The 72,089-nt window shown below is 41.4% G+C and overlaps 1 protein-coding gene across 2 annotated transcripts; it reads right to left on the bottom strand.

Moving 5' to 3' along the window:
* Positions 1–12,074: 12,074 nt before the first annotated feature.
* On the bottom strand, positions 12,075–58,088 carry WARS2 (tryptophanyl tRNA synthetase 2, mitochondrial). 2 transcript variants are annotated; one of them, XM_068401605.1, is made up of 6 exons: positions 58,009–58,088; positions 34,536–34,793; positions 19,849–19,929; positions 18,048–18,133; positions 15,241–15,359; positions 12,075–13,188 (listed from the first exon to the last, which is right to left on the bottom strand). In XM_068401605.1, exons 1-6 carry the CDS (start codon positions 58,060–58,062, stop codon positions 12,740–12,742), a joined length of 1,047 nt encoding a protein of 348 aa, XP_068257706.1. In that variant the 5' UTR covers positions 58,063–58,088; the 3' UTR covers positions 12,075–12,739. The 2 variants fall into 2 exon arrangements, with proteins under 2 accessions (XP_068257706.1, XP_068257707.1); XM_068401606.1 differs by lacking the exon at positions 34,536–34,793 and having other exon boundaries at positions 58,009–58,072.
* Positions 58,089–72,089: the final 14,001 nt, after the last annotated feature.

Raw genomic sequence — 72,089 nt, 5'->3', positions numbered from 1 at the left:
GATGGCCTGGCAGCTCAGACACAGCACAAAGAGGGGTCACAACCAGGGGCTACATCACTCATACTCACCCCCTCTGCCTTGCCAGCGGGTCGTGTGGAGACCAGAGACAACACTTCTAGATGCCTTCAAACAGAAACCAGGCACGGACACGGCAGCCTCACGCATCCACACACACGCAGGACGCTCCCACACACACACGCACACACACACGCACACACACTCGCACAGCGACACACGCGGCGTGAGGCAGGCGAGCCCCTGGGTGCAGGCTCCGAGCTGGGATGAGTTTCGGGAGGGGCGCGGGGAGCCCTCGCAGCCCCCCTGCTCGCCCGGGGCCGGGACGGCGCGGGGTGGAGAACTGCAGGGCCCCGGCGGCGTGATTTTGTGCCGGCTGCGGGGTTCCCAAACCGCCTCCCCAGGCGGGGAGCCCTCGGCTCCATCAGCGCGGCGGGGAAAGGCAGAGGGGCCGGCCTGCCGGCTCCGGGGCGGCCGTACCTGAGCGCGGCCGCGGGCAGGCTGCCTGCCACCTTCCCCCCCCGCTTGCCCCCTGCCTCCATGCCCGCACCGCACGCCAGACCTCGCGTCAGCGGCCCCTGCCTGCGCCCACGCCCCACGGCTCCCCCGGCTTTGCACGCATCCTCTTTTATCAGCGGCTTTACACGTACCTTCCTTCTCTTTTTTTTTTCTTCCTTCCTTTCTTTCTATTTTTTTCCCCCACACGGTATCTTAACTCTTATTCTTGATGTGTTTGCCATTACAATTGATCTCTCCGTGCTTCGCGTATTTTCAGCAATAGCAATAACGGTTTTCCACGGCATTTTTAGCTCTGTCCTAAGGACGGTCTCGTTTCCTCGGAATCCGCTTTAAAGTACATTTGCCCGAGACTTAAGTTTAATCTCTCTGCCCAAACACATCTCCCAAACCACCCTATACCTCTGCAGCGTCTTAGAATGTGGAAGGAGTCATATACGTATAACTATGCCTTTCCCGGCTCAAAGCTGCCCAGCTCGCAAGAATTAGGGGGGAAAAACTAAACCATATGTGTACAATGCCACATTCCGTATTGCACTATGAGATAAAGAGCTTTGCAGCATCGATTCAATGGAAGTCCTTAAAAAGAAAGCCCAGGAAGATTATACTCGTATTTGGGAGGCAAATGCTTGTTTAGAAAATTTATTTCGGACACGACAACGCTTGGGGAAAGTTTGCGAGGCACAACGGGAATGGCTGGTGTAGGCGCCTCAGTCGCCTGAAATAAGAGGCAGAAAAGGTACTCGTCGGGGCTGACCCCTGGTACTCCGGGAGAAGCCGGGAGCGGAGACCTCCCGCCCGGTGTGAGCACCAGGAGGGGCAGGGGAGAGAGACCGGCTGCTCCGAGCCGCAGGAGTGATGCGCTACCCGCCCTCGGCACCGCAGCGCCGCGGGCTTCAGCACCCGGAGCCTCCGCTGAAACCGCGTAGAGATTCGCGGGACTCGCCTGGCTTCCCCGAGAGAAGAAAAAAAATGATCAGCGGGATTTAGCTAAGGCAACTAACGCTGTACCCTGCACGGAACGGTGCTGGGCGCTCAAGGTTTCATTTCTCGAAACGTATCAACTCTCTAATTGTTTTCTGTTTTCTTTTCTCCCCTAAATTGGTTTTCGTCGTAGGGAGGTTGCTGCAATTTTCCCCGCTGAGATGCTTGAAAAGACAGAGCGCTGCAGTCCGCCGCTGCTGCCTCCCCCGCCTCCCCCACGCACGTTGTCTCCGGGGTATTTTCACGTGAACCTGGAGTTTAACCTCTCGCTCATCCCAAAGAGCTCAAACTGCGGGGAACGCTACATAAAGGGGTGCTCGGCAACCCGCAGATTTATTCCCTGCCTCAGCAAAACGCGGTTGCTTCGGCCGCAATCGGATGAAGGCAATCATTGCCTTGCTTTAAGTCGCCCCGAAAGCCCCTGGATGGGGACACGGATGCGGGCAGTTCTGCCCACCCACGAGTTTGGGGCCCGAGGAGGACGGCAGAGGCGCAGGGCTCGGGACTAGCCCCTCTCCTCTGTCACCTCTGCCGCCACACCAGGGCTCGGAGACTTGCAACGCTCCGACCCCGCGGAGGCGAGGAGATGCACGGCCACGCGGGGTTCAGCATCGCATTGCGGGGCTGAAAGAGGCTCAAGGTTGGGATACACGGCCCGGATCGCACTTAGGCTTTCCAAACCCCACGTCTCTGCTTTTGTTTCGAAGGCGTATTTAGCCAGCCCCAGCAGAGGCAGGGGGGAACGAATAAAGCCAAGAGGAAAAGATAGTGTACCGGTGCTCGTACGGCAACAAAAGGCGGCGGGCGTCTGTAGCTGCCGAGACACTCATTCTGTCCTCGCTGCAATTAGCAGCATCAGGTGTATTTTGCCCTGTCGATCCTATTGCCCTCTCTTGAAAACAAAGTAATGAAAGGTTTCCCGGGCAGCGTAGCACCCTTCTCCCTCTTTCCCCACGTTATGGAGGTAACGGCTCGGGCCAATCTTCGGCTCGTCTCGTATTTTTCGTGTTTAGGGAAGGGGGGAGGGTTTAGCAAATAACTCTCGACGAGCAGATCTGATCGCGCCTGCACAGTCCCCTCCCGTATGCCTTCAAACCTCTCGGCCACTGAAATCATCCCCAGCCTTCGGCTCGCCTGAGGGAAAATGCTGGGTAATAATCGTCGGGAGAGGGACGGACCGAGAGGTGCTGGAGTCACCCTCGTTTCCCCTCCAGGGCTTCACTACCCCGAAGGTGGGGTGGGGTCTGTCCTGTTTTCTGCTCTGGAATCTGCGGGAGGGCGAGAAAAGAGCCCTTGGGGATGCCGAGATCTCGGGGTGGCCTTCAGTGCTGGGGCTCTGCTCCGTGCCGTGAGCAAGCACCGTTCCAGAAGGAGGGAGGGAGAGGACAAGGGAAAGGCGACGCGCCACTTGAGCGTCAAGACGCCTCCTGTTTGTTTTTGACGTTTGGGAGGGCTCGGTGGATGCCCAGAGGCCACTGGGGAGCCCGGGGACACAGCCCCGTGCGGAGCTGCGCAGTGCCGCGGCACGGAGCTGACCTCCCGCACTCACCCGCAAATAACGGGCTGAGCCGGGCTCCCTCCCCGTGGGGACTAGTTTGACTTTGGAAGGCTGAGCTTCATCTCCTCGTACCCGTGGAGCTCGGAGTCCGCCCTCTCGCCCCGGACAGAGCAGCGGGACACATGCAAGAGCAGCCCCCGGCTCCGTGCCGCGGGGAGCCACGGCCCTGGGCTGCGGGCCCTTTCTGAGGAGGGGTGGTGGTGTCCCTCCGCCCTCCCCGCAGCCCCCGCCCCGCCCCGCGGCTGCCCCCTGGCGCCCGCCGCCGCGCACTGCGCTCCCCGCCCGCCGGCCGCGGTGGAGCCGGGCGGGCGGCAGCTCCCCCCGTAGAGGGGAAGCTCCTTCCCACGCACGGAGGCTGAGCAACGCTCCCCACCGCCGCTTCGCTCCTGTGAGACTCCCCCCGTCACACCCGCTTTCTCCACTGGCTGCTGTTTTCGGGGTGGGGAGCGGGGAGAGGCTCGCAACGACGGCAGGCTGGGGCATCCCGCCCTAGAGACACCCACCACCTGAGCAAGGGCCAAAAGAGCAGGGGAACCAGCTCCTTGAAAGAAAAAAACAAACCCAAACTGTTTACTATTCAGGAAATTTAGTAATTATTTTTCCCCTCCCTGTAGTGGCACTACCCTTCTTTTGATATTAGATCCCAGCCGGAGGCCCTGGCTTTCAGGCTGCAGGGAGGAGACAAAGATTAAGGAGCTGCAGTAAAGACTGCAGTGTAAGTTTCTTTCAGGACATTTTTCAGTCATTTTGCAGCAGAACAAAAAGTATCAAGTTAGAAAGCAATAGCCTACAGGTTTCTGAGAAGCAGACGACTCTGACGCTTTCATTGGATCCGTTATTTATGACTCTGGATTGAACTGTCTGCCCTCCAGCACATTTCACTATGTTTATTCACGCCACAAGCACCGCTAATAGAGCATCTCAGGAAGAAACACTGCAACTCAGCGCCAAGCCACGGCATCTTCAACTGGAAGGCTCAAAATGCTTAGCAAATATTAGTTTAGCCTCCCAATACCTGCGTAACAAAGTCTCCTCTGCCTCATTTTATAGCAAAGGAAACTGAGGCAAAGTTAAGCAACTTGCTCAAGGACATCAAAGAAACAGAAGGTGAAACATATTCTTAGATTTTCTTTACTTAACCAAAGAGCAAAACTCTTCCTGCAGAAATAACACTAAAGGAGCAGAAAACTCACAAGGCAGACAACAAAGACACAAATCAGATTAAAACCAACAGAACAAAATGGCCCTGCTGATGCACATTTTGTTGTTTTCTATGAAGCTGTAGCAAAACATTCTATGAAGCTGTTAGGAAATCTGTTGTATTTATTTTAATTCTCAGCTCCTGATCCTCAGCTGCAGATACATTACACTTTTTTTTTTTTTTTTAAACTAAAGAGAACTAAAACACCCCCACCCCCCCCCCAACCTTCCAGCATCCATTAAATCTTCTCAGGCCACCCAGAGATGTCCCTTGACAAACCACTCATCATCTACTGAAACATCCTCATAAACCACAAAGACGACATTCACACTTCAGCTAATCCATCTCCTCAAAGGCAAGCAGAGAGTAGAGTGAAGCCCTTTGAGTCAGGACTTTGCTGGCTTAAAGAATCAAAAAAAGCAGAATTTCTCTTCCTGCCAGCATGTGATACTGGTAAGCAAAATGGATTAAAAGAGCAGTGATGCTCACCACCTCAATTTTGCTGTTATTCTACACAGGTATATTGTAACTCTGAAGCCTATTTTAACACCACTGTTTCTCTGTAGGTATTAAGCCCATTAGAAATAAGCCCCCCACAAAAGCACATTTCATCTTCAGTGGAGGCAGAACAACCTGTTCCCACACAGAAGTCAGCAACACACCTGAATCCAAGATCTTCAGAATCCCAGCACATCCCTGAGTCATTTCTGCAATGGTTATTAAACACCGACATGACACTTTCCCAACAGGTCACACCAACACTACTTAACCTGCAGCCTTCATGCAGCCCACACAGTAAATTCATCCACTTCACAGCTTCCTTCTAGGGGCTTCATGCTGCCAGGAGTGTCGCAGCTTGGATCAGTTGTCTCAAAGGCAGCAGTAATCCTCTCCCAACGAACATTCTCCCAACGTCCATCAAGGCCCTTCTGCGTCATGTGTCAACGTGCATGCCTAGTGAACACACTAGCTCCGAGAAGAAAATGGGTTTAGTCGTTCACGTCCAGTGCGTTCAGCCTGTGACTAGACAGCAACTCCAGTGCTTCTTGAGAAGTGTACTTGATGTGATGGGGAGGAGCTTTCCGTGCATCAAAACTATAGTTAAACCGTGGTCCTTTGAGATGCCTTGTCCACATGGATTCCACATATGCCCCAGGAATGTATGACTGGATTCTTTTAAAAGAGATGCAGCCATTGAAGCCCAGCATTAACTCTGCACACCTTGCTTCCTGTTGCAAGAAAAAAGTGCAACCTATTTTTAAGAGCAAGAATCTCAGGAGTAACTTTCTGATCAGAACAGATGGAAGGCAGGACACAGAGCACATGTGGATAACAAGTCTTGAAGAACCATAGTTACTGTAAGGTAAATAGCCAGTCTTTTTTTCTCCCTGAATATATATACACAACTTCAATTTTGGGGGTTTGCAAGCACTTACGTCAGTAACAGAAAGTTGATGAGAGTTGCCTAAAAAGAATGGATGCCACACTGCCCCTCTCACAGTTTACATTTGGCCCACAAGCCTAAACAGAATATTGCTCTTTTTCCCATTCTTGCTGTAGGAACATCTGCCAGACAGGCTGTGAAGAAATAAGTGTGGACAAAGCAAGCCCCAACCCACTCAGAAAGATCTTTCTTGGCTTGAGTACTCAAGAGGCACTTACTGAGATCTTTTATTATTCATTCAGCAAACACCACAAAGAGAGTCTTGAAATACAACTGCTTCCAGTCACAATAAAAAGCCAGTCTCACAACATTCAACATACAAGATTGTACTTTACTCAGAGAGGGATGCGGTTTAGGGAAAGAAACATGAAAGTAAACAGGGTGAACGAAGCCAGAGACCACCTACACCAGAAACTCTGGGTAATGCCAAAGAGTAGCCTTGTTTTGGTAAGTTTCATCTGTATTTAGCTTATCAATGTTTCTATAAATCCTGGGGCATCAGGAAAGATGTTTTCACCAAAGATAGCAAAGAACGTACATTCAATGTTTATAACAGAAGTTTCATTAATTTTATCAGCACGTGACCATCATTTCACGTTGATGGATGACAATAAAGTCACACAACAATGAAGACATGCCTCAGAAATCACACCGATCAGAGTCGTAGATACAACAGCATGCAGGACAAGTGACACTGTCCATGCAGGATCTTGCCTGTGCTTTGTACGACTTGAAGTCCCCACCTGAACTGCAAGCATCTGGTTTCAGAACGGTTTAGGACACCAAGACAGATCTGGTACCACCTTGCTCTGCCATAAGCTGTTGCTTCCCACTTGTAAGGGTTAATCCATTAACCCTTCAGATTAGACTCATACTGTCTTTACATTGATTGTATTGAGGAAGCAGATGGCTTACTTTACTCCACCTTCACATACAGCTGTGTGACTTCTCGTGTCAGCCACATGAATGAGGCTATGACCATGCTACCATACCCAGGCTTTTACAAGCATGCTGTTACTACCAAACATTTAATAACTTTTAAGGATTTCGGTGCTGGAACTCTTGTCCTGACATTTCATCTTCCATATACACCAAATATGGCACATCTGGAACTGATCGAGCCTTCTCGTGTGGCACAGATTTGCTGTTCCTGTCTCTCAGCCATGTTGGAGTGCTGAGAGCATGACAGCACAACAGACATTAAGCTCAGTGCTTAGTTTCACGTCCACAGGCAGCACAAGACCACTCATGTAGTGGATAATCTCATCTTCAGTCATGGTGTTGTGTGACAGCAATTTACCACAGTAGCAAAATATCTTCCCAGATGTTAAACTGTTTATTGTAACTGGGCACATGTGCTCATTCCTCAGTACAGGAGGTTGGCATTTGGTTTTATATAAAATAATTGTGAAACCAAAGCTGCTGCCTAAAAGCAAAATGATCAATGAATCTGCTATTTGCATAATAATGTGGTACTGTTGCAGGTAGAATGATTTTTCATTGGCACAAACCAAAATAAATAAATAAATACTTTTCTGTCAAACCTTCCCCAATATGACCATTAGCACAACCAACAAAGCCAACAGAAAAACCAGCAGGAATCAGCACAGAATCTTTTGTGACAATAAAGAGAATTTTCCATTACTTCAGCTGTCACCTGGTCATCAAAGGACCATGTGATAGAAAGCTTGGTTGGAAATTCAAAGTTTAACAAAAGTCTTCTCTCACAGCCTATGAGTTAAAAAAAAACCAAACCAAAGCACAAAAGCTTTACTTGGATCAATGAATGTCACATAAGAGTACAGTTTTGCTGCAGCATTTTCCCTGAAACTGGCTGATGCAACTAGTAAAGTACCACGACGTAAGGGACTTCCGAAATGATGAGAGGAGATGCCTGGGTCCTTAACAAGACTTTTGACTACCCCATAAAGTGACATTCTTCTTGCAGCTATTATTGCCAAGTTTACCCAGAGAGAAGGAACAGATCAACTCATTTAAAGGAAATTAGATAGTCCAATATAACAGAAAGAGGGGTTTTTGTTTTCTTGGCAAGAACAGATAACATCTTCCCTCAACAGAAAACCTTTTCCACTAGACTCCCTATGCTAGCACGCTAGACTATTTCTTTCTGTGAAGCAATCAAGTCATAAACAAACAGGTAGGCAGCATCCAGGAACTCAAATGCAAGGATAACAGTACAGGTGAAACAGTCATCTGTTGTTCTGAATATAAATCTAACCAAATTGGACCACTGAAAAAACGTGCTCATTAGATTCAAGACTCAAACCCACCTGGGTCCATACTGTTGCTATTACCAGAACCACACACAGACCCTCTCTGAGTTTTGAACCATATGGGTAAGTAGAAGATGCATCAAAGCAGTAATGAAAAATACAAATGAGTCATTCAGAATGGACCTCTGACTCTTACTGATCCTACAGCAACTACTGAACTTGGTACTGTAGCTTGTCAAAAACAAGCTGTTTCGGGCAATCCTCATTTTGGGAAAACATCCAAAGGCTTTGGATCTGAGGATTGGATTTGGCTTTGGCTAATGGTTTCCAAACAGATTTCTGCTGACACAACTCCTAGCAAACTGTGGAGAGCAGAAAAGTTGGAGTTTCATGTTATAGTACAGTCCTCAACAAACCAGATGGAGTTCCTACATAAGCTGACATAAAGGCTTTCATCAGCAGTATTTACTGCTGTACTGTTGTCAGGATCATGATGGTCCTAACCAAGGATAAGAAAACATTTGCTCTGATAATCTATAGTCCCAAAACATTTAGACGTAGGCCAGTCCCCAAGGATTCCATTTCACTGTCCTTCCTTAAACTTTCCTTAAACTTCTATGAACTCCCTAACCTTGAATGAAGGCAACCGTAATCCTGCTAAAGAGTTTTGCTTGAATTGTTTGTAGATAAACACACGCTGAATCAGAACTAAGCACAAGGTCTTCTGGAGAATCTGAGAATCCAGATCATGGTGTTTGAAAACTATGTATACTTCAACCACATCTTTTAAGAGTTACAAATAAATTCCAGTATAATGTACAATATACATATACTCCAGTTATTTGAGGCAAGGATGTATGCAGATGCTGGCGTTAGTTTATGAGGTCAATCATCATCTGGAGTCTCTGTTGAAGAAAACATTGCTCCTGAATCTAAAATTCCCAGTAAATTCTGTGCTCTAAAGTGGGAGCACGTAACTGAGACTCACTATCAGTGTCTTCTGCTAAGTGATGACTTCCTAGGAACCACTGGTCGCAAAGATAAATGTCTCAAGTGTATAAATGTTTTAGTTAGATCTTAGTAAGTTATTCACTGTGGAGTTGATGTTCGTCTCTAAAGGTAAGTGAATCTCTTCAGTTACCTGGAGATGCTAGGTCTGATACATATGTAGTGGTTGGGATCCGCAGTATTTCAGATGCACTAAACATACAGGAATGGGTAAAGAGGAGATTTTGAGACTAAGACACAATTACTGCACATATTTGAGGAAAAGGATTGCTGAAGAAAAGGAAGCTGAAACAAAGAGCAACATAGCAAGGGGTAAGGATACCTCTCCACCTTTCAGCTCTTTCTTCAACCAGGAAAGATGTGATTAGATCTCTTTCCCACCCAGTCCTGGAAGAACACCTTACAACTTCCACAGCACCACAGGGCACGCCTACACGAGCACTGTGGTTGCGATCAGGAGTGTAATTCTGCAGAAACTCCCTACTGTTCCCACTAACTGCGCTTCAGTGGGCACTACAGAGAAGTCTCAGGGAACATGAACTAGATGAAACCAAACACGAAAATGCTTTTCAGGAGTGCACCTACTGCATTCCTGATGTAAACAAACAGTAAAGCCCTGGTACACTGGACGAGGGTTAGTGTGAAACAAATCCTTCTGAAGTACATAGCATCAAGCCTTCTCCAACAACTGTTCTCTAAAAAGCTGCTCTAACACATCTGCACTGCTTTGCTGAAGTAAACACTGCCACAGAACTCCATCTAGAATGCGTGCTTACAAAAATGTTCTGAAGAGGAAACAGGGAGATAGAAGAGCAAAGAGATCTGAGTAGCTTGGTACCAAACAACTTTTACTGATAATAGCGAGCACAGGTCGCTTCAAGCTCAGCTTCTGCCTGCCAAACTCTTCCTAGATGCAAAGCAAATGGCTCAAGGAATGCAAAGAGGTAGCCAGGCTAGGTCCAGTTAGATTCTTAACCTGAATGCCAAGATGATTAACTTCCCAGAAAATCCACGCTCTAAGAAAACTGAAATAGGCAGCAGATACCTGCAAATATCGACATTACAGTTGTCTCCCCTCAGGGGACTCTAATGATCATGGTTATGAGTGGAACTGGGATTATTTCATTGGGCAGATACAGCTTTGAGAATTCCTCCACAGGAGATACTAAAATAAAAAGGCTAAGTCAATAATCAGTAGGTGAATATACTCATTTTACACAAGTTTCACTTCCCTAAGGAAGAAAAAACAGGCATATTTCCTTACTTGAAGGAAATAGGTCAGGCAAGTAAGATTTGTTTGACTGAGAGGGGAAAGGGAAGGAGAAAACCCCAATTTATTCTTGAATTAAAAAGAGAGAAAATAGTAAATTTGATTGAAACACTGTTAAATATGTAATGTATTAAACCCCTACCCCAAAAAAAGGGCTCTTGAAGCTTTTCTTCCTGCTTCACCTACATGATTTTCTGAAAAAAAAAAACCAAAACAGTTTTGGAAAGACCGCTCAGAACAGTTTGGGTACCAAGCCAGAATTGCCTGTTGATGTCATTACCCCCCTCCCTTTTTTTTTTTTTTAACAAATTGTATTGAAGACACATGAATAGTCCTATTTCCTTTTCACTGCAATGTTGAATGCCAATCCTGTATGTTAGGTGATTTGAGTATCAGAAGTATAAAGACACCTTGAAACTATGATTTGTCTTTTGAATACATGCTGCTATCTTTGCTAGTGAAAAAAAGAAACAGGTAGAAACTAGATACATTAGTGCTAAGGCATTTCAGTATTCCCATGAGCACTGTGCTATCTTCTCTTAAGGAACCTATTGTGGGACCTTTGGAGAAATCAACCCATGTTAAAAAGTGTCACCAGCAAACACTTTATGCCAAGTCAGTAAGCAGCAGTAACTGTGTGCCTTAATCTTCTGTCTTAGTTCCCCCACAGACTAATGCAGCTGTTGAATACTGGCAAAAGTTTTGTAAAACTACCTAAATACGCACAGTTATAACTGTGCCCTTTCCTAATCCGCTACAGCTAATTTGAAACAAGGGACTATTTTTGAGTACACTTACTCTTTCCAAAGGACATTACCTTGGACTTGTCTGCACTGAGTTTGGTTTCCCATCATTCTGTCTCCATCCACTCTGCTCCTCTAGTCTTGACTAACTTTAGAAACTCTGTCATCATCAAGTTCTTGTGTGTCAGTTCTCTTCTTCAGATCCCCAACAAATAAGTACAGATCTCAGTACAGGTCCGCAGATGCTCAGTCCACAACTTCTTGTTTTGCAAAATTAAATAATTCTTTCTGAATCATCTCACTATGATAATTAACTAGATTTAAAACTAAATAGCTTCTTTTAAAAAAGAAACAAACAACCGCACTACATAGAACCCTCCCCAGTTTTACTAACTCGGTCATGTAAGACTGCAATCTTTCATGACAAATGCCACAAGCATATAATGGTTATGAGCTGCTGGAGTACAGGATGAACTCAATTTACATCACAGTATAGCAAATTCAAACACCACACCATTAAGTGCAATGATGCACTTAAATATGCTGGCACAGGACCAGTAGGGCTTTCGTTACCTTTTAACACGTATTACTGCCCCCTGTTCAGAAGGGGGTGTCTCCTTTTGGCAATTCCCCTTTGCCACACATTCCCCAACAAATGCCATGGTCCATGGGTCCCAGTCCGTGGGTCTTGTGAGGCCTAAGACCAGTAGAGGCTAACACCATTCTGCCACCACTGAGTTTCCTTGAGGCTCAGTAGTGAGATTTCATAAAGAACTATTTAATCCCATTCTGGCTCTGACCTCAGCACAATTTTCTAAACAAATAATTTTGTAAATTCTACAGAAAGTTCTCTGATTTCTCAGCCTAAGATTTCTTTCACAGAGGACTACATCTTTTCCCCTGTACCTTTTCTAAAGGAATCCTAGACTTGATGCTGAACTGAAAATCCTAGAGCTCCCTGCTAAACCGAACAGCAGGTGGAACAAGAGCAGTTGAAGCACATGTCGCTTCTCACTTAAGTATCTTAGACCTGGACCAGCAGGATGGCACAGGTGGCAGAAGTGAAATTCAAGTCCACTCTCTGGATTCTTTGGAGTGACTATCAAATAAGCCATCTAGCACAGCAGTCACAGTGAGTTGTGGTGTATGGATATCTGTAGCCATAAGACACATTGACTCACTTCACACAAACTAGATGCAGATACAAAATTACACTGAGTTTGAAGACGTGATAGGGAGAGGCAGTAAGTTCTCTCTTCATCATCCTGAGCATTTTGATTTGTAAGCCTGTGCTTTTATTCTGGTTATCCAAAAACACATTCAACTACCATATCAAAGCTGAATAACCACCAATGGGATGAACTCTCCATTTGTAGTAAGATCACATGAACAGCTAAGGGTGTCCTTGAGAAGATTACAAATCTTTCTGCTAGATTCTGATCACCTTGCCTATACCTCAGCTTCTTGCAGTGGTCAATGGAAAACCCAAAACTCCATTTGGGTAATCTCATATTCTGCTTTTGTGGGGTTTCTTCACGAACTGTGATTGCTTCCGCCCTCTCTCTTTGACTATCCAGACAAGCTCAATGCTGGTCCCACTGGAAATATCCGACTTCATGCACATGTTTTAATGCAAACACATTCAATGTTCTACTTGGATTTTCCAGGAAAAAAAGTTTTTGTTTCAAACCAAAATGATTAAGAAGATACAAATAACAAAACGTCTGTCCCAGGAAACAAAAGTCCTTGCAACTACTCAGCAGTTTCTACTGAAATCCCACCAGTCGTCTTATTTCTTGATAGATGGGGGCAGCCAGTTCTTTGGCTTTCTCTGCTCCATCCTCTAAAACCTTTATCAGATGGGATTTGTCTTCCTGGAGTTTCTTGATTTCATTCCTGATAGGTGCAAATTTTTGAATAACTGACTCTGCTACCACCATTTTGTAGTGAGCAGTGTCGAGACCAGCAGATTGGTGCAGCACTTCTTTTATGCTAAGGCCTGTTACTGCAGCATGAATGGACACCAGATTGGAGACACCAGGACGACCGTCTGGGTCATAGGTCACCTCAGAGGTAAAGTCAGTCACCGCTTTGCGGAATTTTAGCACTATTTCGTCAGGGCTGTCTGCTATGTTAACAGTAGCTAACTTCTGTGGGTCTGACTTGGACATCTTCACTGTTGGATCTCTGAGGGATTTTATTTTCTTTGTTGTACCTTAAAAAAAAAAAAAAAAGGGAATAATTACGAACACACATAGACAATGGTTTCTTACGACAATTGCTAAGAACACTTTGTAGCAGCATGATGAAGTTCTCTGTTTATCCTTGCTTAAAAATGAGTTGTGAGCACAAACATGTAGGGTCCTATTTAGTCCTTATGCCCCCCCTGTACTTCTAAGCCACTCTTCTCCTCCGATAAACTAAATGAAAACCTGCTCCATTTCTTCCCTCCTCTCTACGCAGAAACTTCTGATGGGACACTTCCTAATATTTGCTGTGGCTACATGCCAATTTTCCCCCAAAACTCTCTCCTCCCTTGTATTCCTGGCACTGGGGACAAGTTACCTAGAGAGCATGGACGGCACACTACTGACATGTACTGTAACAGTGGAGAAACAGCTTAAATCCACCGGTAAAAAAGAATCCCAGAACAGTTAATCTCCTTACTTTAGGAAACTCTTCCACCCAAAAGTTCTTGGTAATTTTCCTAAATATCAGTAAAGACAGTTGTTTCCTTAACACCAACCAGCTCCATTAGAGGCAAAGCTCTGTTCAGATAAGAGAGGTGTGCATATTGTACAAACTACTAACATATACATGTGTACATGAAATAGAATAGTAGCATTCAGGGAATATTTCAAAGTACTTTTTTTAACAACATCAACCCAAACTGTTTCAGTCTTTCACCAAGAAGCATCATTCATGGAATACACAAAGTACCACTGACCTAGAAAGTACTCACACCAATTGTTTTCAGACACCTAATACAGCCAACTAAATTACCCACATACTCCTCACAGACGGCCTATGTACTCAGTGAAAGGAGAAGTGTTCTTCCAGTGTACAATTCAGACTGCCCCAGCAAGTGCTCTGTTCTGAATCACCTTTTGGAAGAGCCCATCTCTTTTCTGTAAATTTGAAGGAGTCCAGGTAATTTAACTGCCTACAGCTAATGAGTCTGAATAGGACCCTAACTCTTCCATTCACCTAGGATATTTCATTGGTTTGCATCTACATGTGCACTCATGAAGGGATGCTTTTCATGAGGAAAGTGAAAAATTCTTTTTTTTTTTCCCAAATTGAGCTTTTTATTTCCTGGGAAACAGTCTCACCTGCATCATAGGCTACACTCAGCTCCTCATTACAGTACTTAGTATTTAATTGTTCATTAGAAACTGCAGAGCTTGCAATACTCTGTATTCTCTAGGCTCCACTCTGGGTCTAATACAATTTTTGTCACTGAGGCTTGAAAATTGAGAAAGGTTTATTACTGCTTGTCTTTTCTAAGGTGAGAGCTCCTTGCCCTTTTGGGGGCGAAGGTCTCTGCTGTGCATTCCTCTACATTACTTACAACAAAGATGCTTCTTCCTTGCCCATTTCTTCACGTTTCTTAAACATGCCATTTCTGCCATCTGACTCCTCCTCACCCCCTGGCCTATGACCTTATAGCTCAAAAAATGGCTGAGATTTTCCTTATAAGCCTCCCTGAGTCTAAGATCAGAAACGGAAAGTCTAGCTCTGTAAGAGACCCTTACTGAAATACGCAAGCATATATTAAACACACTTAAAAGACTTTTGAGCATTGTAGCAATAAGCCTACAACCTGTTTAGCATGCTTAATGTAAACACCTACATTGCAGACATTGAAGAATTCTGCTTGCTAGTGGTCTCTTGTCTTGTTCCTTATATATCTCCTGATCTAGCAACATGGAGTAGAGATCCTACTCTTAAGAGGTCCAGCGCTTGAAGAGCAAGGCTGACTGGCAGCAGCAGAGTGCATGTGACCCCCTGGACTAGAATACCAGACGTCATATACATTCCTCTACCGGGGATCTGTAAAGCCTTATGTCTATCTTGGGAGTTCAATTTCACAGCCTTTAGTCTCTTGTCAGTTTTAAATTTTCCACTCCCTTAGCATCAGTTTGCTCCCTTTTCTTGGTCCCTGCAACTATTTCCACAATATTTAAATCCATCTTCAACCTTGAAGTACAGTTAACCGGGGGGGGGGGGGAAGTTGCAGTCTGCAAAAAAAACAAGACCAGCTCACTTAAAATGGCTTTGGGCATAGGAAAGAATTCTCCATATTTCTTGTTGAAATGTTGTGCTATATCTTGGGCTAGTTCCAGGTGCAGGACTTGATCTTCTCCAACGGGAACATGTGTCGACCTTTTAATAAAAGACAGATACAGGAAACTCAGCAAAGCTCTCTGGTTCTGCTGAAATGTTACTCAAGACTGTCACAGCTTTTGTCATGAGTGAGGGCCAGATTGAGCCAAACACTCAGTCCCAGCTAGATACAGGTGCTGTGGGAACAAGATCCCAGCTAGATATAGGTGCTGTGGGAACAAGACCCCAAACTGACCGTACCCCAGGATGAGTCTGCTTTTTGTGCTGAACTGAAGTACATCTCCAAGCACAAAAATAGCCCTTCATGAAAACATATACGGTAAAGATGCCAATAAGAGCAAATCATTAAACTCAGCTCAAAGAAAGGTTTTTGTAGTATCTCCTGCTGTCTCTTAGGAGATCAAAGAGCACATGTTACAGTGTGTGAACAAAGTAAGAAAGATCTGCAAGGCATAAAGCGCAAGCACCTTGCCTTGTCAAGCCTCAGGAAAACACAACTTCTTGTTGAGAAGTTAGTACCGTGGATTTATCAAGGGAAGGAAAGAAGAGAGTCGTTCTTCCTCACAGGTCACCATTATATAAATATCATGTGGATCAGTGCCTCTACTGCCACAAGTGTTATCATTCATAGATTCGAACTATTAGGATCAAAGAATCATTTGATCTTCTGTATTGAGCTCAATAGCTTGAATGCAGTTCTGGAAGAAAACACAATCTGCATCAGAGGACATGAGGAGGTGAAGAATCCATTACTTCCCCTGGTGATTCTTTCCCACAGTTAATCATACTCGCTAAAAATGTATGATTCTTTTAGATGAGGCAGACTTGAAGTCTTGCCAACTTTTGATCACTCTCCCCTCCCCCAGCAGATTTTTTTTTCTAAGACTTGTGGGGTATTCAGCTCTGAATCCTGGATATGTTCCAGCGTAAGAAAGTTCACTATGAATCTTTTAAGTTCCCAGAAAATTTCAGTTCACCACGGTACTCCTTCTTTCTGATTCTGAATTACTGGGCTGACATGCAGGAACCAATTTGACCACCTTCATTCCCCACCAAATAGTCAGCAAGGCAACCTAAAAACAGTTACAGTAGCCAATAGGAAATCACAGTGGCCTAAAACTAACAGAAAGAAAATCAGTTACCATAACCAATATACTTTAAACAGGCCAAAAGAAATGTTTCCATATGCCAAAATGGTTCCATATTCACAAAGTTTGCCACTAAACAGAAAACATATTGTCTTTATAAATGCTTCTGCATGATTCCTTGCCTTTTGCCTTGCTGTTTTTTTTTTTTTTTTTAAATATTTCTGTGCTGGTGCTATTTTTATTCCTTTCTGTCATATATTTACCTTCTCTCCATTTTCCTGTCTCTTTGATCCTTGGTTCATCTGAATTAGTGCTGTTTCTCCCTTTACTCCAGCTCTTAGTTCTTCTTCATGACTGCCGTTTGCCTCCTGTGTTTCCATTTCTCCCTGATTTTTGTTCCCTATATTATGTTTTTACATTAAAACATTTCTTAAAGATATTATGTCAAATTTCTTCAAAGAGATACTGTTTCTCTTTCACTTGTTTTGTCCTCTGTCTGCACAGTCTGCTGTTAATACACAAGGCAGCAAACAGACTACAGGCTTCACTGAGGAATGATGAATCACATGATCTTACTAGAGATGGAAAAGACATACATGGTTGAGCTCAATCAAAACAAGGTGATTTCTGATAAAGTTGTCTAAATTTCACCCTTAAACACTGCTTGATGAATGGGACTCACTGCTTAGAATATTTTTTTAACGTTCCAATTCATTCTGACTTTTGCTTGTTTCCCATTATTTTTAGTTAAAATTCAAGTGAATTAGAAATATCATCTACTGGTCTTCTAACATTACACTTTTCCCCTACTAATGATCACTTAGCATTCAATTTCTCTAGATACATTTTTCTGTGCTAACAACTTGCTAATCTCCGTTACTCTGTCCTCCTAACGTCTCTGCCCCTCATAGTTCTGTATTAGTTTTCTGTTCCAACAAATATGCACAACTTCAGAACAAATGTACACAAAGTACATAAGCTCAGAACATAAAAATAATTAATATATAGTGCATTGTCTCTGACATTTACTTATTGAGACAGTTTAAAACGTATTATGAAATACAACCAGTCACAACAATGCACTACAAGCTCTATCAGCCAGGCTACAAACTTAGCCATGCTGAGTCACCCGTCTCTCATGAGGGTGTATTTCCATTGCAGTACATAGTACACTACAGAGAAAATTGAACAAGCCCAGGTACCCAAGGTGCAATAAATTATTCACTTTTTCATCAGTATCAACAGGCCTACACAGAATCCCACACTAATATGGGTATATCATATACAGCCAGCTCAAGTGCCTCTACAGTGCACTGCAAAAAATAAAGCATAAAAAAAATTATGTGTATGTATGTGTGTGGACATGTAATACGTGTAATTAAACATCAATGTGTTATAATTCCCAAAGAATTATTCTGAAGTGAACAGCTTTTTCTCTTTATAGCCCCGTCAGTTGCTTTCAAACCAGGCTAGTTTTCAACCGGCCACTCGAGAGGTAAAAAGCTGTCATCCATTTCCAATCTTCTGATCTAATCACACCCAGCTCCCCCACTTAATAAGTTAGCATGTTGACCTGACGAACATTCATTCTAATGCAGCTGAACAGACATTGCCCACAGGCTCACATTCTGCCTCTTACTTGTACAGCAAAATATCTGCTGCTTGAAGCACAGGGTAAGTCAACAAACCAACAGTTCCTTCATTATTCTGGCTGGCACGCTTCATCTGTTTGCAAAAGAAAAATAGAGAGGAATCACACTTTTGGCTAATGATGTCAAAGTCTGTGATTTTAATTAATTAGAATTCCGACTTATTTGCGTAACTTACTGCGTAACTCTAGAGAAAAGCATGCCATGTAAAATCTGCTCCTTGTGAATACACATCCCATTTTGTGTCCTATATTTATGAATTTCCCTACACTGTTCTGATACTGTAGTGAGGAGAAAACATAGGCTTGTGTTTTCTTTCTTTTTGTAATCTTAATAACGAAAATGATTACAAATACAAATCAATCATGCTGGGTTATTACACTTATTATTGATAACCCCTACTTTTTAAATAGCATTTCAGCAGTAAATACTTGAAACACTTCATAACAGAGATATAAAAGGGATTAATACCTGTCTTTCACTGAAAAGACATCAAGACACAGTGATCATGCAGTCACCAGAAGTCAGTGACAGCTAGGAGGAGAACCCAGAACTACAGAGGCAGAGTGCAGTGCTCTCTCCATTAGTTCACGCTGCTCCCCACAATCCACCCGCTGTCCTGCAGTCCCTTACCACTCTAGGATATGGTCATTTAAACCAAGATAGCCAGGCTACAGATACTCATTCTGCTCTAGCAATGGCATGTCTACTTTTGCTTTTAACAACAGTATTTAAATAAACTAACACCCTTAAAATCTTAATTATTTCATTAAGACTATTCAAATATATTTAGATTTTTCTCATCCTCTCATACAGATCCTGTCTTCTGTCTGCATATCTAAGTGCCTAGGGTTCAGGGGACCTAATTTGCAAAGCCTAGCACCTGTAACACCTATCTGTAGATTTGGAAAGTCAATCCAGTCAAAGTTGGATTTAAGAGCTTAACTTTAGAACCTCAGGCTTGAAAAGGTTGGCTTTAATCTATGCCATGCATTAACGCTGGTTGCTGTATTTAAGTTTTACTGTTTTTATTTAATTAAGAAGAAAAACAGGAAAAAAGAAAACATCTGGAGATATTTAAGACTGCTCTGAACTCTGCAAACCAAACTGCTCTTAAGATTTTTTTTTTCCTTTTTTGATACTTCTCTCTCTTGCCTTTTGTTTTTTCTGCTTACTAAATGCCAAAATACAATATAAGAACTCAGCTGATGCAGTATCAAGATTAAGAAGATGAATATTTGAAATTTGTAAAGGCAAATATTTAAAGAGCATTAACTTTATTACTCAGGACATTTTTAATATTTATAATTTCTATGCTCCTCTTCCAACATATGCTTCTTTTGCAGCCTCTTCCATAAAGTCTACAGAACAGCCACCCTTCATGGTGGAAGAAGAAAAGCTGTTTATGGAACTCCTTAATCAGCAACGCTCAAGGTTTCCACTACAATATCTTGTAGTTGTTTTGCATCATTAAATAAGCATTGAAATAACTCTAAGCATTCTAGCAAAATCAGTCTAAGAACACGAAACAAACTTCCTATTTAGTACAGTTTCTGCAAGTCCCCACCAAAAATATTATCCTGTAGCTTCCAGGAGGAAAATGTTCACTGATAGCAATGGACCTGGAAAGACACCATTTTCCACCTTCCACCACAGGACTAGAGAATTGCTTAAACCTAAAGCAAGGATAACCAAGATACAGTTAGTACTTCACAGATAACAAGTATTTCAGGGACAGCAGTTCTGCTTAATTCCCATATATTTCCTTTCAATTCATGAAACTGTCCATACCTTCCACTGGGGCAAGCGTAGCAGACGTGGCATGTTAATTAAGCACCCAAGAATCCAGGCAAGTTCTGCATGCTCAGGAACCTGGAATTACAAAGTCAGAATACATTTTAATCTTCTGCATTTATATGCATATTTTCTCAAAATCAATATAGATAAGTAGTATTAGAGATCAGAAAACCATTTATTTTTGTCTATTATTTTTTCAGTAAGGTCAATGAGAAGTTAATGGAAAGTTTTGGACACTGCATGGATTGAATGTGCTATACTCAAGCAGCACAGCAAGGTTCTTGATCCTATCCACTCATATTCTAAAGAAGAAAGAAAATGTTTTAGCAATAACAGAGTTGAACTTATATGTAAACGAACCAACTGCTGGCCACTGTGCCACAGCCTCCCCACACCCTGAGATAATACAGTAATAGTTACAAAACCTCTTTGCCTTTCTCAGTTCCAGTGCCAATAAGTTATCCGAGCTTCATTTCTTCTCCATCAGGGCTCTGAATGCACTAATTTCCCTTAATTGTCCTGACCAGCCTCACTTGCGCCCTCCACTCACACCTTCTGCCCATGGTCCCAGGAGCCCCACTTAAGCTCAGGCCAGGCTCCCCCAGTCCTTGCTCAAGCTACATTACACTGCAGCATGGCTGGCTGTATAATAACTGCAGGTCCTTCACAGAAGCCTGATTTAACAGCCAGGAAACAAGAAGAGCTGGACTGCTCCATGAGGGGATGGCTGTAGACAGGCACAAGCCAGGCAGGAACAGTTACCTCCCTGACGAGGACAATGTCCTGCAGTATTTAATCAGGGCAGGGGTGCTGACGGTGACAGTCTGGTGATCAACAGACATAGCAAGGTAATTAGCCACATCTGAGGTCAACCCAGGAAGCCCAGTGAGAAAATCAGAGCAGCAGGGACAGGGCTGAGCACTGGTACACTGTGGTAGCTCACGTGCAGACTGGGGGCCTCAGCTTAAGTGGAGCTCCAAGAGGTGCATGGGTGGAGGAGAGTTCAGGTGAGGTTTGTCAGGGCCTTGGGTGCACCAACAGGTCTTAATGGCCCTGACCAGTTTGCAAAACAGGGATAACAGCTAAGGTTGTGTGTCAAACTTTATAGTACAGCCTGAATTGTGGGCTATTTGTCCTTCAGTTCTGCAGTCCTCTCAAAAATAATACTGATCTGCAGGTGAAAGAAAAGGATCAGGCCCCCACATGCCCTTTGCTAAAAGGGTAGTTTGAAAAAATCAGACAGAAAGAAGACTCCATTTAAGCTCAAACCACAAACCCTTCATTTAACATTTGGGGGGACTGCAGTTATAGTGGCATTTTAATAGTTTCAGAAATACATTAGACAGAGTGATTGCCCCCCTCCTGCTAAGAGGAAGACTTTCCACAAGCAGAGACAAGAAATGTGCTGTGCAACAACCTCTGTTGGATGAATCGATGTTTAGCATCTTGACATATACCCTTCAATTTTTGCATTTCCAATATTCATTGTAGGATTAGTAAAACAGACAAGTATTGCTGATGCATGCGCCGTTCTTTAGTTTCTTTCCAGTCATTTTGGTCTGTTGCTAGTTATCTATATGTAAGATAACAGTAACAACAACAAAAAAAGAGGTGATCTATGTTCTGCTTCTTTGCTTACATGTTTGATTCACTCTTTTCAATATTGGCACGTTTGGATGTTTAAGAGCATGCTAACTGTCCAAAGATGTTCAAAGCTTCATGCTTGCAACACAATATAACAACCCAGATGGAAAGCAGTAAAAAGTGTTTGTTAACAAGTAAGAATTACTAGCATTGTTAATGGCAATTCCTTTGTTGTCACATTTTAAATGGAGTCATTTCCTAGCTAACAGTCATTAAACTATGTCGGTTGTCAATGTTGTATAGAGGTATCTGACTTCAAGACAACAGCTAAGCTGTTAGAGATATAAAATATTCCACGTTGATTCTCTTTCCCTTCTTTCTACCTTTCCCACAGTTTTTAAAAAATTTTTTCTTTTAATTTCCTCACGCTTATTTGACCTGCAATCTTCTGTGCACAAGACAAAGTACAGCAAGATGCACCAAACATACCTTCTGCAAGACACAGAGAGTAAACCGAGCTTTATAGAAAATACTAAGCTCAAGACCCCCATTTCATTTAGAAGGAATCACCATCTGGTTCAAAGTGGTTTCTCATTCCTTTCTTCTAGTCACGGATAGAGAGGAGATGGTGCTCTGTTGCACTTGTGTTGACAAGGACTCCCTTTAAAAGCTATGCAGTCATTGATCCAGCTCTATCAGATGTTGCTTCCACAGCCAAGAGTGCACGTGTGTTTCATTGCATCAGTGGCTTTGACATTACATCAGTTACCAAAACATCAAGTGATCTAAACAGCAATTGTTGAGTTGAATCTGCAGTTCTGGGTCCTAGCAAGTTATATTCGCTTCTAATCCTCAAACACACACAGTCCTTTCCTAAGGAAGTCTAGAGTGCTGAATACTGTGAAGAAAAAGCATGATAAAAGGGGGAGAAAATAGAAAAAAGTGCACAGAAGGGTAGATTGCAGTTGGAAAGAATTTCAGTACTGGAGCCTAATGAGTTAACATTCATCACCCAAATTGCAGTAACTGACTGTATGTTGGTCTGTGAATCAGGAGGTACTAGGCTTAAACCACAAATCATTTGTCAGACTAAATCATGGTTTAAGCTACTGTGTTTTACTTGGCAAGAGGGGCAGGTAATTGCTGCATTTGGTCGGTCACCATGCATCAGCTCAAATGTGGTTACTCATTACGCTACAGTACTCCATCACTTTGATTGGATAACTCTGGATACAAAGAAACTGAAAGAAGTGAAGATGTCTATGATACCAGTAAACTAAAGGCCCAGCCTACTCTTCCTTTCTCGCACTGAGCAATACCAATGGAGCGCAATTAGGAGAAGCCACTCTCTCGGACAAACTCAGTCAGCCTCCTGCCCTGAGCCCATTTAAAATTTTGACCAAATGTCTTCATTAAACAACCAGAACATAAGAACAAAAGAAACAATATCCTACTGGACCACAACAGAGGCAGCTGTAGCCTAGCACTGTTTCCAGGAGTAGCAACAAGAGATGGCATTTAGGGTAAGCACATGAGCCTATCGCTTCCTACAGTACCTTCCCCTCATACTTCTCCAGCAGCCATAATTGTTGCACTAGGGAATATCAGAAGATGTTATCCCTGGCTCAGTCCTGTTAGTATCCATGTTCCCCATGAATGTGTCTAATCCCTTTCTGAACCTGCTGATACTGCCCACTTCACAACCTCATGCAGCAACAAGCTCCAGGGGTTCAAATCTCATGTGTAAAGAAGTACTTTCATTTATCTGCTAAACTCTTTGTTTACTAGTTTTGAATGCCACCTGTTTCTTGTATTGCACAATTCGGTGAACAATTCCACGTTCAGTTTATCCAGTGCTTTTCTGATTTTGTAAACTTTGATTGCATCTACACTTTAGCCTTCACCTCTTCAAAGTGAAGCATCCCAGACTTCTAAATTTTTCCTTCTAAGGCAGCTACTCTGTCCCCTGCAGCATTAATTCCCCTTCCTCGTATCATCTCTAATTCACTTCACTACTTCCTTCTTGAGATGCAGCCACTAAAGCTCTATCCAGTATTCAAGATATGGGCACACCAAGGTTTTGTATAGTGACAAAACATGACCTCTGTCTTATTCCCAATACCCTTCCTGGTGATATGGCAATGATGACATATTGTTGGCTTTTTTGAAAATTACTTGTGTTCAGCCAACGATTTCAGAGAATTGCCAGTGATGACTCCAAGACTTTTTACCTGCATTGTGACTCAGTTCAATACTGTATAAAGCAGGTTTAGATTACTTTTACCTAGATGCTTTACTTTGCATTTAAAGCTCTTCTACCATGAATTTGCCTACCCACTCTGTTTTATGAGTCCATTATGTTCCTGGGATGCCCTTTATTCACATGCTTACTGACACCCTCATAGAGTCCAGCAGTTTAGTGAAACAGGATTTCCCTTTAAAGAAACCATAGTGACTTTCCAAAGAGACTGTTCACTCACGCACTCAGTGTCCTATTCTTTGTTGAAGACTACCATCCCAGGTAAGGTGAAAGTCAAAAACATCAGTTTCTAGTTTCCGAGGTCCCATTTAGACCTCAGCTTGTGTACTGCCAATGTGACTTAAATCTACTATTCCTCTGGCACAGTGACCATTTCTGATGGCAGACTGCACACCTCGGCCACCAGTTCCACCATTTCACATCTGAGTTTTTTTCAGACTCTCAGCTGAATGCCATCTGGTGTCTAAACTGTCTATCTTTACCTATTATTTTCTGTAAATTTACAGTAAACTGACTTAGCTCTTCTGATCTGCTGCTACAAAATGCACAAAGTGGCAACCTTCCCAATACCTTCAGCAGCACAGTCCAATACCAAGAACTGAGCCTGGCTCTTAGGGCCTTATCAACACTGAGTGTCTCCTATCCTTTGGGCTCACTGATCCCCTAAACGACCTCCTGTTTTTGATGCAATATCACTTAGTTATCAGCTTAATAATCCTCTGCAGGGTGCTCCTCAAGTTCTTTTTTAGCCGCCTTAATTTTTTGTTTTTTAAAAAAAGGGAACTTGCCAGTTTCATGTGCTTTCTTGTTCTTCTAATTTGGGCAAGTTTTCCCTGCTGAAAATCTAATCTTTTCCCCTGATTGCCTCCTAACTTATGTACCTATGAAAAGGGATTTGCTGGACCAATGTTTTCTTCATGAGTGGTGCCACATATTTAACTGTTGGTTTTGTTTTTGTTTTTTTTTAAATACCTTTGCTTTTTAAAAATATGACCTCCAGGATAGTTGTAGCTTTCTTGCTTTTTGTTTATTTCTGACAACTGGACTTTTCACCTAGCTCTCTTTCTTGAAATAGAACATTCATGCACTTTATTTGGTCTGCTATCTCCAGCCACAATGCTGAACACTGCTATAATGAGGTTGCTACTACTGAGAGCCTTCCGCTCAAACATCCTTAACTAGGTTCTGTGCACGCCCAAAAGCAAAAGTAGAACGGCATAATTTCTAACAGATTGTAAAACTAGGAAGCATAATTTATTGCATCCAAAAATTTTGTCTGTATGTCTCATCCTGACAAAGGCTATATGTGGATAGTTGAAATGTAATACTATGGCTCCCTGTCCTACATTTGCAGCTTCTTTCATCTCACTTAACATCTCCTGATCACTGTCATCATTTTGATTGGTGGGTCATCAGTACAATCTCAGTAACACATCTTCTGTTAGATTCTGGTATTTTCACCCACAAGGATTTTTATTTCCCCATAGTACTATGAAGAGAGGCAATCCCTCCAGTAAATTCAAACAATGAAATGAAACAAAACAGATAAAAGACATCTCATCTTTGTATCAATCTGTCAAATGATTTTCAGTTGCTTCCTATTGTGTCAGGTAGCATTCATCGTGCCATCGCAAGGAAGACCTTTGTCAAAGAAGCATCACTTTTCACACAATTTTCATTAAAAAGAGTAGGACTGTCAGAGAGGTCTTTTGCTTGCTTTTTTCCTTTTTTTTTTTTTTTTTTTTTTTAATAAAAAGGAGTTCACCCAAAATCTAACTACGACTCTAGGAAATAAAAGTATACAGAGTTCCAATCAATTAAGATTATTCTGTGTATACTTGAACCAGTAAAGAACTTAATTTGTTTCATATTTTAAAATCTGACAACAGAAGTACCCTCTGGAGCTATGACATACTTCAGGAATACCCCACCCTCCCGAAAGAGATCAGATAATAATAAGCTTAGTTCTTCTCCAAAGAAGATATCAGTTTCTCAGCAGTGCCCTCTCCCTCAAATACCCCAGTATAAAAATACTACAAAATGTAGAAAAACAGAATTTACATCTCCAACGAACAAAACTCACAACCAGTGACAGCTTCTGAACTATATGTCAAACCAGTCTCCAAGAACATCACAATCATTGGTAACTCTGAAAAACACCTATCTAATCTATTAAACCCTTCATGTCAACTCCAGCTACTTTTGTGTCCAGAAAGAATATAATAGCCTGTTTTCAATACAAACATTATTTTCTCAGGAAATATTTCTTGCAGCTTGGCTGAAAATATCTGGAGGACTAACAGTCTTGTAAGTCCTCTATTTATTGTTTCCCTTACAAAGCCAGCTATTTCCCATTTAGCAGTTTTCACAAAAAAGCTTAACCACATACATGTAGTGACCCCCCCCTTTTTAGACAGCCCAAATCATACCCTTTGCCTCAGTAAACACATCCAAGTTCTTTTTTCCTGCTCTGTGCTCTCACCCACTTTAACACAGTTTTCTTTCCTAATCTGTTACAAGTCTGTAAAAACCATCAACATTTCTCAAAGGGTCGAGATGGTCATCTCTCTGCTATTACCAGTGACACACTTCCTCCTTCAATTTCCATTGCATTAAGCATCCCCCACAACCTGGCTTACTAATCACTAATCAAAGAGTTATTTCCAGAACAAACCACTTACATTCCTTCCTTGTGGCCTGACAAGCCCGAGTCTGTATAGTCAGACTCCTTTTATTTTATTTTTTTTAAAAGCACACTTATTTAGCAGAGATGACCACTTCCAAATGATAATGAGCAGTTATCTAGAAGGCAGAAACAACTTTGTTTCTTCACCTGGCTGAGTGCCCTGCTCCTCCCTCTTTACAGACAAATAGCTTCTTAATTGTTCACTTGTGCGGCCATTTGACGTTATTAAACTCAGATCACAATTTACACTTGGATCATCTCTGGGGTGTTATATGCTGAAGTACAACCTCAGGACTTCTCCCTGCAGATCTATTACTTTGTCCTTGATCCTAGCTATTCCCTACCGAGTTATTGCTGCTATTCCCTGGACACAGCCACAGTTGATGATATATATATGGAAAACCAATAGCTACTTTTAGTCCAAGTAATTCTAGATGACTTTTCATGCTGAGACATACAGCTGAGGAGGACAGCAAGCAATGAGATTCAAGAACAATAACAGAAGGAAAGGCATGGATGCTGTGAGCAGATCTGAAAGCAGGCAAGTCAGCAATACTGGAACTCAGCTTTCTGAGGCTTATTATACAAAGTTGTGTGTTGGCAGCTGAAGTGGCTTCCTGCAAAAAGAGATGCAGTGTTTCATTTTCAAGAAGGATCTCCTCAAGTTGCAACCTATAGCCCTTCCCTGTAAGGGACTGCAAACTTGCTGCGTATCTGTTATGTGGAAACAGCTTCCCCTCAGCAGTGTAACCTCTTTAAGGGCTACATTTCAAATGGGCAATAAATTTCACAGATTTTATTTTGACAGCGTAGAGGACAAACAAACAGGTCTGGGGAGGTAATTTGGATAGCTGTGTACTAAAAGAAAACTGAACAGAGGAGGGAAAGTGTCCTAAACTTCAAAAGAAATGAAACCTTTTTTTTTAGGATTTTTGTCTTTTCTAGAAGTACCAGTTAGTGCTTCTAAAAAATTCAAGAGGCCTTTTAGAAGAAAGTGCTGCTCACATTTATTTTTCTTGAGTAAGAGGTAAGATTTTATTAATGCCTAAAGTTGTAAGCAGTATGTTCAAGATACTTTGTAAGGCTCAGAGGTGACCTTATTGCAGTCTACAACTACCTGAAAGGAGGTTGTAGCAGAGTGGGAGTCGGCCTCTTCTCCCGGGCAACTAGTGATAGGACAAGAGGACACAGCCTCAAGCTTCGCCAGGGGAGGTTCAGGTTAGACATTAGGAAGAATTTCTTCTCAGAAAGGGTAGTTAGACATTGGAAGGGGCTGCCCAGGGAGGTGGTGGAGTCACCATCTCTGGATGTGTTTAAGAAAAGACTGGACATGGCACTTAGTGCCATGGTCTAGTTGACATGGTGGTGTCAGGGCAATGGTTGGACTCGATGATCCCAGAGGTCTCTTCCAGCCTCATTGATTCTGTGATTCTGTGATTATACAACTAGAGAGAGTAACGGGGCCATAAACAAGACAAAATAGACTGCTCTTGAATCAAACACACACAGCAACAGAACACCCAGTGAGATACTTTTATGACAGAAAATTTGACATGGTATCCCAAATTCCTGTTCAAAGAAGTAATTCAAGTGTGACTGGAGTAAGTTCATGGTTACAAAGGCAACATCTGATTTAAAGAACATGTTAAGCAATGTATTGATTTGGGGGGTGGTTATCTAGCTATCACTGGTAAATCTATCAGTATTTACAGCTTCCACTATTACCTTTGAACATTTTAATAACTTATCCTTATTTATATTTGGCTACAACTTACAGAAATAAGATCTGTCTCTCCTTTCTGAAGAGCCTGACCAAGAATAACCCTACTGGAATCAGGTTATACTGGTTATAAACTCAGATACAGCACAGTAATTTGGCTGAGGCTCCCTTTTCCTTCCCTTTATTCATTATGAAATTAACTTATTCAAAAACATTCTCCTAGTCTAACCTACAATACTGTTTGAGTAATTAGTTTGGTGTGTCCAGAAGACTGGTGGAGAGAAGAACATATAACAGCTACATAATAGTATGAAATAAAACAGGTAAATTGAGGAAGAAAGAAAAAAAAAAAATCTTACTGAACCATGACTTTTCTTCCCACTGAGCTCTAGTTATGTCTAGCCCAGTCCTATGGGGGAGAAAACAGAGGGATGAGAGAAGCAGAATAATTTTCTAAATTAAATAGTCACATACTTCCTCTTATGACAGGAAGTTTTCAATGGACCATGCTAAATTAATGTACTTTAATTAATTTATAAGCTATGATGCAATGGAAGTGTTTAAGCCCCTCTGAAAACTGGACAAGAAGTAGCATGAATCCATTCAAACTCTGCCCACAAAACAAAGCAGCTGGATATTTCTGGAAAATAATAGCAGTGAAACAGTTAGTGCACACATTTAAATTGTCATATTTTGGCTTTTGGAGTTAAGGCTAGGACAAATTGGCAAATTCCCACCTCCCAGAGTTACTGCTTCAATTTGCTTGCACACTGCAAGAATACTACAGCTGATTATACTCAGAAAATAAATCATCCCATCCAGAAGGCTGAAAACTGCAATTTTCCACCCCGAAACTGAACGTTACATTGTCCAGAAACTCACAGGACTCCTCAGAGAAGCGTTAGTGCAGCGTATCAACCACTGCCTGCTGAATCAACTCTGACGGAATTTTAGTTTCTCTTGGGACATTTAGCATGTGTCTACTAGGATAGGTAGGTGGACAGGAAGAACAGTCTGAGACCACATAAAAGCAACAGCAGTTTCTAAAATTGTTTTGACTGTGAAGCAGATGAGACACAAGATGGTTATGGGTAAGAACTGAAATGTGTATTGTACCCACCAGGAATCAGAGAAAATGGGTTATACCATATAAGCTTACCATGTGTGCAGATTGCTTACTGTCTTCTTATTTCCTCCCCCCGTAGTCCTTTTTGTTTTTAATAAAACATTCTAAGTTTTATGAAAGACGACTGTTACAGCTTTTATCCGTTATGGTACAATTCAAGGAATATATTTGTTCTTTCTTCTAGTATTCTCAGGATATGTTGTATAAGTCATTATTCTGTTACTTCTCTTTTATGCCTGGTAGGCAAAGGCAGCCACTTAAAGCATATCTTGACATTATTTTCTCTAAGAGCAAAGAGGGTTTCATACATCCTGCAGCTGTGTTCCACATAAAAACGCATAATTTTGAAATATGCATTATTATTTTTATTCTTACAGAAATTGTCACTCTTCTATGACTTGTCTTCCTACTTAAGAAAATATAATTAAACAAGCTGTAATGAAAGAGCTTCTCTCACTGGGAGGCCATTCTAGTGTCCCAACATATTCTACAACTATGTTTTCCTAGATACTCTGACTAAACGTGCTTTTTTATAACCCTTCACAGACAATGTGGTTCCAAACACTACCCTAAATAATCATCGTCCTTCTTGCTGCTAAATATTTTCAATTTATCATCACTTGTTCTTTGTAGCCACTACTTCCCTAAGCTGGAGTTCAAGTTTGTATATGTTAATGTGTGAGAGGTATTTGGTGAACTGTTATGTATGGAGCCCAAATATACACCCAGTCATTAACTTTCTGTTTATATATGTTATAAAAAACCTATAATTTACAAATGGTAGATTCTGAAGCATACAAAACCAATTTTTGTCAAACTAGCACTTTCCCTTTATAGGTAACTTAGCTGTATACCTGATGCATAAGAGCAGAGGCCATATACCCTCTAAGGAATACAATAAAAATCAGACTATGCAAAATTCCTCTCACTTTTATTTCATTTTACTAGCAAGGCAAGGACATCACTGAAATCAGTTCTGGGACTCCAAGACAACTTCACCTGTATCCTTATCATAGCAGCACCTTTTGGATCTAGTGTAAACATGAGAGGTATCTGTTCTCAACACACTTTTTCCCAGCAGTCAATCTGTGATTAATATTGTTCAGATTTTTGTCTCCTGCTTGTATTGGAAAGGAAGATAAAATGTGGGAAAACTCTGGAGGCAGGTATTTCAGATAGCTCTGGATTAGAGATTTGATCTGCATAAACCCTGCTGTAAATAAAAGCCTACTGACAGTGAAACCCTTACCAAATGTACAGGCCTTTCGAGAAACAAAGTATCAATATTTTTTACACATATGGCAAACATATTCCTGAGAAGCAACAGAAGCAGCCACAGAAAGAAAGTACAGAAACAGCAAGCCAAACAAAAAAACAAAAAAATCCCCCTCTTCAGCAATTCTAGACCATTCTTGCCAGGTTAATCCAGAGAAAGTAAGAGGACACAGCAGCATTTACAACAGCGACTGCATGAGCAATTTCCTTAGTGGGGCTTACCATTACTAGCATACTTTTACAGTGCAAGAATTTCATCCTGCTATTACCGCCACAGAACTAGGGTGCTATCAGTCATTAGTTGTAGCTGGTTTTGGTGATTAAACCCAAAAGTTCTTATTTCATAATAATTTCATCGCATGATGTTTGTTTAAAAATGAACAGAAGTGTTAATCAGAAGCAACTGCAGTAGCGCTTCTGTGATCTATAGATTTGGTAATTTTCAAGACAGAACCCAAAACACAGCAATAATGGCAGCATGTTAATCTACCGAGAACTCTCTCATTTTTCAGTTTGATCTGGTATTGAAAAGAGAAAGCCACTTTGCCCATAACCAAATACCGATACCAGTTCTCTATTTGCAGCTGGATTTTCACTGCTTTCCTGATGACCTCTGGAAGTACAACCTACTTCAGTATACAATTGGTTTTCATCACTTCTCTTTACACCTCAGCCAAATGTTTGTAAACAAAATTGTGTTTTTTCTGACCACCCTTGGAGACTGCTACAGTGGCTGAAAAGGAGAGGCCAGCTTCTTTTTTTGAAAACTGAGCAATTACCAATCCAAAAATCAAGGAATAAACTTTCTTGATCAGCAATAGCCGCAATCCATCTTACACCTTTGTTTTTAGGAACAATCATCTCAATATTATGACATTCCATAACATACTATTTCATTATCATACTAAAACAATAATCACATTAGCAAGGTTCCTGTCTCCTTTCCTAGCATCAAGAGCTATACACAGATATTCCTTTTAATTGCTTCCAGAGAAACATCTGGGCCTGCCAATGCAATTGTAACAGACCGTAGTGCATCTCTGGGTACACCTGACCACTACATGCAGCTTAAATAGACTTGTTCTTGGGAAGTCAACAAACCACTTCAGCCTGAACCATTACTGAAACAGTCTGGATTCACAAACAACTGTAATAGTCCTTTTCTTCAGCCTGCAGTGTGAAAATGAGCTTTCAAAAATGTGCTAGAATCAGCCACTTCTGAAAGCTGTATTGATACACGTGTGGTAAGTATTAGTAAGAATATGGTTCAAAGCATCAGACACTGCCCACAGAAAGCGATTACTTAATGGTTTAGACAACCATTAGATCTGGATGGATAAAGACACCCAGAAAAATTAAGATAAAAGGTAGTCTATTTAACAGAGGCCAGCCTAACCACCATAACATAAATGAGACTCATCTTTGGCGGAAACTTTTGTTTGATAAAGCTGAACATTTCTGAAGCGTAGCTACCTAAAGTTTTCACTGGTTGTTGACTGTATTGGTTCTGTAGAAGCATCACTTATAGTTCTGTCCTCCCATCATTTCCTGAGTCTGGTACTTTCTCTTTGGGGACTCAAAGACTCAATCGCTGCATTATTATATTGTGAAAGATACAACACGCTTTCTGTGGCTGACTGCAATGTTAAGATCCTCACTGATAATCTGCTGGCTTCAAGGGAAGTCTATGTGTTGGCTTTAGCAAGACCTGGTACAGCAGCAGTTTAGCTTTTAGAAAAGCAACACTGGAACAGATCAAATACCCATCCCTGACAGCAACCAACAGAAAAGAGCGTAAGTACAGAAAAGCACAGACACTATCGCACTGTGGTTGCAGCACTTCCTGCAGAGGTGGCACCTCAGGTATATAACAGTCCCCATCAGACTTTTTCAGATTAATTTGTCAAGCCCTTTTCTGAATTCATACACATTTCAGCGTGCACTGTCTCCTGTGCCAAGGAGTTCTGTAGCCTAATTGTTGACTTCATGAAACGCAGCATTGTTTCACTCATGCTGAATCTACCAGGTGTTAACTTACTTTGATACCTGTTAGTTCATGTCCTTCAGTGGATAAAACAGTTGTTCCCTATCTATTTTCTCCATTTCACTTGCAGTTTTATGAACCTTTACTTTATTCCTCTTTAACCATAACCTGCAAATCATCTCCCTTCTAGGCTGAAGAGTCCTCCCTGTGTATCTAGTCACTGATCCTGTGTTGTAACTAACTGAATTGTTCAGTTGCTTGAAAACAACAAAAAACAAAACTCCAGACTGGTTTTTACTGCATCACTGGCTTGTAACTCACCTTGAGATTATTCCAGTTAATGTCAGCCTCAATGTGAATGAAGTTAAGTCAGAGTAGAGCCAAATTAAAACCCAAGCTGGTAACTTATTCAAAAGGATAAACAGATTTGAACAAAGGAGGAATTAATTTAAACCTACCTCCACCAGAATTCTGAGCTAATCTGTTTAGATTGTTTTTTTAATACAGAGGAAAAGTGAAGCAGGAAGTGTATCTGTCTTCATCATTTCAATATCCACCAGGGATATGGAGCTATGATTGTCATTTGCAGTTTGACAACCACAGGAAACCCTGCCTGTAAAGAACCATGTTCAAAGGAGGAATGTAATACCATGATTTCACCTGTCACTGATAAAATTCAGTCCCTGTGCACATCACCTTTGCAGTTCTGTTACAAGTTGGACATCTTCACAAGAGCAGAAGCTATGACACATCTACCTCTGTGGGAAATTACAGAAGCTTGCCAGTTTAGAGTCAGTAACAGGAAGTTAGTCAGGCAAGAAACTAAGTTGTGTTGCAGGAAATTGCAGCATGCAATAGACTAGGCTGACACATACCAAGCAGGAAGGTAAACCCAGTACCCCTCCGGGTGGTCAAGAGAAAAAGCAAATATTTCACATACGAATTATCAGATCAGGTGGGAAAAGGTGCATATGAAAAGGAGGTTATAGCAAAGGAGGGGAAAAAAAACCCAGAGAAGACCTAACTCCCTGGTGATAACGATGGAACTGACACAAAACTTACCATGCCAAGCACCTGTTGCAGATGTTGTGCAGCTGGCAGATAAAGTGGTAAGTGCTGATACAAAACCATAGAAACACATTTTACTTGCCCTTATGGTTGCACGGACTATGTTTATGCATTTATGAGTTAAACTTTTGTGACTAAAGTGAGACTTACAGAGCTAAATGAATGCACTCCTAACAGGTCTTTTCAGTATTTTACTCATAACTTATAAAATCATAGAATGGTTTCAGTTGGAAGGGACCTTAAAAATCATCTAGTTCCAACCCCCCTGCCACAGGCAGGGACACCTTTCCACTAGACCAGGCTGCTCAAAGCCCCATCCAACCTGGCCTTGAACGCAGTGATGGGGTATCCACAACTTCTCTGGGCAACCTGTTCCAGTGTCTCACTACCCTCATAGTAAAGAATTTCTTCCTAATATCTAATCTAAATCCACCCTCTTTCAGTTTAAAACCATCCCCCCTCGTCCTGTCACTACTTGCCCTTGTAAAAAGTCCCTCTCCATCTTTCCTGTAGGCTCCCTTCAGGTACTAGAAGGCTGCTATAAGGTCCTCCCGGAGCCTTCTCTTCTCCAGGCTGAAAAGCCCCAACTCTCTCAGCCTGTCTTCATAGGAGAGGTGCTCCAGCCCTCTGATCATCTTCATGGCCCTCCTCTGGACTTGTTCCAACACCTCCATGTCCTTCTTATGTTGGGGCCCCAGAGCTGGATGCCCACCTGGGTCACCCCACCTCGACTACTTGCACAAACTCTTAGCTCCACTTGGGAAATTTAAGATGTACTTATCCCTAAATGGACTTCTCAATCATGATTGCAGCCAATTCAAAACAGCCGCAAGGGATAAGTCTGAAATCCAACATCGCTAACATTTTCTAGGACCACCGACACAATGATGACAAAGAGTTCAGTAATGCTATGCTCATTCATTAACGTGTGGAAAGCTACTTAATGAGAAACAAATCTAATGTAACAGGAGCACTAACCAGTGACTGTCGGAACAGGAAACACTTCTGTGGGTCAATACCACAGGCAAGGATGGCAGCAGTGGTGTCCAGTATGTTCTGGCGCAGGACAGCTGGTTCCGTGGGCATGGTGAGAGAGTGCATGTCCATAATGCTATATAGCACTGAGCTGCACTCTTCCTGCAGATGCACCCAGTTCTGAATGGCTCCAAGGTAATTACCCAGATGAGGCGTCCCAGTTGGCTGGATACCAGAGAAAATTCGATCCACGATCATATTCTGTTACAAAGCATTGGTAAAATTAACACATGCATTTTTCTGACAGATTCTTTTGTATTTTAAAATCATTAATAAAGCCCCACTTATGCCTGTCTCTTTTCTCCTCCTGTCAGTGTATTAATATATAAATTACCTCAGGATTGACTAAAAATGATTGCAGTAAGTCAGTGAAAATACTGTATCTTACTGCAGAGAGACTGACAACTAGCGTGACTTGAAGCTGTCAGACTGCATATGCAAACAAACATAGCTGTAAACAAGAGGAGTGAAAACTAGGTCTCAGAAACCAAGTGGTAGATTCTTTCATCCTTTTTTGCTCTGAAGCTGTATGTATCTCTTATGATACAGAAGCTTAGGATCACAGCGCAGAGAAATTAAAACATTTTCGTTGTAAACATATTCAATATCCCAGTAGATCGCCGTCTTAACTCCCATGAACATTGAAGTCTTATTTTCATAGCTGCAAAGAACATTTTGAGCGGTTCCTGAAAGAAACCTAGTCCTTGACCCGAAGGTCAAAGAATAATGAAAGAGATTATCAAAGTTCTGAAACTCCCCATCTTGGCAGCAGTAGAGTTTCTAAAAGGGTTCTACAAAGAAATACAGCTCAAGATCACACCTGGAATACTGCAGATGCACGAGTACCAGTAAAATGTCAACATCTGAAGACAGTTCACAGAGAAGCAGCAAAAAATGATTAAGAAGCTGAGGTTGTGAGCAAAGACTAAAAAGATTTAAAAATGTATAGCTTGGCTAAGTGACAGTTACTATCTTGGAAAGTTTGTTTTCCCGCATCCCAGCCCTCCATCGGACCATTTTCTCAGAGCCCCAGGCTGTCAGCATATGATCAATTACCTCCCCGACCTTTCCAAAGAATTCCACCATATTCAAAAGTAACTCAGCAATGTTTTATGTGAAAATGCTTGTTACATGCCAAGTTGTAAGAGCATGCAAGACTGCTTGACTTCTAAATGAGGGTCCCACCAACCTCAGCAGGGAGTCCCAGTCACAACGTTGCACAATACAAACCCTCAGACTCTGTTGTGTGGCAGGAACATCAACTTCATTATGCCTCTGGCTGCAAGATTTTTGTCCTGCTAAATTTTATAAGCAACATCTATAACAAAGTAGAATTTATTTATTGATGTAGTCTGTTTTCATTTCTGTGAATCTCTTACAAATGTATGGGGGAGGAAAAAAAAATAAAGTCATACAACTATGAAAGCACACAAAATGGCAGCAAAAGTCAAGGCCAAGTACCATTATTTTTAACTAAAGGACTTCAAATTGACTTAATTCATTTTGACTGAGACTCAAGAAAAATTAATGAGAAAGTGTTTCCAAGTGGCATACAACTTTTTTTTTTTTTTAACATGATCTATAGTTCAGAAAAGCCTAGCCCATTTCCTTCAAAATTCGCTGAAAAATTCTCTTTGCTTTCAAAGTAAGCCTGTTTTTCAGATCAAGATAATTTTCTTATCCAATATTTAAGTGTTCGCGCTGACAGGTAAGAACAGGTTTGGGCCAGCAGCCATGCTAATTTCACCTGCTCATATAAATGCCTACACATATAAGTCTGGGTGGTAACCCCCTTACCCCATCCCAAATATATTCTTGACTTCTAGTAAATTCTTGAGTCAGTTTCTAAGTGCTCTTGGAAAACCTCCAGCACAGGAGCTGCAAGGTAGTCACTACAACAAAAAGCACACCATTTCCTCCAACAGTAATTCTAACTTCCAGTTCTTGTGTTCCAGTCCTTGACCACCCATGCCTCTTTTGTGCATTCTACAAAAATGGAATAATGCTACTCAATTCCTTCTTTGCCATTTGATCCCTTGTTTTCCTAGTAACCTACATCAGAGCATTTATCGCCACTCACAGAACCCCCTCGCCTCCCACTGAGCTACTACCTGGCCCAAGGACTGCAGCCAGCTTCTTGTTAGCAGTGACAAGGGCCAGGTGCTCACCTAGAGAAGGAAGCATAGAGCAGCCCAACACACATAAATTAAATGAACTCTTGTAGAAATTCGGGATTCACTAGGCTTCATAGCCACACTTCTATTACTAAGGGCATAGAGCAGTTGCTACGCAATGCGACAGCTACTTTACAGGCATAACATTTGTCTTTTGCTTCTCATGTTCCTGCTCTTCACCAAAAGAATAAGAACTCAAGAAGAAAACAAGGCTATAAATAGATGGTCACTAAGATGTTGTTCTGCCCCTACAGGGATCCCTGTGTCAGAGCACATTTCCTCTTATCTCCCTGTCTCCCCTCACTCAGTTCAAATCCTGATGCTCCTTTCCACAATTATTTCTCCCCACAGTGCTGCCTGCTTTCCAGTGCCCATTTATATGCCTGTTTAACCACACTCTTCCACACAGGCTACACAGCCCTACTCTCCATTTTCTTATCAGTTTCATCTGTCCTTCGTTCCTGTATTCTTTTCTTCCTCCACTTGTGCTTTCCACCCCCTGCTCCCTACAAGAGCTCTTGCACAGTATATCAAGATAGTAAGGAGGCACAAAGAATGCCATATGGTAAGGAAGCTATTACTGCCTTAACTCCAGTGACTTTCCTACCTGCACTGTTAGAATAGCTAAGAAACTTCATAATGTTCTAGAAATCCACTATGGATGTGCATCAAATAAAGTATGTTAGGATGACCATGTTAAAGCATGGTGCAGAAACTTGCACAACTTTCAACTGCAGTCTAGCCAAAGACAGCATCATCTGAAATGTCTCCTGATGTTATTGCTTCTTTTCCCTGGGACCCTGAAGCTAGAGCTACTTCAGTGCAGAAACAGCTCTACCCCTTGGGGTAACTGTCTGTTGTGTCAGAAAGCGTGAATCTCTGCGCAGTCAGCACAGATCAGCTCACATGCCAATACCTTGACCCAAAAAGAGATCGCACCCTGAGCCTGTGGAGAACAGTTTTGTCTACAAACCTTGTCAGTCCCCAAGTCACACAGACTCCATTCCCTTGCAGCTGCAGTCCCTGCTTCGTACGCTTCCCATGACATGTTTCCGGATCATTGCCCAGTTTGTAGATTATGTCACTATGAACATATTGGATGTATTGGCAAAATTATGTCCCCTAATTTGAGCATAAGATACTCAAATAGATAATACAAATGCAATAGTAACATTTAAATAGGCAGTTTGAGAAAGTTTTTCACCAAGAAAATACAAGACATCAGTGTCTCAACATAAACTGTATATTCAAAGTCTGTACTAACTCCAAATATTTGAAGGGTAACAATGAGCTAATTAAAGATTAGTTTATTGTAATACTACATAAGTTAGCATATGGTGACACACTACATGTTGGAAGGAAAACACCCAAGTACAATGTAAAATGGTCACAGTTTCACATAAAGAGAGAACAAAGTTCTCTGTCTATCCAGTAAAGAGAATACCTGTGAAAGCAAGCATGGCATCTTTAACGGTGCTTGTATGTTCAAATGGTAAACAAGTACTTATAAAAGGTTTGTTCAGTGTATGGGCAATAAATATCAAGTTAAACATGAGAAACAAACAGTAGCAGTATTATACTGAGTCTAAGCTCAGCAATTACTTAACCTGAAGTATGGAATTTGCAGAAACAAGTAAATCCAATAATGAAAACTGAGCTAGGCTGGACCTGGGTAAAGCAGTCGCTAGCAAATACATTACAAAGAACAAACCCACACTGGCTCCCAGCTGAGGGACCAGTTGACTAGAGGTCTTTCATCTTTAACTCCTTTGACTCCATTTAACAACATAAAGCATGAGATGTTACAGCAAATACGGTGGTATGAAATATTCCATTGTGTTAGCAGAAGTCTATATTAAAAAAAGCCCACACAAAACAACCTTAAATGAATCTTGGATTTCTAGCACTAAAAATATACAGAGAACATTGCTCCTTTGGAGAGAGTTTATGTTCCCTGTTTGTTCACTCCGTGAGAAGCAGCGGGCAGCATAGCAGCGTGGCAGGGGAGTTCTGCCTGGCACCATGAAATCATGGGGCTGGAATGCACTTCAATGGAGCTGTTAGGTCAGGGGATGGGAGCTGTGTGCTCGAAAGTACTGGAGTTGGAAAAGGATAAAAACAAAAGGAGTGAAGACTTCCCAATGGAGCACAGCGAAAGCCACAAGACATGCAGCTCCAGCCCACAGGCACTCACTCATTCAGACATCTGTAGTAAGCACAGTGTGAGCCTGCTGTTCGTATGTTTAACTCTGTGTGGTGTGTGCACCTACACCAGTAGTGCTGCATGTTAATCTTGACTCCTGTTAAGAGCATAGTATCTGACAGATGTTTTATCATTTATTATTTGTTTTATCTCAATAAGACTTCTGCATGGCAATTCTAACCACCACAGTGCATTTCTCAGCAGCATTTCTAAATGACGTGGCCCAAATCCACTTAAGATTCAGGTGTTCTCTTACCTAACCTGCTTTTTCATGATGAGATGAACAACTGCTGCTCCTTATACTGAAAAACTGTCAACATCCAAATGCTCTCAAATAATCAGGAATAAGAGTTACATTCTTGTCCCAGAGCAGGATGGCTAAAGTCTGGCCCTGACACCCTGCAGTATGGCCACATCCATTTTCAATGCAAAAGAGTATACTGGAAAATACGGTAGCTTCCAAAATCCAATGCTGCTCTCTTGGACCTAAGCAGAACTTTTCTCAGTATGTCACACTCGTAGTAAGGAGAGCTACGGTTGTCAAGGCCTCAATTCAGCAGTCAAAAACACATTCATTCCCTGCTCAAGACAAATGTGTCAGAACTGGAGAACACACCCATGTGGCTAGAGTTGAAATCCTATTTGCATGTCTTTCGAAGACCATTACAAACAGCTTTAGTTTTAAAGCAAAGAGGGTGTTAACAGCATGCTTGTCTAATCAAAATAATTTAATGAAGAATATTAGTAATGTCAACTTGATGCTGTTCAGTTACATAGGGAAATGTACGTGTAATACACAACTTTCTCATGTTATTAATGACATGGGCAGACTGACTTGAAGACCGCTGAATCTTTAAAAGAAACATGCAAACTGCCTAAAATTTACACTCACAACAATCTACCGAAGCAAAAATTCTTCAAAGAAGGGGGGACTCAAAAATACAACTACCTTAGATTGAGTTTCAGTTTGTTTTTCACCCTTAGTAGGCCAAACTATATTCAATCATTAAGCATGGTCAGCCATTCTGCATCAGAAAACACCACCTTTCACTATTCATAGGAAATCTGGAGAAGGAGGACAATCAATTTTAGGGGTTAAAATGTACACCGCAGAAAGCAGACACAGGACTCTCTTGTCTGTTAAAGAGCACACAGAGAAGCTTCCAAGCTCTTCAGCAGCCCAGCAGCACTAAACTCTAAAAGCAGCTATGCAGTTCTTTGGATGCTGGTAGCTGTACATCTTGCATTTCTAGTTGTGTTTAAAAGCTTTTTGCAACCTCCAGAACAGGATGCCATATGCTCCTTAAACTGTCTGCAGCTGTAGAAAAAAGTTTCACAACAAAGTTTTTCTGTTTCATCCTATGACTTTCAGCTGACTCAAATTTACTTTGTTAATACCCTCTCATTCAGACATCTGTACAATTTGAGTACGTATTACTCTGAGAGAAATATATATAATAATTAATATCTAAACAATACAACACCTACAAGACATCTTCAAAAAAGCTAAGGATCTACACAGGCAAAACATTTACAAGCTTAAAGAAATTAAAATATTAATAGTTACTTCAGAAAAATCTGTAAAAACATGTGTTTCTTAAAACTTAAACATTAGAGAGTCTGGAAAGTAACAGTTCAAGATTCCTTTAAAAACAAGCATGGAAGTGTACAGCTAACCATAATCTAGAATTGTTTTTCCAAACTAAAAATCAGGTGGAAAGCAAAAGATAACTCCATTTCTGAAAGCATTTCATTGTATCACTGACCATGAAGTTACAGGGCTCCTTCCATGAGCTCAGTACCACATCTGCAACATTTAAAATGGTAAGACTCCCTCTGTTTATTAGTATAAGAAGCCACCTCTGCCTCCTTTAAAATCATAGCAAGGTACCCTTTTTCATTTTATTTTTATTTTTTAAAGATTTTTAAGACTTCACCAGGAAGATTTTGTTGTTGCTGTTGTTTTTAAATTGATCAGGGTAAGTGCCAGGCAAACTCAAGCATGAAACTCTCATCATACTGAAACACAAACCATGGATACAAAATACAGCCGTTTGGTGAGGTAACTAGTGATTTGGGAAGCCTCAAATTGTGTTCATCGAAAAGAAGAAACCAATTCAAGTCTCTGAAAGTGCTGAGAATCCACACTGAAAAGATCCATGCCGATCAAAACATCCTATGTCACTAGCCAATTCTTAGTATTCTGACTATACCTTTCATGTTTGATGAATTCTGTGAGGGTTGAATACAAGTATTTACCTGTTGAATACATGTATTTGCCTGGCACGGTCAACAGAAAACTGCTTCTCATATATGTAGTAAAATCAGTCATAATACAGTTCCTCTACTTCACAAAGGAGTTACACAAAAAAGCATTCACAGGACTTAAGTTTTCAGAGCCTCTGTTCTTTATAACTTCACATAAATATTGCCATCAAACACTTGAAATGACAGCAGACAAGCTAACAATTATAAGGAAACCTTATGCCTTATAAACACGTTATCTCTTTGTGGGTTTTAAAAACAGAAAAAGCTAGTACCCAGTCAAGGAGGTAGGAAAAAGCTACCAATAGACAGACAGTTCTCAGGACTGCATAGGAAAACACTTATACAATTACATAAAAGTGTACATACAAGTTGGGCTGGTTAGAGTCTGTTTTAGTCCTACTATTTAACACAACAGACCACAAGATGACGACATTAATCCTGCCCTAGAAGTACAGAGGCAGTACATCTCAGCTTCTCAATCACCCAGTGATGGGGGAGATGGACACTTATATTTTCAAGACCCCCACTAGCCAGATATACAGGTATAAAAATCAACTCTCAAAGAGTCTTTTGCTAATTGTATTCTTTGAGTAACTGAAGGTAAGGACAAGGCTTCAGACTAATTAATTTCTTTGCACTTTGTTCATAAAGCTATTCGAGCAAGCTAACTGATGGGAGATAGGCTTATGCCTCTATCTATAATACATCTAATAAATATTTTCATCTACACATTAAATAAAGACTTGCTCACAAGCTCACCCTTGGGCTGAAACACAAGCAAGAGATTTCAGACCTAAAAAAAACCACTGTTACAGAAAATTATGACAGTATTACAATAGCAGCAGTACAATAGCAGCTGCAACAGAAATCACCCTGCAACCCACATTGGTAGTTACTGCTCACATGCTATAGCATTTAACCGCTCCGCTTTATTTTAAAAGCTATTTAGTCGGGGCAGAACAGGTGAAGAGCTGAGCGAGATCTGCAGCATCAGAGCTAATTCTAAACACAGGTGGTGTGTACAACGGAGAGAGCAGGAAGTTGAGAGGGGAATCACTGCTGACATCTACGACAAGAAAGATTGATGGCTTCCCTCTCTAGTTTTCCCCACTGTGTAGGCACGCAGGGGGTGGGGGAAAGGGACGGAGAAGCTGCTGTGCTGGCGACATAACACACCACACAGCCTCCACAGCACCAGCGCTGATTAATGAGACTGGAATGACTCAGGAAACAGCAAAGGATCATTCACAGACTTTGCTCTTCTTGTTAGAATTTTATCTGTGGCGGTTCATTTAGCCCTAGTTGTCCCAAACTGAAGCAAGTTCAAATTCGCCAAAGGAAAAGAAAACGTGAAAGTCAAAGAGAAGAAAGAGCAGCACTAAGCAAACACAGACATGAGTAAAACACACAAATTGGAAAATTTGAAATTTCAAACATGAAGATCCTCCCAACAGGCATCAAAAAGGGAAGAAAAAAAACCCAAAACCAAAAACTTGCCTCAGCCTCTGAGACAAAAGAAATTCTTTGGCTGACAGAAGTCCCCAACTACTGCATCTTTTGCATCTGTCTATGACTTTTTTTTTCCCCTCATTAATACTTTGCAACTTCAAAGCTCTTGTTGCTAAAATGATATGCTGCTCTGTTAATCTTGGCTTAACAAAACCTGTCTTCAGACAGCTGTTAAGCAGCAAAATGAAGGGAAACCAGAGGAGTCAGATTTTACTAGCTAAAGCATAAATTTTAAAGCCTAATTGGGACAATTTAAGTGTTAATGTTATTAGAGATAGAAAAAAAACTGAAGGAAAAGGGAAACTTAGAAGCAGTGTATGTACTACAGACTTCATTTATTGCTTTTTAAGCAATTACTTCTCTGCAAATTTGCTGTAGAAACCTTTAAAACATGTTTATCTTGATCTGTTAATTCATAACATAAAAATTCATCTGGTACAGATGCTATTTCATCCTACTTAATTCTTAAAATTAGGGATTAAAGAGCTAACATTAAATTAGAAAGAAACATACTTAGACCAGAGCAAGTTTCCAGATAAATAGCTTCTGAGAAAGGATTAACTCGTTGCTCAGAAACTGAACTAAATTAAGATTTAAACAGCACTGCCTGGTACCCCTTTCTTGAATGTCAAATGCATTTATATTTAAACTTAATTAAGATTTTAATATTTATATTTAAAATGAGAAACACATTTAAACGAGGAACATTTACAGCACATACTAACCCCACCCTATAAATTTAACTCTGCCCTCTAGGGCTAGCAAAAGAATACAGTATAACTGCATTTGGGTTAGGCTGCCCTCTCATGCTGCCTTGTTAAAGATGACTAAGCAAATGGATCCTTTAATGTGGTACGCAGCATCCCGCAAATGTATTCTCTCATTTGCCTTTATGAGCTCCACGTGCCACTCAATGTGCTAGTGACAGCTGTACTGACAGACGCCAGGATTATCTACAGCAGGTCGCTGCAGTTCACACCACCACAGATCAGAAGGTACCTCTGGACCTGAGGCAGCTGCGGACCCTTCCCCCTCGCACCGAGTGAAATAGGTTATACAAACTCTGGCTAAGGGACTTTTAAACAGCCAGCAGTCTACAAGACAGAAGAGCTGGCTCAAGTACTCTGCAGAGGTCCTAGGACAAGAAGCGGTGATGACATTTGACAAAGCAGGAAGGGTTTGTGCACAGTCGGTGAAAGAACTAAGCACAGGGTCTGCATGCAGCCAACGGTGGTCACCAATCCTACTCTACACCACGATGTCTTCCTTAGCAAGGGCACAGCTGATAGTCTTACATTTTTGTGCTGTGCTCCCAACAGTTCTCCACACCAACTGGAAGGACAGCATGCCATGGCACCTGTTCAAAGCTGAGGCATACTCCAAAGAGGCACAGTTGCAGAGCAAGTCCAACACATGCTGACACATGCACTGCTCCTGGTTTTCAAAAACATACACAGAACTGCAACTAATGGTCTCAGATGGTCCAAGACAGGCAGCAGCCTATCAGCCTTAACCCTATATTAACTATTCTCAAACCATTTACTTCTCTCTTTTTAAGCTAAGGCAATAAAGCTTCTTCAATCAAACTACCTAACCACAGACATTAACTGCAGGCCTTATCAGCCCATTTCACCCAGACTCACTGAAAGGGTAAAGGACTTAATAACACTATATTCTTAAAACTACGACACAAGTAAGGTGCTAAGAGATAAACCAAATGAGTGCCTCACTGACAGGAGGCTGCAGCGGGAGCTAAACGTGCTGAACCATCAGCAGGAACATTCTGGCCAGCTGGGCAAGGCATGAAGGTCAGGCCAGTTCAGTACGTGCTGCCTCCAAATCCATTAGATGACACACACAATGCTTGAAGCTGAAAATTTGATAGTTACAGTACTGTAGGCATTGCTTGGAGAAGGTGGCACAAGGGAAAAGGAGAGGGAGCGGAGACACAGGCTTATGACATCGTGGAGAACACCCTTAAAACACAAATCCATAGAAAAACTAGTTTACTTTTCATTGAATAATGTGGCTGAACCAGCAGCAACCAAACAATTAAAACCTGAGGGACAGATGCCTTCTGGAAACAGCTCTCTGAAGCACACACCAGGTCTGCCTTCCTCCTGATCCAGCTACAGCCCCATGGGCTGGTAGAAAGCACACTGGCACAGCAGCAGCAGGCCAGGGAGAAAGAACCTCATGCTCTACTCTGGGACCTCACCTAAGTGGAGTAACTCTGTATCAGTCAGCTCAACTTCAATTCTTGGAAAAATACAGGAACAGATAAAGAACTTAGAAGAAATTACAGCTGTAAACAGCAGACAGCAGTATTTCTCAGGAACTAGTGATGTCAGATCACTTTAATAGCCTTCTATAGCAGAAGAGATACTAGAATGGAGAAGTACTAAAGGCTATAACCCAATTTTCATTAAGTTCCAATATTACCTCAGTTTCCCACAAGCTAGAGAAACAGCACCTAAAACATAATATTGTATGCTGGGAAGGTGGAACTGGACAGAAAAAAAACAAAACAGCCCTTTCAGGTGGCTAACAGTGGTTGTGGAAAGATATACCAACCACAGGCTTGCAGGGGTTTGTCCTGGGTCCAGTATTATTTTATATTTTAAGATCTTCCTTGGTAATCTGGATGATGAAATAACGAGTATTCATTAAAACTGCAGATGACAAAAGGTGGAAGGATGATAAGGGCTCAAAAGGATCTGGACAAAACGAAGAAATGATTTGAAAAAACGGGATGCTATTTACCAGGCAAAAGTATGTGGATCTATACAGAAAGGGCTACTCGACTGCATAAACACAAGAAGGAGAACAGCTGTCTAGCCAACAACTGCAGAACAGGATCTGGGGTTTGTAACATTTTAGAAGGTGAGTATGAATCAATATCATGCTGCTGCAAACACACAATTTTTATAAAATATAGCAAAAATTGCACAGGAATATATGAATAGAATTAAAATCCAGAAGACACAAAACACATTGCTCATCTTACTCAGGATGAGGGTGGCCTCAAGCTGGAGCACTGGGACAGGTTTTAGGTCCTGTATTTCAAAACAGTGGTAGAAAGAGGCCGTAGCAGTACAATCAAGTCTAATGAGAGACCTCAGAAATGAGAATACAGAGGAAAGCCTGAAAGAACTGAGGTTTAGCCCAGTGGAACGAAGACTGTGGAGGGACAATGTCTTAAACATGCCTCAAATATGTAGTCTTCTACATATGACTTTTGGGACCATGGTTAATAGGGTAAGAAAAAATGAGCTTAAGTTGCAGTAAGAAAGATTCAGACTAGACATAAAGAAAACTTTCCAACAGTAAGAAAAAGAAAACATTTCAGAAGACTGCTTAGAGAGGTTCTTTATTTAAAAAAAAATATACAAGATGTGTTGATAAAGATGTAGAGGCAGTTAATTTTTATTTTGGGCCAGGAAAAGCACCAGATCACCTCCACTTGGGTCTTTTATAGTCCTCTGAGCCTATGATCTTATACAGGCATGATTAAGGTCAAAGTGCGATGACCAAAGAGGATGGAAGAGAAGTTAGAGTTCTGTTTAGGTAGGCTAGATCTCATGGTATTTCAAGATTTGAGTCTTTCTACCTGCATTTAATAAAATGTAAGAATTATGGCCTTTTCACGGGTAGCAGCCGAACATTGACACGCTTTGAAAAAGCATTCTGTGTTGTCGAAAGATGTGAAATACAGGTTAACATTAAATACTTGTAAGCTGGTACATACCCACATTCAGAAACGTACACTGCTCAGAAAAAAACTGATAGCAACAAGTGAAGAATTAGCACTCATTTTGCTACAAGATACAGGTGTTACTGTCAAAATGTAAAGAAAAGTATATTGTATTTCTAAATTAGAAATATAGGTATTTTGAGATATGAAATGTTGATGTGATTTTCAGTTAACAGATGAAATCATTTTAAGTACTGAAAACATCACAATCGTAAAGCAAAACAAAACAAAAAGCTAAAGAATGCCCCCATAACTAAATACTTCCCTCCCAGAGAAATCAGAGAAGTTTTATGGGTTTGATCACAGTAGTACCCAAATCTCTCAAAAACATCTGATCGCTCTTGCTCCTTCTCTGACCTCTAGCTGAAAGACAGTTTATTATATTTTTTATATATTTTGTTCAAGTGAGGAGTCTGCTTGCTACCAAGATTGCCCTATGGAATATAAACAACGGCTATCGACTTACATCTAGAGGGATGTTTTTTAAAAAATATTTTTTGTTTGGAATTACTATGTTTCTTCAGAATATGGTCCTAGAAACTGAAAGAGGAGTTCATTTCCTCTCCATTATTTTATTTGGCAATCTCCTGTCGCAAGGAAAAGTTGGCTTCGTTTCACATGGGGCCAAAATTAACACAGCTGTTCAAAAACTTTCACCTTGTGGTCACTGCCTGAAATTCATCTCAGGTGAAAAGGACAGTTTTAAAACCACCTAATGGCTGTTGAGGAGCCTTAGGACTTGGAAGTCTCAGTAAATTCCCTAACAGTGCACACATACACAAAGCAAATGCTACAGCTGGTCCTCCTTGTCTATGCTGAAGAGAATTCTATCAGTTTAAATATTTTAGACCTAATAATCATAGAGAGACTTCTACAGCATTTTTAAAACTTTCTGAAGTATGACAGACAACACTCATAGACTACATTTAAACTGTTTTTATCAGCGCAGGTTGGTCCTGAAATCACCAGACCAGGCTGTTTCCACAGAAAAGAGAAACAACAGACGAGGAATGGATGAAGGGGGCAAAGAGAGAGAGGTTCATTTGTGCTTAGGTCTTGCCCTCCAAGAGGATATATCCAAGGCATGTTCCTGTGTCCAGGAGCACAGAAGCTCATCTGGATGCCCCAGTTTAGATACAAGCACTGACCCCAGAGAATAAATAGTCAATAAAAGCTATATTGTCTTCCTATGGAATTGAATCTGAGGTTGAGTTGAAGATGTAGTGTCTGTATTTCCATTGAATGAGCAGACTGAATTTACAACTGACGCAATTTTCTGTATACTGAGCAAATTCTTTGCTTACATGAGAGGAAGATCTTGTAGGACTGATATCTAATATGTACCAGCATCTTCAGCCACTAGCACAACAAAATGCTGCTTAAAAAAGCCAGCCCCTTGGTCACTGACATCTAAGGAACATAAAAACAAATGCAATACAAGTAAGGATTTGTAGCAGTACAATTAAGGGTTATCATGTTTAAGACCTAAACACACAGAAGTTTACAGAACACTACCTGAGAGACTAGAACGGCCGCAGCACACTCCACTCAAGCCACAGCAAACTGTAGTCGCAGTCCCACTTAATACACACCTTGAGCCCAGAAATGTCAAACAAAAAGTTCTCTAGTTTGCGTGTGACACTCACTGCTTTGTTTTAAAGACGAGCTCTCCCTTGCTAACCTACCTGTATTATTCAAACTGTCACACAGGAAACCAGGCAAATTACCAACTCTCAATTTGGATGTACCCTTTGGAGTACATCACTGTAAAAGAAGCCGACTGTTTGTACTGCAGGTATCCCAGAGATGTGTAATACTCCATTTTTCTCTGAGTGCTGGCAAGTATTCTACTAGAGAGTTACAATCAATTTTGCATGGCCAGCTGTGAAAATGTCCCCCTGAAGGGAATGACCGCACCTTTGGCTGTTCTGACCTGGCTTATTGCTTGATGAACATGCAAAGTGCTGACATTGCTTTAACTCTCCAAAGATCTCAAACGTGGCTATCTTCCAGAGGAAAAACCCAATAAAATAGTGGAAGTGTATGAAGAGCAGAATGTGCACTCATTCTTGGTGGCAGCAACTACATGGGCTAATTTGTTGCCAGCAGAGATGCAAAATGAGATTCGGTCAGGAATTCGGAGGGCTGGGACCCCTCATTCCCTTTACATAAGCAACAAAGAGGCTTTGAAATGTTTGAAACTGTTTTGTTCTTCCATGCAAACGGAAAGCACCCTATGGATGCCTATTAAGTAAAGTCTTTCCACATCTTGGCAAGTATGTGATTTCAAGAAAAATATTTGCAAATGGATAACCCAATTCAAGTAGAAGTCAAAGACCACCTCTGAAAGAAACTTTGATGTGGCTATAAAAAGATTATATTTAGGAAGGATAGCATAATGTGGTTCTGTCGTCAAAAGCTTGTACCTCCCCATATTTCTTTGCTGTTGTTAATGTAAAAAGCAATGCTAGTAGGCAGAAAAGCAAATGCTCATGAGACCTTCTAGGATTAAGGCAGAATCCCTGGAAAGAACTATTTGTGCTGTTGGATAAGCTCAAAACAGGCCATTGAGCAATCTCCACTACCAAAGGGCAGGGGACATTAGACTATCTACAAGTGTGAAAGCAAGCGGCAGAAATAGCTGCCACGTGCATCTTTGGTGAGATCATCAGGAAGCTTGGAGTCTTTTATTAACATGGAAATGTTGCTGTATCTTTTCCAAGGCACAGCTAACAGGCAAATTTCAAAGTGAGAACTATGCACCTGGCAAAAGGAGAAAAGATGATGGTGAGCCCAGGAAGCTGTGAAGATGCTAGGAATTCCATTTTTTTGAATGCTGGCCAACACCCTTCCAAATGAGATTAATAGTTCAGCATCCAGATTGTGAGGAAGACATCATGAAGACCAAGGCATAATAACTGATTGTCACTGAGTATATGTGACCAGAAACGCCAGTGAGAAGATTGCACTGACTGGATTCAAAATCACATATACTCCATCTGTCAGAGTAGGAGCATGTATACAATTTCATCTCACTTTAGCTTCTGAATACTTCTGGGAATAAGAACAGTTATACAGGAGCTCTGAGCCTCAAAAATGGAAACTTAGCACTATCCAACCCTGGGATTTTTCTGCACAGGAACACAAATAATGACACCCACCTAAGTAGGTGAACTACATGGGCCTACCCCACTTTGAAATACCAACAAGAAGCACTTAATTCACCTTCTAATGCGTACTGTAAGGCTCCAAACCCCTTATCTATAAACAAGGTAATCTAAACAAAAAAAGTTCCTAGTCTGGACAGTTATGAAAGTGCCATCTAAATACAAATGAAGCATAGCAGGGTTTTATCTCCCTGGTTATGAAGGGTAACATCAGAGTCCTGGTAGTAGTTCATAACATGACCTATGTGCAACACCATGAAAACTGAGGAAACCCCTATTAGTGCTCCCTCCACACAACACTAATTCTTCATTAAGATATTGTGTGGACATCACTGAAGCAATCAGGTAAACTTCACCTTTCCATTACTTCTGTCAGCTCCAAGAAGTGGAAGCAAGCCCTAGCATAATTCAAAGAACTCAAAGTTAAAAGTCAAAGCAGACATTTCATTTCTGGTAGTAATCATCACATTTCAGCACAGGAATGAGGGAAATGAAAAAGTAAGTATATATACTTCATTGTATATTTGTGTGTGTGTGTGTGTATACACATAATATACACATATGTATCTATTTCCTGTCCCTTGCAGTGATAACTTCAGTGCACTCTCAAGGTGGACATGTCTGGGGGCAAAACTGTATTTAATCCTGTCCAGTGAATGCACAGATTTGCCTGATACAACAGAAAATGATAAAATCTGCTTTGTGATTTGTCTGAGTTGGGGACTCCAAGAATGGTATTGTTACAGTCAAGGGCTCAAATAACCAAAAGAAAAACAATTTCAATTCACTACTTGCGAACTCAGCAGAGCTCAAAAAAAATATGATCTAAGGTGACTTAACTGACTTAATGTTTAGGGGTTTTCTTCACTTCAACTTCTGATCCTACTGTAATTTGAGTCAACTCCGCAAAATGTTTGTTCATCTAACCCTAGAGTCCCAGCATAAACCACAACTTGTGTCATGGAAAAAGTAATTGTTGAATGACTAGAATAGCACTTGCCATATTAGAAAATGGAAATTCTATCTGCCAATGAAACAGCATTAAAACAAGACCCCCAGTCTGCAGTCTCGAGACAGAGGTGATCCACTACAGACTGCACAATTCACAATATGTTTGTCCAGCATATGCACCAGAGAAATTTACACAAAACTTCAACATCTAGGACTGCCAGAGTAGCATCTTTCATTCAACTCACTGCACAAAAACAAGTTAATAAAAACAGAAGTCCCTCAAGAGAAAAAATGAGCACAGCCAAGAGACTCAAAGCAAGGGCCAGAGGGGGAAAGAATGGTGGGACTCTACCCAAGCCCTGCCAAGATGCCAGAATAAAGGGTTGTTTCCTGCTAAAACAATCTACATTTGCCAGACTTTATTGTTAGAACTCCATTATGGAAATGAATAGGACCCATTCACGCCTCAAAGATCCTTCATTTGTGTCTACAATGGGGGCTCTCTCCTGTGCAGCTACAACAGTGGCCAAAATCCACTAGAGACAAGGCATTAAGCAAGGCAGATTAGGAGAAGTCTCTCTGCGACTGGAAGGTCTAATAAATCTTCATGGAAATCTGACTTCTCTCAAACCCAGTGAAGACCCAAGAAATGTATATTCTCACTGCATACTAACTTCCCTCAGCTCTGAAAATGATACACAAGCTAATGGTTTCATTCTGGCATAAAGAACACCTCCCATGCTTTATGTGAAAGATAAGCCAGTTTCCCTAGAGGATTAAAACAAAAACAAATGACAGATTAAGAAAGACTTCCATTCCAACCTGGATAGGAGATACTAGAGGTTTAATTCAAAGGCTGGAATATGTTACCAAATCCAGCTGATTTCAGGAGCAGTCGGGCAACTAAATAACGAGTATCTGTGCCCAACAACAGTAGTCAAAAGGTTAAATTCAGGAAAATCTGAAAACGGAAAACTAAAAAAAGAAAAAAAAAGAAAAATTACCAATTTCGACACGTGAATCCACACAGAGCTACTCATATTTGGAAGGCGTTTCTCAGGTCACTTAGATCTTTCCTAAAGGTCCTGTAGATTACAACGTACTGAATGACCCCATATTGACACCAGGAAACAGGATGGCTCTTTGCTATCAAACAGGTATTTGCACTCCAGCTTGCTTCTCAGTCAAAAGCATTTTGCTATCTCCAACCTTCATGCTCTCGAGAAGAAAGAGATGCTATACTGGGGAATGTCACAATCACAAATCCAAGGCAGGCACTTAAAAAACTCTCTGCTCATCCATCAATCTCAGCATACAACTGCCTGGACGGCTGTTCTGAACTTGACCTGCTGCAGTAACTTGTGTATGTGTGCAGCTTGTTACATGCATCTGGGGACTCATTTCATTAATGGTTAACAAGGTGACCCCTATGTGACAGCAACAAATTCAAGATGGGAACATGGATGCTTTTAAATTGTTTGCATTTCATTCATAAGACATCTGAATTATACTAAAAATTGAGATCTCTCTCCCACTATAGTTTTAACTACAATCTTTGAAATCCTTAAGGATTAGGGCCTGGTAATTTTAGTTAGTTCCCTTCTCCAGAACCCACATGGTAACTATAGCTGATAATGTGCAAGATTAAATTTGCAATCTGGGAAAAAGTATTTTAATGGTCGCCTCCAAAACAACCCTTCAATTTTTATCTGTCTTTTTCACAGCCATCTTCATTAAAAAATATGAAACATGACCAGTCATTAACACAACTAGCACAGTAACAATGGAGTGATCAGGTGGCCCGAATACAGAAAGAACAATACTTCATCAAAAAAAGGAATAAAATTTCATCAGAGCCAACAAGTCTGAGGATCTCTTCTTAAAGTACTGAGAATACTGGCCAGAATCGTTGAGGTTCACAGAGGCCTAGCAAAGTATCAGAAGACCAAAAAAGGACAAATGTCATTCCTGTCTCCAAAAATACAGGAAAAGAGAAGCAGTCTGGGAGGTAGTCTGCTCAGCATCAATTCTCAGTGAACAAAAACCATCTTTTGCAATTCCCTAGAAGATAACTAGAGGAAAACAACAGAAAACATGGATTTGTTAAGAGCAAAGCATGCCAGACTAGTCTGACTTTAGCCTCAAGACCCATTAGGCTGTCACAGCAGAGGAAGACGCAGTTAAATGTGTCTTGATTTTAGCACCACCTTTGGTCACAAACTGTAAAGTGAGCTAGAGAAACTACCTACAGCCATCTATCCTGTGGCATTTTTTCAGATATTAACTCAGGCAAAGAAACAGGAACATTCCTAAATGAGCTGCTAAGATTACCAACATATTGGCTAAGATTTCTTGGATTTGAAGGTCTCATACTTGCAATGGTCCTGACTAAACATTCACCAGAGATGTTTTCTCTGCAGCACTCACTGAGAGGTAGAAGCAGCATCTTTGGGACTCTAGGACTCAAACCAATCTTCTCTTTGTACGACCTGAACAGTGCCTGCTAGAGTCACTGCCCTGAATTTCATTACAGCAAATCCAACTTTGAGTGCCAGAAAAAAATGACCAAATTCTAGCACCAAAGAGGAAAGGAAAGTATTTTGTGTTAAAAAATACCAACCTTTGTGGCTGGAAGATGCAGTTTTGTGTCACTTAAAGCTAACAGAGAACCTACCTCCCAATGCATCAGACTCCTGTGAAAGTTGACAAGAGACAAAGGTTGTAGGACATCAAAATGTACAGCCTAGCAACAACAATTCAGCCACTGTAATAAATCATGTGTGAAAGCCAGGGAAGGCTTACCTATCAAAGAGAGAAGACCAAGGTAGGAGAAAAGGCAGCAAAATGAGAGGTTCATGTTTTCTTTAAAAGATGCTCTCAGGAAGAAAAGCAATATAGGTATTACAGTATCCTTACAATAAGTTTAATAGTGATAACTACTTTGCTACTAGAAAAGAAAAATGGTGCCAAAGACTCCTGACTTCTTCAGGAAGGCAAATAGCATCTAATAGTAGGCCTCCAGCTAGGAGCCTGGAAAGCCATCTAGTGATGCGTGTGTCTCTATAATCAAAAGCAAGACCTCGTCATTCTTCTACTCCACTGGGGTAACTGTGAAGGTAGTAAACTACCTTCTGGTATGTCTTAAACATAGTACGTAGCAGAAGCTATGTAAATCAGAGTCTGAAAGGGGTATGTGGCCTAGTGAGGCCACACCTGGAATACTGTGTGCAGTTCTCGGCCCTCCAGTTCAAAAAAGATAAGGAACTACTGGAGAGAGTCCAGTGGAGGGCTACAAAGATGATCAGAGGACTGGAGCATCTCTCCTACGAGGAGACGCTGAGGGAGCTGGGTCTGTTTAATCTGGAGAAGACTGAGGAGGGATCTTATCAATGGGGGCTGGTGTCACAGAATCACAGAATGTTAGGGATTGGAAGGGACCTCGAAAGATCATCTAGTGTGTCAAGGGGATGGGGCCAGACTCCTCTCAGTGGTACTCAGTGACAGGACGAGGGGCAACGGGCACAAACTGAAACATGGGAAGTTCCATCTCAATAGGAGGAAAAACTTATTTCCTTTGAGGGTGGTAGAGTACTGGAACAGGCTGCCCAGGGAGGTTGCGGAGTCTCCTTCTCTGGAGATATTCAAAACCCACCCGGATGCAACCCTGAGCAATGTGTTCTAGGTGAACCCACTTTGGCAGGGGGTTGGACTAGATGATCTCCAGAGGTCCCTTCCGACCCTAACCATTCTGTGATTATGTGATGTGCAGTGCTGACTAGGCTCCTCTCTGAACAAATTAGAAGTCCATTATGGGGTACAGAGGAGAAAAAGCGATACCCAGTCCAAGAGTACTGTTCACACCAGTACAGAAATGCTCCGCGGCTAGTCACTGGCATTGGTAGTACTGCTGATAGGTAAGATTTTCTTCCCTAATCATCTAAGCACAATCAGGCCCTATCTTTACTTCGTTCACTTACTTAGATTTTTTTCATCAGCAGCTGTTACTGTTAGGAATGAAGGTCTGAATTGGAAAAACAAAAACCTACACAGGCTGGGATTTGACCACTGGCCACTTCTGATCTTAAATGATTTGGCTTTGCAACAGTGAGACTACAGAGAGATTATCAGTTGGAGATACTGATGTGAGAGCTAACCCATGAAATTCACTGACTGACACAATGTGAGGTCTGATTTAGTAAGATTTAAGATATAACTGAACACTTACATTGATAGCAACAACTTCTAGAGCTCTGCTGACAGGACTAAACCTAATTCATACTTTATCAGGTCCATCCACCAACAGCTGACTGACTCACCGTAGATTAAATTTTCCTACTGACAGGTTATGCCATAGTTGAATTTCTCAGAATTTTATCAGTAATTCACTGCAGTACCTGTTAGTTGCCATTTTTAAGAGTATCTTATCAAAGAAACAGACTTGATGAAATGACTTTCTATAACCCTGTCTTAAGATACCACTGAAGAACAGTAAATAAAGGAATTTGAAAATAAGCTCTTAAAAGTCAAGATACTCAAAATATAATTAATCTCCCCAACAAAATGTTACTTTCTTCTTAACCACATATATTATGCCTACATCTTCTAGATGTAGGCATCTTCTATATTTCTACACACTAGAAATATGTACAACAAAAAGTATAGAGAAACTTTTCCACAACATGATAAATCCAGCATAATGATGAACTGTGCACTACAGTCAAACAAAGCTGAAACCACAGAAATTACATCCTGTAATAACTATGGCTGCATTATCAAACGCTTAAACATCAAAACTCTAAGAATGCCAGTAGATATATACTGCTCAAGCCTGAAGACAAACACATATCCAGCTTGAAATTTGAATATTCCTCTTAGCACACAGCAAATACACAATCTGTTCCAAGCTGTCTGCCATAATAGTCGAACTACTGTGAAGTCCAGTCCGGCAACAGGAACAGCATAAATTAGGAAGCCAGTTTTTTCTTCAATTCTTTTGAAGAAGCACTGAAGTACCACTTCAATTCCAGTGCAATTCTTTCCAGTCAGATGTAAGAAGGCACTTAAAGTGAGAGAGGAAAGTGACTAAAGCCCACAGCATATTGGACTTGCAAATTTAAAATCACAGAAACAACTTAAATTTCTACTGTTATTTGAGGGCGGGCGGTATGAAGTTACATAACCAACACTAACTTTGGGCTTCTTGTTTTTTAAGTTAAAAGATGTAAAGAACAATACGAAGGAAGTACATTCTTAGACCTGTTCCATCTAAAGGACAACAGGTAACAGAAACCAGGTGACAAAGCACCTGATGACTAATCTTAATCTGATGGGCGACTCAGAGCTGGCAAAGTAGTTAATGTCAGAGTGAATATTAAGATATAACAGAGACAAGTCTGCTTGGAGCAAATTTCTCTATTATGCAAGATAAATCAGAACCCTTTGCTAGAGGAATGAAGGCAGGGGAGGGTACCTGCTAGGATACTGAACAGATCCCAAAGAGCCACCATGAGTAGCTGGAAAGATAACCATATACAAACCCTTCCAATATTTTTCAAGGAACTTTGCAGTTTTTGTTCTAAAAATAAAAAGTGGTTTGAGGCATCTTTGCAAGATCTGCACGTTGTTTGCTTTGGCAAACATATTACAGGGACAGTGTAACTGTTCAAATTTTAAGTGCTAAAAACGTAGGAACATTTAGGTACACATAAGTGAAAATAAATCAAAGCACCTAAAGGAATGGAGATACCCAACAAGCTTATTGAGTATGCCATGTCAAGACTCTTTAGGTCTTCTATAAGGTTAAAATTCAAAGTAGTGTTAAACACAGATGAATTCTGAAACAAAAAATATAAGCGGAAACCTTACCTCTGCCTCATAGTAACACCTAGTAGGAAGCATACAGTTACTAACTAAAATATCGGTCATGAAAGTTTCATATGGGATAACAGGTTCTCCCTCTTTCCCTCTACCTCAATAAAAAGGGCAGAATCAAGGTCATTTGTACGCTATTAGCTGCCTCGATAAGTAACTGAAACACGCCTTAATTTCTTAAGTTTAATTGTAAAATCCTATTTCTGAAATAACTCAACCACTCCTGTAACTTGTAGTTTACCCAGACTCGCTACTATACACACCAACTTTTTGTGTATTAGTGTATGTTTTAGCTTGAAATTATCAGAATAACAACTCTGTGGTTGAGAGTAACAGATAGAATTCAGCTGCTGCAAGGTCACAGGTAGCACAGATAACACCAAAAAACTGAAAGCCATCTTTGATCTTCTGCTTATCCTATTTCTCCTCACAAGCAACATGAGACATGTCTACTCTGACACCCATTCTGGATAGTGTTCCATTATAGAAACACAGCATACCATTCAGGATTTGGATGACATATCCATGTGAGCATGATTTGCACGAAAAAGCCAATTGTTCAGCTACGGGAAACAAACATTCACTGAAATCACAGAGCATCAGTATTATTGTCATCAGATTGTTTTAATAAATATTCTCCCACTCATCGTAAACACAAGACTACAAGCTATATAAAATTTTAGATTGGTAGGGCAAATAATTTATAGACAGAAAACTTTATGAAGGAGCTTGCCTACAAACACACGCTTGCTGAATATATTCCTACCTGACTTGGCTGATTGCTTAGGCTATCTTCCCAAACATGATCAATGCAATCCACTGCTCCTTTATTTCAATTTTTTAATAGAATCGGGGGGAAGGAAGGGAAGGGACGTTCCTGTTTCTTATGGTTACAATGAAAATCCCAAATGCATTAAGCAAATTAAACCACTACTACCCCCCACCGAATCTGTGTAAGTACCAAGGCAGAAGGCTGACATATATCCTCTAACTAATGTTCAGGCACCTATGTGGGTTGTTTTTCCTGCTGGACAAGCCAGGAGTTTGTAGCCTGTAGGTACATTCAAAATCGGAAGATAATACTCTGGGGAAAATGTAAAGACTAACGCTGAAAGCTTGAATAATGTCCAGTGGTACCTCAGCGCTTGAACGACCACTAGGACACCGACCAGGCGCGGCGGGAGCAGCCGCTACGCCCCGACACCTCATTTGCTGACTCAGGCCTCCCTCTCTCCCGTGCCCCCAAACCCCGTGTGCCCCGCAGAGTAAATGCCCCTACGACCGAGAGGTGCCAGAGACAACCCGCTGCCAAGAGGGAGGGACGGGGCCGAGCGAACGGCGGCGTGAGGGGCGGCGGGCACCTCCCCACCGCGCATGCGCGGAGCCAGCCCGCTACACGGCGGGGCAGGTTGCCGGTTGGGCCGGCCTCGCCTGGAGCGCGGGGCTCAGCTCAAGACGGAGAGACCGGGAGAGGACCCTGCGTCCACGCGGGACGGGGGAAGTGTCCCAGGCCGGTTACCTGGCCGAGGGTCCCGCGGTGCAGGGCCCGGATGAGGCCACTCGGTGTCGCCATGGCAAAGGCGGGAAGGGGTGGGGGGGAAGAGAAACGGGGCAGAGGCCCGGAAGGATCAGCGCATGCGCTCAGCAGCGGGCCTCCCCGCTGCCCGGAATGCGCATGCGCGGTTCCGGAGTGGCAGCTTGAGGGCGCGGCCACCGGGGAGGAGTGGTCACGTGACAGCGGAGCGGCGCGGAGGGCGGTCGGTGCGCGCGGCGGCGGCCCGCCCGTTGCCGGAGCAGCCGGGGCCGCGGTGGCGGCCTGTCAGCGCGGCCTTGCCAGTGCTGCAACCGCCGGCGCATCGCCTCTCTTTTTTCACGGGTCCTGCCTCAGGTGCAGGTTGCCCTTGAAACAGTCCTTCTCAGCAGTGTCCCCCCCCCCAGCCCCCGTATAACCTCTGAGGTCTCCCCGACCCCTGCTCCCCTCAGGCCGCCCGATCGCGCCCGCGGCAGCTTTTTCGCCGAGAGATGCACAGCTTGGGCCCCTGCCCAAAGGTACCCACCTCTGTCTGTCTCACTTCTCTTTACTTGTCAGACTATCCAAAGGAAATCCCCACAGAAAACCTCTCTGCCGTGAACTGGCCCTGCTTTGTCCTGAATGCCAAGGCCAAAGCAGCTCTCATCATCTTTCACCCCTGACACTGCATCCCCAAATCCAGTCTTTGTGCCAGCGTGGCTCCTGGTTCGCTAGGTAACAGAGCCAAAAAAAAAAAAACACTGAAGTTATAAATGAGGTTTAACAAGACTTTGTACCTCAGCCCTTCATGCTGGCTCTTTTGGGAAGGATGCCAGGTTTCTCCCCAGTTAATTTCTACCCAGTTCAATTCCCAGGCTGGTAAGCCACAAAATGCTTGTTACCAATGTTCAGGTGATGGGAGCTGCGGCTCATCTGCAGGGCTGGAAACATCTGGGGCAGTGACTGTGGGAATCTGCTGCTGCAGCATTTGGGGAAACAAACCAGCAATCAGGAAAGAAGGTGCAGTTGTAGGTCTGTTATCAGTGGTGCTACACAGCGTACGGGTGATTATTTCCAGTAGCCAACTCAGTACTGAGCAAGACTAGTCCAAACGCCATCATTGAGGATATTACCATAGAATGTTCCTAACTATAAAATCCTGAATTAATTTACATAGCTAAAAACACTGTAAGTTTACATAACTGTTTATTTATTTTCACTTTGATGCACTGGATAATAACAATTTTTAAATTTTAAAACTGTGTATGTACAGTGCTTAGAACATTGGAGCCTAATCTTCATTTAGTTCCCCAGACTCTACTATAATACAAATGGTAAAAAATCTACTTTGCACAATCAATAAGAACTTTAACTTGAACCCAGAAGTTGGGCATATAATTTTTTCATCCTTTGTGTCATCCGTATAGCTATTGTTTATAATTTGAGCTGAAAACTTCAATGTGAAATGTTCATCTTTGTCTGACATTTTTGTCTCGTGTTATATTTCTGCAAAAATGCCCTCCATTTTTGAGAACATAACTAGTCAAAAAATCACATGAAGCTGCTTGAATTGTAGGAGACATCAGGGAAGAAGCTGAAAAATGGAGAAGTTAGGTGATACTTGTTGAGACTTTTCAGTCCTAAGGCCAAAATTGTTAGACAAGACCTGGTGGCTGCTCCACTAACATGAGACTGAAGACATCCTTTGAGTGGAGCATCAGACAACAACTTTGGTGGTGGAAAGGATGCACAGATGCCTTGGCCTCTGTCTCACACCTGGAACTGTTCTCTGTTGGAGACTAATTGGAGCAGGGAGAGGTGTCTTAAATAGCATGATGAAGAGGGGGATGCTGAAGAGGCAAAAGGAATATAAACTTAGCTTCAAAAAGTTGTAAAGAAAATTGAGAAAATGTGATAAGGAAATGTTAAGACAGTTTTTCAGTTGTAAAGCATTTAAAACTAAACTCTTTTCCAGTATGTAATTACCAAGGAGAAAGCTTTCATTATCTACTAAATATAAGTATTATAATGTTATTATAAATCAGTAAGTCAGACATTGGTTTCAGGCAAAATGATGAAGAAAAAAGCTACGTGGGGATTCTGTGATAAAGGACTAAAGAATGAAGGTATAGCTAATACCACTTAAAAAGTTAATTTTCAAGGTTATTAGAATTTGAATTAATAAATGGACAGTAAAAGCTGATACTTTTTAGACTGCTGTAATACCTTTGACTTAGTGCTATAGAGCATTCTAATTAAACATACCAGAGAAGCACGTGTTAAATGACTAAGGGCAGATTAGCTGACAGCTCTCCAAAAGTACTTGATAAATTTGAAGTGGGAGGGGAGACTTTAGTAGAGTTCTATGGTGACTCGTGCTTTGCACTACTCAATACTGTTACCAGTAATCTGGGAATAGATACTGGCTAATTTATGTTGAAATGTACCCTTGACACAAATATTGACAGGCTTGTAAATAACTCTAAAAACATGGTGATCACTCAGATCTTTCTGATAATAGGAGTGTATTAAGACAAAGTATGTTTTAAAATCAAATTGAAACCTAAGTAAAAACTTGAATTAAAGTTGGTTTTTTTTAGTTAACCAGAACTGAGCCTGAATTATTACTTTGAAGTCTTTTGTTGAACCCAAAGTCAAGCTGAACAAAAAGAAAACAACACGTTATTTACAATAGCTCTTCCACACAAGAAGAGCCCACTACTATGACAGAAATCTAGCAGGGGCAGAAGAATAAGTACAGGATATTCTTGGTGCAGGCAGTGAGGCAAAGTGGTGTGAATCTGCGAGGAGGATGAGAAGAGGAAGAGGTTGGCTTGAGAGTCCCAGAGAAAAGGAGGTGTCTTGCATCCTGAGAGATGGCCAAGTTAGGGGAAGAGAAAGATTCACTGCTCATATTTATTGTCCTCTGAAATCTCCCGCTGCTGCCGAAACTCTTCTGACTTTTCTCATGTATGATTCCTAGACCCTTTTCCCCTACCCGTATTACCCCTACACACATTCAAGGCTGTTTAGATGTGCAGAATCTGTTACTGAGCCCAAATTAGGAAAATACCAGTAAGAGGTGAACATGAATCAGAACTCAGTCGAAATATCACTAGTGCAATTCTGTTTTTAATACCGCCAAACTGTTGACTTAGAAATGAGTTCTAGACCGTATCTTTCAGCTGAGAGTGTGTCTCCTGGGACACAGTGATTCTGCAAAAGATCTAGAGTTTGTGTTGGACAAGCAACTCTGATAGTGCAGACGTGTTGCTGAAATGGTCAGATAAGTGATTTTTTAGTGCTAGGGTACCAGTCAGTAAATACTAAGTCCACTTGGAGTTTCCATACTTAAGAAGAGATATTGAAAAATCAAGGAAAAAACTACAGACAATAGCCATAAAGTGATTTAAGAGAAGACTTAGGCATATGCTTAAATAAGTGATTAGTGAAAATTAAGGATATTTCTAGGAGCAGAACAGAAAGTCTGTGATTCTTTTTTTCTGAGTAGAAAGACCTCTGTAACTGGGCTACAGCCCACAAAACTTTTATTTTCATGAAGCCTTCAAGAGGCAGTGCTTTACACAGGACCCAAACTTGGTTGGTCTACAATGTGAATGGGGTCCTGGGAATTAATTAGGGAAGTGTAGAGAGTTTTTATGCACAGCCTCCTCATCTTAATTAATGTAGAAATTAGAAGTTGTTTGGTGGCTGTGGCAGCAGGTTGTAAAAAGGAAGAATGGTTAAAGAAGGTGAACAAATTTTGAAAACCTGGCTTTATTCCTTGGCACTGTCAAAAATTATATGTACTAAAATATTTTGTGTTCCTCACCTGAAAATTTAGGGCAGATTTGCAGAAATTCTGTGCACTCCTAGCTGAAAGCTAATTATTTTGCTACAGTGCTTCTAATATACTATATGCTAAAAACATGAAACCGTAAAATGTTAGGACCTATATCTATTAATTTAACGCATAAAATTTATGTTTTAGCTTAATCTATTTGTTCTTCAGCTCCCATCTTTAAAACAGAGTAAGAGTAACGGTATTCAAGTCAGAACTGTCAAAATAATTTCACTAATACTCTTGAATCATTCACATTCTCTGATAAAAGTAACAACGCATAATGTAGAAGGAAATTAGTAATTTTGTCTTCAGCTGAGGGTTTATGACAGAAAAATCCTATGGTAAGAAAGTTTTAGGACACCATTTTGGATAATTTTTTTTTTTAAATGAATGATAATCAATGAAGCAAGACACTCGCAGAAAAATAGTATGCTATCATATAGCTGGAGACAGTATCATAATATTAATACAGAAGAAGAGAGAGAAATGAATTAAAATCGAATCACAGAGTTGATGCTGCCATTTGGCTACCCAGGGAGGTGGTGGAGTCACCATTCCTGGAGGTGTTTAAGACTGGATGTGGCACTTAGTGCCATGGTCTAGTTGACCCAGTGGTGTTAGGTCAAAGGATGGACTCGATGATCCCAGAGGTCTCTTCCAATGTAGTTGATTCTGTGATTCTGTGATTTCTCAATTTCTGAGTGTTTGATCATGCTTTTTTAATGTGGCTTGGAGGAGGAATAATTATAATTAAAATTTTTAGTTGTTTGCTACAGCATTGCTCAGGTATTGTCTAAAATAGGATCTCTTTGAGCCATGCATTGCTCAAGCACGCACCAGGTGACAGCCCCTGCTCCAAATAGCTCATAGTCTAAACACACAAAATGGACACAGATCAAAGAGTGTGTGACGCATGGCACGATAAATGAATTTACAGAGATTGCCATGCAAATATTGTGACTCCCATTGTTTTTTAAGGAAATGATGTCATTAGCAAGGTACTACCTGAATGAAAGAGCAGGGAAGGGAGATTTAGGCAAACCGTAGAGAAGGAAGAGAAGGGAGACCAGGCAGTGTGGGATCTGGAGAATACAGAGTAAGAGGAGAAGTTGGAACAGGCAACCAAAAAGCACGGGAAAGAGTCCAGTCAATCCCTTCACATTGTCATATATAAAGAACTTCACTTGAGATGTGTAGGTTGGCGTAGTGTAAAAGCACATCTTTGAAATTCTTGAGAGCCTAGAGGTTAGCAGCAAGACTGGCTGAAGAGGGTGAATCAATTATTCTTACTTGTTTCATTTTACATTTTACACATGCTATGGAAGAATCTTTGACCATTTTTATACATCTGTCTGTTCAGTGAAGCTTTGGCAGGGTAATCATTTGGAAGCGCTGGAGATCTGGCAGAGAGCATGAAGAAGTGTTGTATTACCTTTTGTATGCTGGAACTGTTGATAGTATCATAGCATTGCAGAGAGCTATATCCTGTGAAAAACACTGTACTGGTAGCCACTGAGAAATAAAAACACCGAGAATCTTCTGAAATCTGTAAACCTTTTCTCCCTCTAATATGTTGGGAAAAAGAAATCTTCCCTACATGTTCTTTTGTATTATCATCAGTTATGGTGACTGTGTTCTTTACATTCATTTTGAATCTGTGTTTCCTGTCACGAGCAGATTAAAAACAGAAGAGAGTGGAGTGAAAGTTTTCTATTGCAAACATCTGTGTCTGAAACAGGATTGTATTTCCATGTCCTGGAACATCAAGGGGAAAAGCTTGCCCTCCCCAGATGCACACCTTTGGTTTGCAGCAATAAGGGGTTTATAGACAAGGTTGCTTTACTACAGTAAATAGAAAACCCAATTCTGCTATTATTTCCGGTGGTTCATCCAGCCTGGGTGTCTGAGGAGACCTTCAATCATTGTTCCCAGCAGAGAGCTATCTTACTCTATATCTGTAAAATGCTTAACATATTTTTGGGTGTAACATAAGCAATGCTTTTAATAACTCGTGTCTTTTGTATCTGAAATTCAGTTTTATATGCAAATGTTGCTGTCCAGATAAGTGTTCTTAGGGACTGTGAGTAGAAATGGAGAATGGACATACTTACCCTTTGTAAGTTAAACGAAATCCACAGACAGAAAAAAATGGCCATGTCAACGGACTTCACGAAGAAAAAAATTAGTGCTGACGTATCATCCATATCTGTCTGCTTTTCAAGAACAGAAGACTGGAAAAGGAGAGAAAAGGTGTTGTAAGAAGCACTGGGAGCCAGATATACAGTACTTTCTCATACTTTCTGGTATTCTTACAGGAATTTAGCCCTGGAAAGAAGGAAATTTATTGGTTTAGATGCTGCCCTGAGACCTTCCTGTCTCCTAAATAAATGTCCTCCTTTTAAAACTTCAATATACCAATATGTATCAATGCAAATACCATGCAAAATATATTTCACTAGACTGATGTACTCCCTCACCACATTGTACCCAAAGATATCTTAAGTTGTGTGCAGAAATAGAACAAATCTGGGGAACAGTTTGATAAAATCATCATCTGGACTGGTTTGTCAGTCATAACTGTCTTGGGCACCAAGGAGGCTTTTGCTCTTTTGCTGGTATGCATCAGTGATTCTTCCTTTCTGAAGTGGAAGCACATCTTCAAGTAACAGTCCATGGGTTAGAGTTTTACTTTGGGCAACATTGTTAGTGAGGATGGTCTTCCCTCTTCTAATAATTTCCCTCATCTGCCAAACCTCCTTCAGATATACCCGACTGATGATGATATTTCCATACCTGTGAACATATTAAAAACTCTTAAGATGGCAAATAGAATTACTAGAATTAATGGAAGAATGAAGAAAACTTAGAAGTTTTAAACAAGCATGCCAAAGTTAAGTAAGAAAAATCTCATAAGCAAACAGATTTGGAAAATTTAGAGATGGGTAGGAGTTCACAAAGTCTGAACCCCTGATTTGTAATTCTGATTGTTCAGATTAGTAAGAGAACCTCACAGCTGCCTTTTTTACAATGGCAGTTAGCACGATGTATCTCTCTCTTTCTCTAGAGGGTATATTGCAGTGTGAATATTTGCCTGTGACTTACATGTCTGGCCAAGGTTCTCAGAAGAGACACTACAAAGAATAATGAAGTTAATCACGCAACCTGCTTGTTGGAATAAGGATCTTAAAGATGTGAGAGTAGGGCAGAGAGAGCTCTGCTTGCCTAATTCGCATTTAAATTGAGGGTCATTAGGCACCACTTTTGAAAAGTCATTGATGTAAAACCTGTCATGTATTTTTATAAATTGTTCTGGTTCCTAAAAAATACGCCCTATTTCCAATCTGCATTGGTCTAATTTCACTTTCCAGTTTTAGATTTTATAACATTATTGCCTTTTAAGCCAAAACACATTTTACTTTTGGAAATCTTCTCCCCTTTTAATCAAATATTTTTTTTTTTGTTTTGTTAAGGAAATGGCATGGACTGATTTTTTCAAAACTGTCATCATAAAATAGGCTTTACACATGTTAAATTACAATTGTAGCTCCTTAATCTTCTCAGTTTTTCAAGTTTTTCTGTTCAGGGTAAGAACCAAAATGTGCCGCAATACTACGGCAATACTTAATATCTGTCTGCCTCTACTCAACCATCTGCTAAAAAAATAAAGAAGTGTTGCTAAGAAAGTTTGCAGATGATGCACAGATCAATAGAACAATAAATAACATTTGTATATCTGAGAATAGTGTTAGCTGCTGTGCCACATCATTGAGAGCTCACATTGTTTCTATGTGATCTCTGTTTACCATTTTCAGTGTCAGTGGTTTCCACAGTCCCCCAACTTGTAAGAGTGACTTAGGGTATTTTTTGTTTCCAGGTGTGTGACCTTACATTCATGTATGTTCAGACACATTGCTTGAATGATTCCTCTTCCTAACAAACAACCCAGCTGTGTATAACTGGCTGTTTCTCAGTGCTGTTTATCATTCCACCAAGCTGTGCATCATCTGCAAACTTTACTAGCACTTCTCTCATATTTTCTTCTATGATGTGATTAATAAAAATACTAATTTTAATTAATTAGTATTAATAAAATATACTAGAGCATCAGGTTGGTTGAGGGTGACAGCAAAACCTTCCTGCTCTGCCACCTGCTTTTCTTATGCCACGGACTTGGAGAGCCAGGCCAGCCACCGCTGCTGAGGGAGTGAGGGGATTGCATGGGCACCAGCTCTGCTTAGGCAGGAGGGTGGCACTGCCAAGCAGCATCGGTCCATGTCTCCAGCTCTTCTGGCCTCTTGGTGATGGCAGCAGCGACTGATCAGCTCTCCAGAGTTGTTCTGTGAGCCCTCTGCCTCAGCTCCTCACCCTTCCTCCATCTCATGGCAGAAGGGTCCCTGTCCCTTCTCCTTTGGTCAGCAAAATATGATTTTGCCCACATTGCTTACAAACCTGGAGCCAGTCATCTGCATGTGTCCACTTCCCTCTCCATCACTCCTCCAGGGAGGGTGCTCCTGGCTTCCCTTTCAGCGTGGAAATAGAGCACACTGCCTCTCACCTCCCTCTCAGCTTGTCTGTAAAGAGGATCTGGCACAATAGGTGCTTTCCTCCCAGTTGCTTCGTATGAATGGCCATACTTGCTGTTATTTTTTGTAACTAAGAGTTGTTTTGGTTTTGTTGTTGTTTTTCCCCCCATGCAGAATTGTTCTCTTTTGCACTGGCCACCATCATCCATTGTTCTCCATGAAACAGAAACTGCCATTGCCCTCGGGGGAGATGGTGGCTGCCTATACTGTGAGGCATCATAAAACACAGACCCCGTTGGGAACAATGAGGAAGAGCCTTCTCAACGTGGCCACCAGCTGAGGCCTGCCACCACTCTCAGCCCATCCAGAGCACTGGGGAGCAGCAACCATGTTGAGGGGAGGCAGTGGTCCACTGAGCAGCCTCTGGGCCCTGCCTGGGCTAAACAAGATTACATGCAACAGGAAAAATATCCAAACAAAACCAGCTTAATTACAAGCAGCAAGTGAAAGAAAGCCTTTGTGCAAGGTTGCAATGAGTTCCACTTATGTGGGAGCTAGCGAAGGTTTTAGGCTGTTTTGTAGGGGAGGTTGAAGTCCTTTTTGCTGCTGTCTCCCATTGATACCTTGATTACCCCTTAAATACTAAGAGAACAAAATTCTTATTTGACAGTTTTAATAGGAAACTATTTTTGTCAGAGAATAATAAACGCTTCATCTGTGAAGGTGTGATATTTTTTCACCCTTGCTTTTCACTGGGCAACCTCCTGCATCATATACACTTGGGTCACTGGAGTCTGTATTCTTTTTACCAAGATAGGAGACAAAGCGACATCTAATAATGGAAGGTCCATTTTTTTAGGTGCCCGATTTTTAATCCCTAAAAAAATTAATATGTTCAAATACATCACTGAAATAACTGGACAATTTTTTTTGTAATCAAACCATAGATATTGTACTATTAGGGAAAGTACACTGTATTTTTCACAGAGAGTAAAGAATAATCAATAAAGCATGCCTGAGTCTGAAATTTCAGCCTTGACTCTAGAGTCTTTAATTGCTTCTAAAACACACACTAAGTGGTAGAAAATATTTTAAAAGATGATGAAATTTGAGGGCATACATCATCAATAATTCTGCACAAGCCATACTGTAGAAATGTTATGATTATTTTCAAAAACAAGTGTTGTGATTCAAGGAGATAAATGGGCAAGATCTTACTTAATGGGAATTCAAACTGTTCGGGTAATTGAAATCACAATTAGCATTCTCAACCAAGTCAAACTGTAGTCTGTTAAAATCCCACATGCTTAAGCCTCCAGATCTCCATACTTTTACACTTCTATAGGATGAACAGTCATTTGCTGCCATTATTCTTCATAGCAGAAAATTTCCTCTTGAGCAGAAGTCTTAACTGTGCCACAGAGTGACACTAAAAACTTTTATAATTATGCCTACGGCCATTTCAGTGGCTTTGTACTTAAATTTATAAAGTTGATCTTTAAAGATTCAGTATATGCTCTCTCCCCTTCAGAGTAGGGACCGTAATTACTTTGGAAGTAGCCATTCATCTAGAATGATGAAGCTGCATTCTCAGTCGAGACACTGAGCCACTGATATTAAGCACCTAATAATATGAGCTTGGGAGCTGAGAGGCAGCTTTTTGGTTTTGAATCATCCATAAATCCCATTCAGGGTGCTAGGTGTGCTCGCTGCCTTCCACACTGGCTAAATGAGGGAACACCCTGTGTTTAGTAATAACTTACACAATGGAGGCTACTGCCCAAAGTAAACATTGAACGCAGGGTTAGAGGATCCATTAGAGTGAATGAAACAGTGGAAAGCAGGAGAAAACAGGCAGGGAGAAAACCCAAAAATTATGATACAAGAAATGAAGTGAATACACAATGGCCTTGAAAGAAAGCCAAGGGAAGGAGCTTTTTGAGCAGAGCCCTGAATACAAGCAGATCTGGGATCATGAGCAAAGCAACGGATTCTTGTTCAATCTTACTGTATTTCAAGAAGCGGGACTTTGTTTGTAGTAAAACAGGATTACTTCAAAGAAATACCTGGCTCTAGTAATCAGTTTCTCATTCTAATGGAAACAGCCTGCGATGCTGTGCGTATGGGCTAACTGCTCAGGCTACGATGGAGTTAGACAATGCAACCAGAGAGAGCACACAATGAGGAAAAACAGGGAGGGAGGACAGAGAGAGATTTTAGAAAAAGACATGGTAAAATGGAAGAAAAATGAAAACTTGCAGGAAATTAATCTAAGACACAGAGATAAAAGAATGTAGTCAGGACGTATTCTTCAGAGTGATAGTCAGCTGGGAGATGCTAGTGGCTCTGGGGAATGATAATCCCTAAAGTGTACCCATGTTTGAATTTCTAATAAAAAAAGAAGACCCTGTCCCTGCCGTCCCATTGCCATTTCAGAAAAGCAGCCCTCTCAGACAGGCAACCAGGCACCGTGAAGGAGGGTTAAAACACACGAAGCTGCTGCCCATTTGGAACACACTCTGTCTCCTTTCACATCTGCAGAGCATTTAGCTGCTTGCATCTGGTTGTGTTTGCGCAAATATAATTCCATATTCACTAATAATTCCCGAGGCTAAAGGCCCCTCTCCTGTAACCTTGTTAATATTCTCACAAGGCCTGGTGTGAACGCCTCACAGCATTTGGATTAGAATTCAGTCTGGTGGTTTCCCCCCCTCCCCGTCTCTTACTCTTTTTCTCTCTCGTACTTTTCTGGCCTCCAGTTTCCTGGCCACCCACATGACGAGACACTCTCCCTCCCGCTCTCTCCCCATTCTCAGTTTCAAGGAATTTCCTTTTGTCAAAGGCAAAGTGTGATTGACATATTTTCCCCTCTTAAGTGCAGTCTTCTGAATACTTGATTTAACTATGTCCTTATGGGACTCGTATAATCATTACCTAGGTGAGAAAGAGACCCCCTGCTCCCTCTCTACCATCCGATCTTAAGCTTCAAGCTCCAGACTGCTGGCTACTTGGCACTTTTAACATGTTTTTTATTCACTTTTTAAAGATGTTTTTATTAATTTGGTGGTGATGAGGGGTTCCAGATTGACAGCCTTGGAAACTGAAGTCATTTGTTTGTCCACAAAACAGGTACCACCAAAGCAGCAGAACTGCCGGCTCCCCTATCAACATGCCTTGGGATCCCCTTTCAAAGCACCTCACGCAGGCCAGAAAAATTACCTTCTGCTCCGGCCTTTCTGGGGAGAAGGCAATTCAATTTTCTAATCAGTCCTCAACCCTGATGATAATACTGATAAAAAACTGAGCTGGAGCTCACCCTGACCATAGTGTCACAGGAATCAGGGACATAAGCATTTGCTTGTTCACTTCTCATCACTTCTGGTCTTCAGCACAAGAAATGATGGTTTCCTGTTGTTCTCCAGCCTATTTTCCACATGACTTCCATAGCATGGTCCCTGGCCAACTGCCCACCCCAGGTAGAGACCAAGGTTTGTGATGGTGGTGGGTGCAAGGGGTTGAAGGAGAGCGACCGTGGGGCTTGGGAAGGTGGATGGGCTGCTGGCAGAAGGAGGAGAGAAATGCGAGTCCCCAAGCCTATAGCCTAAAGTCTTTAATGATCCTGTTGTTGATTTGTATTGGGCACCCTGCTGCACTGCGCTGGTTTTATCCATGTCGTGTATATTGGGACAGGAAGGTAAAACTCTGCATTATGATGGTTGTGGGTTGGCTGTGGGAATTCAGTTGAAGAGGTTGCTCAGACTGAGCCAAACATTTTCAATACAATGTAGGAAGGATTGTTAACAAGTTTTGGACTAAATATTTGCAAGATCTTAGCACATCTTTTGATCAATATAAAACAGAGTTTTGTTTTCCATTTAAAAGAAATAGTCCTGGAAACTGATTGTTATAGCCAACATATAAGGAAATGTTTATGATTAAGCGTGTTGACAATTTATGCCACATCATTACAATGCCCTGTTTTCAGTTGTGTATGAACTTTGCTACATTTGAAATAACTAGGGTGAATCCCCTGTCAGGGATTAATCTCTGTACCTTACATCCTTCTTTTCCCCTTTCTTTGAAGAAGGGAGGAAAAATAATTAATTGAGTTTTCAGAAAAAATTAGGGAGACTTTATTCTCATGTATATGCTAAAAAAAAACCTGACAGGGATACCAGAAAGAATTAATAATCCCTACTTAATTTGGATGAAAGACTTGTCTTTTGATCAGCAGTTGGGGCGGGGGATTCCTCTGATGTCAGGAATGTGTACTTGCCTATTTCCCTGAAAATTTTCCCGCATTTACTCAAGTTATGAGCGTCAGAAATTCCTGCTTCGCACAAAGACATTAGAAACGCATGTCCTCTGAAGGATTTCTGCCCATTCTCAAACCCGGGGTGGACAGCAACCTCTTCTCCCACCGGAGCGGTAGGGTACGTGTTGTGGCCATGCTGTCTCAGGGCACAGGAGGTGAACGGTGTTGCTGCTTCTGCTGTGGTTTCAGTGTTTGTCTGACGGAGCATGGGAGAGGAAAAGGAACCTTTCTGACAAGACTGCAGAAGGTAGGGAACAGTGACTGAAGTAGTGGGAATTAAGAGATTGGGACAAAGAGCTGCTGGGTTCAATATTCTGATGTTTTGAGCAAGGGTGGGGGGCTCACAGGTAGGACTGAAAACGTGATGGGGGAGAGGCATGGACCTCAGATGCTTGTCTCCAGAAACAGAACAGGAATTTCCACACATTGGAAATTCAAAAATTAAATATAACAGAAAAAAAACCCTTAGAAAATTAATGATTCAGGCTTCAGAGCAGGGTTTGGATGACATGCAGTAAATAAGACATGAACCACTTATTGAACAAGGAGTATAAAAGAAGACCTCAAATATACAGGATCTTTAACAGAGATCCAGTGAAAATTGTTATGTGGTTATGTAATTAAAGACAGTAAGTTAGCTTATAGATAGGGCTGAAATAAGGTCAGGCTTACTGCTGATGATCCTTAATATCCGAATGTTTGATTTTGCAGCATTAACAGTTTCTTAACATAGTATTATTTGTACAGTACATAGACCTGGTATAGCATATAGGCCAGGACCTACACTGCTGTAAAGTGAGTTAGATTCTGTATCTCATTAATGGCTTAAATTAAATTAATTAACAGCTATTTACCTTAGCTCTGGCTTCAAGCCACAAGAATTCAAAAGAACACATCCTTCGCTAAGCCAGCTTCTGTGTATTCTGTAATGAGATGGGAGCAAACCATAATGATATAAAAAAATCCTTTCATTCTTGTCTTCCTTTCTTCACACAAACATGTGCAGCTGTGGCCCATAGCTGCTGAAAATAGTCATCACCACAATATGGCAATGAATATTTTCAACCATTCTTTTAAGAAAGCTTTTATCTTTTCTTGGCCTCACAATGTCTCCAGGCGATCTATCTCCATTGTCAGGGCCTTGTTTAGTGAAGTATTGTTTCAAGAAGCATAGTCCAGGACGTTTTTTCTGGTATGTGCCTGGGAAGGAGTTAACTTGTAGATGGCTTCAGCAGCTTATCAGATGACAGTCCTCAGCCTTGCTGCTGCCATGTGCCAGGACTGCCTCATTTGCCAAGAAGGGCCTAGTCCCTGGTTTTGCACACGTTTGGCTTGCAAGCTGGCCAGAAACTGGTGTCGGGTACCTGACTACAGGTATTGGTAAGATATTGAATTTATGCTGGAGGAA

Source organism: Nyctibius grandis, chromosome 5 (assembly GCF_013368605.1).
Source record: "Nyctibius grandis isolate bNycGra1 chromosome 5, bNycGra1.pri, whole genome shotgun sequence".
Classification (NCBI taxonomy): Eukaryota; Metazoa; Chordata; class Aves; order Nyctibiiformes; family Nyctibiidae; genus Nyctibius; species Nyctibius grandis.
The sequence above is the reverse complement of the archived record's forward strand: the minus strand, read 5'-3'. Positions and strand labels throughout refer to the sequence as shown.

What these genes read in the sequence shown, in the direction of transcription:
- WARS2 (XM_068401605.1), bottom strand. Translation starts at nt 58,062, where the DNA reads ATGGCGACACCGAGTGGCCTCATCCGGGCCCTGCACCGCGGGACCCTC. An exon ending in GCAGATATTTTGCTGTACAA is followed by an intron (nt 15,360 to 18,047) that starts GTAAGAGGCAGA and finishes TTTTATTAAAAG; the next exon opens with GTCGACACATGTTCCCGTTG. An exon ending in TATGCCCAAAGCCATTTTAA is followed by an intron (nt 13,189 to 15,240) that starts GTGAGCTGGTCT and finishes TTTTTTTTTAAG; the next exon opens with GTACAACAAAGAAAATAAAA.